Raw genomic sequence first — 71472 nt, forward strand, 5'->3', positions numbered from 1 at the left:
TGCAATAAAAACCAACCCATGAACTCAACAACAAACAGCAGAAAGACTAGCAGTACTGGACAAAACATCCACGTTTTACCTACATTAGCTCCATATGTAATCTCACTAGCCGAAGGATTTTAAACCTTGCTGTATTCAAGAGTACAGGATACTAGAATCCTGGAATCTCAAAAGTTATGTCTTAATGAATCTGTAAATATAAAGCAGACATGTAACAGAACTAACCAGAGAAAGGTATTAAAAATATTCCAAATTAAAAGCAAAAGACACACAGATACATGAACCCCATTATTATATGGAACTTGAACCTTCAACATAAAGCACTTGCTAAAGTGTTTTCTTTTTCCACTCATTTGTGTTTCCTTTGTTTTCTACTTCAGTGGTTAGATTAAGGGAAGAAAAGGGAGAAGAGAAATAAGAGTAACAATACTATTTTAATAGTTAAGTACATAACTTACTCTTGGAGGTCCAATAATCATTCCTGTCCATCTTGTAAGTGTCATGTCTTCGTCATCTTCAAGGCCCCAGCTAACTGTTCCATCACCTACTCCTTTCTGACCTTCTTCAAGTTCTTCCAACAGACGAAAATTACGAGGAACTTTTACACCTGAAAAACATCAGAAAAATATTTTGAATTGAGAAATCCAGCAAAGAAATGAACCCAAAGTAATTGCACTGATGCTTTTGGTCATTCTACAGCAAACATTTTGGGTAAATCCATAAAAATAGCACCTGTTTTTCAATGACAACATTTCAACACTATGAAAAGGACAGCCTCATACTTAGCTTGGCTTTTATAAGCAAAATAAGGTATTCACAATTAAACACACTAGAAGGATGACAGGCCAGGTATTGGGGCAGGCAGTGAAATGACAGGAAACGTCTATCCATTCAGAAATACACACAGTATCACAGAGCTCTAACTAGCACTTGTCTGTATGATTTATAGTACAAAAACTTAGGAGATTCTGAAAAATCAGAGGCTTGACAGCACCCAACTTACTCAGAAGTCTTAAAATACCATTCAAGGCAAATAAAATTCCGAACAGTAGTTAATGTGAAGTTAATTTAAGTGGGCTTCATCAGCAGCAATAGCATTCTTTGTACTCATGACCTCCACCACTAAGGAACTTCTGCACTTCTTAGATGTTGGCACATTTATCCTCAAAACACACAGCAGAACAGGAAATGTTCTTATTCCTACCACATTAATGGAAAACAATGGCATAGAGAGCTTATGTGACATATCCAAGCTCACACACTAAGTCTGCAGCAAGAAAGGATCTTGAACCCAGGCCAGAGGGGACTTAATTACTCATTCTTCTTCAAGGTATCTGTAAGCTCAGTCATCACAAAATATGAATGCAGCCTAGGCCACCACTTCTCCTTTGTCTTGGGTTTGTGTGGCAAGGTTTTGGTAGCAGGGGGGGCTACAGGGGTTGCTTCTGTGAGAAGAAAGCTACCTCTGTGCCCAAGAGAAGCCGCCCCTGTGTCTGACAGAGCCAATGCCAGCCGCTTCCAAGACAGACCTGCTGCTGGCTAATGCTGAGCCCATCAGCAATGGTGATAGCACCTCTGGCATAGTTAAGAAGCGATAAAAAAACCCCAACTGTGTAACACCAGCAGCAGAGAGGAGTGAGAGTTATGTGCGAGAAACAAGCCTGCAGACTCCAAGGTCAGTGAAGGAGGGAGGACATGTTCCAGGTGCCAGAGCAGATTCCCCTGCAGCCTGTGGTGCAGGGCACGGTGAATGCTGCTGCAGCCCACGGAGGTCCGTGGTGGAGCAGATCTCCACCTACAGCACGGGAGCAGAGGGATGCCCGAAGAGGCTGTGACCTCATGGGAAGCCCATGCTGGAGCAGGCTCCTGGCAGCAGCTGTGGCCCTGTGGGGAGAGGAACCCAAACTGGATCAGGTTTGCTGCAGGACTGGTGACCCCACTGGGGATCCATGCTGGAGCAGTCTGTTCCTGAATGACTGCACCCAACGGAAGTTGGCCATTTTGATACACAAATCTCACATAACATGTTCAAGAATATCCTGAGGAAGTGTGATTCAGTAACACAGCTGTATGAAGAGAAACCTGGAGTCCAAATAGTGGCATCAGAAGAGAGCAGACCTGCACTGGCTATACCAAACCACATGTGTGGGGGCTGCAGAGCACGACTCAAACACAACTCCATGCCAAATTTGCATCCTCAATCCCCAGAGAGACCACACTGTTACCATGGCCGCTGAGTAATACCAATCTTTGGCTGCAGGACGAAATGAGTCAGTTGGGGCTGGTGAAGCCATCCCCATAAGATTAACCAAGCCCCAAACCATCAGTGGTAAGACAACCTCTTGGGAATCACTGTTGCTTCCCCTGCTTAAAAAGCTCCAGCATCTCCCCTCTCAGCAAGTCTTAAAAGTATGCAGTATGTACTTTGTACCTGAATCATGATTAGCCACCCCAGTTTTAAGTACACTCCCAAAACTCTCCATGCTGTAGCTAGAGGAAACAGAGAAGAGAGCAGTCTACCTCCAACAGAGGAGACAACAGAAACAGCTGGAGTATGAGTTGAAGGACAAAGTTTCACCTTTACTTACACACACAACCTATTTCACTACCGCAGCAGTGGATGCATGGGAGCGCTGGTGGTGGGGAATGACTCACTACTGTGATGCCTGGAGCTGTCTGGGTTTCAGCCCTGCCTGCTGGTGCCCAGGGAAAGAAACAGCCAGTGAAGGAAGACAACGAAGAAACAAAAGGTCCTTTTGGAGGGTGAACTCCACCCTTGGGTCTGACACAGAGCTCTTCAACAATTCAGGTGATGCCACAAAGGAAACCGTCATGGTTATTATTAGAAACCCAACCTGAGCCTCTCCCCACTCACAGACGCAATAAGCTGAAGCCAGCAAAAGACCTGCCTTGAATGTGCCATGTTGCCAAAAAATGCTCTCTGTGGACCACAATATCGTGATGCTTAACAAACATCCTCTCAGTCTCTGTGCTTCAGCACTTGATAATACCACTCCATATTTACCAGTGATTCAAAGATAATTTACTGATATTTACTTAGACCAAAGCAAATAACCCAGGAGGAATCAGCTTTATGGTAAGCACACACAGGTCACACATTAAAGGAGGCAAAAAACCACCGCCTGTCCACCCTCCCTCTGAGCATCACGCACCCTGCTCAGAGTGAGGCAGGAATCCCATGTGAAGAAAATTAAGTGATCATGTAATTACAAATGACATCATCACATATATATTTGAGAAGGCCACAAGCAGGGCTGAAAAGCAGCTTTAATTGTGACATTTGCTAACCAGAGCTCAGCTTGGCTTTACAACCTTACAGGAAGAGAAGGCCACTTTATTTCTGAGCCCTCCCCAGATCCAGCTGCTCTGATTCAGCATGAATCAGAGCCACAAGAGTCAAACAGGATGGTAGAGTTCTGACAAGTCTGAGGTCTACAGAGAGCTAGCCAGTCATATCGTGCACTGGCTCCTATCACACGGAAAAAGTTAACATAAATTACTCCTGCTTTTACAGTAACTGCTCACTTGTGAGCACTACAGGAGCATGAGTGGCAAAAGGAGGCGCCAAAAGAGAAGTATATAATATTAAAGATATTATGCACTTCACAGGAAATAAAATTATCATGAGAGATGACTGGTCACTTTACAACAAACCACCCTGTCCAACAGCATCACTGCCTTCTAAAACGTTTTATCCCTAAGCTAAAGCTCAGAGGTGCAACAGAAAAGAAGCACCTCAGCCGCTACAGAAGGCAAGTTCAGAGTCAAATCAATGATAGTAATTCAGCTCCTCTCTGACACTTTCTCAGGAGATTCAAGAGGAATAAAAACAAATCTACATGTAAAAGACTATGGCCATACAATCACAAATGCTATTATTTTCAAATAACCTGCCCTTAAGGAAGGCAGAGTAAAAGACCAGATTCACCCTTCTGTCAGCCTGGAAAGATGCATGAAGCCATTAAGCCAACCTCATCTCCTCTTCACCTGCAATGGCCTGCAGCACTTATGGTCAGCTACCACATCCCACTGGGACCCCAACCCCAGAAACCACACCAGCTTTATCACTTGTGGTTGCATGCAAATGTATCATCATTGATGTTCACTCTCCACCAAGATTCCTAGAAAGTGACCTGTTCTAGGCATGCACATTATTTGGCAAATGCTTTCCATGGCTAAACCATGGCAGATTCAGAGTTGGGAGATGTCCCGCACCAGCTGACACAACCGTGAGTCAACTACGTGTCATCTTCCCACCCTCCAGTAAATACCTTGCATAATCTTTTCAGCATAGCAATGGAGACTTTCAAGGCAGTAACCAACCCAACCTGTTTTTCTAAGAGTCCTTCATTTAACACAAGAAAACCTAAATAAGGTAAAAGGCAATTAAAAAGTAATCAGTTTGTTGAAAGTACATCGTTATGCATTTTAATTTAGCCTTTGCTATGGCTCAAGAAGACTCTCAAATAGCAGTTTCCTTTGAAACAAAAATACAGTAATATCTAGGAAATTGTTTCACTTGCAGCTTGCCTGCCCACAAAGAAACACTCCCAGAAATGGAACTGAAAACGCATTTCCAAGCAAAAGGAGGTATTTACTATTAATTGCAACAGCAAACCTATGAAAGTTAAATGATAACTGTACTGACAAGGTAAGATCTCCAGCAACACAGGTTTGTGCAGTCTTTCTGAAAGCTCACCTTTTAGTAGAGCTGCACTTGTGAAGCCTCAACCCTGCACACTAGTTCACCAGCTACAAAAAGTTCATTAACTGTTTCTATGGAAAACCAGAGAACAAAACTAAACCGCACACTGGGTTTCCCAGAAAGTGAGGACGTGTACTTTACAGAGTTCAAAGTTGCACTTAAGAAGCTGTTAGGTTTTGTACGACATCCTCTTCAGCTTTCAAACAGAATCAGGACCTTCTGTTTTCACCTCATACCAGTGCTGCCAGGCAAGACCAGTAATGATGAGCCTTTGCTACCACAACTCCTCACAACTCAGTTGCTTACTAAGCAGTGAGCTGCAAGACTGAGACAGCAAGCTGAAATGAGGACACGAGGAATTTGACTGTGTCCGGTCAATCTCAGAAAGGAAAGTTCTGCACTTGGAAAGAACAGAATTATTCCTGGAAGACAGTTAAATGCCAGCTTGGATTCTTAAAGTCCTTAAAGCACACTCAGATTTACTTTACACCACAGCACTACTAAAGATAAACAACTGAATGTGTCTTGTGATAGTTTACCAGCCTGAGGTTTTTCTCATCTTGAATCTACATCCATGTGAAGTATATAATTTGGTTTTAACAAGTTACAATCAACACTCTGTGACAGACTATACTTTTTAATCTTCCATTTTCCCCAGTTATATAGCGAAACAAATTCCATATTCACAGAAACCTTAACAAGCTGAACACAACACAGTGAAGAAAGGTGGACAATGTGCCTCTGAGTGTAGATCCTCTACTTGAAACATTTTCATCAATGTCTGTAGCACAAAAAATTACACCTCAAACACTTCAGGAATACATTTCTCTTTCCTTTCTAAAGTGAAATCAAGTTATAAGCATTTCTCTTCAGGATTAAAGGACAAATACAAGGCCCAGCAAAGCACACAGAAAGTGCACTTCACTCACTAGGAGCTCTAAGGAAGGTAACCCTCATTTTGCTGAAGATTTCTTGACATCTTCACTGGTAACAGGCAACTTATCAAAATGCCCTTTCAGGCCAATTTTAGCTGCTTTTGTACTAGCTCCCAAGTTGCAGTAACTCAAGTGAGCTGAAATCCAACAGCTTTTAACACCTCTGTTGCTTAATACATTAAAGCCCCTTCCATTGCTTGTTTTTTGTGTATCTGATACTAAGCCTTAATTACATCTTTTCCAATATATTTCTCATCTTTTTGCAGAGACTGCAACCACTGAAATTTTGACAGCTTACCCTTGCAGCACTGCCACTGTAAAGAAATAAGAATATCATTCCTCATCCAGTGGTATAGAAAGTTTCTGAACTGACAGAATATTTAAACCTGAATAAAAGGCTTTTAGCAACTGGGACAAAAACTTTCAGCAGACAAGAACTTCAGATTTCTTGCATCATCTTTATAGTCATGATTTCCACTCTGATAACACAGACAGGTACTGAGTTATTGTGCAGATCCAAAATAGCTTCCTGAGCACTTGAAACAAACTGAAGTGTTTTCTGTTGTGTAAGCTAGAGAACTGGTTCTGTCTTTCAACACTTTAAGCACTTTACTTGGAAAGAGATCATGTTAAAACATTTGTCTGAGGCAGACTGGCAGCATCACTGAGGTCTGGAGCCAAGTACATCCTGTCAGATGCAGAAGAGTTAAAATCAGATGCATTCTGTGGCTTATATCACAGGCGAAAAGCAAAACATTACCAGCTCAGCTAGAAGCTACTCCAGAAAATAAGTCACCTTGAACTAACATCCTGGACAAAATCTTTACACAAAATCTCAAGAGGGAAAACCCCACCATCTCCTCTTGGCTTTGTGAAAAGAAAAGGATGTCACTGACTGAGAGCCCAGCACTCTCCTCCAGCTGCCTCTTCTATCACAAAGTACTGCTAAGTTTTCTTACACTCACACCACCCACCAAGAGGCGAGTGCATGAGCAGGCTCACTGATTCAGAGATAGGCTTTGAAGAGCAAGATGCCACACTGGCAGACTAAGGCAGTGTTACCGGCTCAGTACAGTTTTAACAGCGGAGCTAATCACAGGCAGGCAGAGGCAGGATGCACACTGCTGGGCTTTGCTTCTGGGCCAGGCCCAGGACAGACCTGGGAGGAAAGCACACAAACTCATCAGTAAGTGCAGACAGAGTAATTCCAGCTTGACTTGCAATAGCTGAAAAACATCCTCACAACCTGACAGACAATCCCAACCTTCACACACCTTATCTGCCTGTATCATATCTTCTATGATTCTTAGCTACTTACATATTTAATACAATAATGAATCATTCTAAATTCTCAGCCAGAATGGTGTTTTTCAAATATGTTATGTAACTGGTATCATTATATATTAAAAGATTCAACTGAGTATCTTCTTGTAAATCTTAAACTATTTACCTTTTTATTTAATCTGCTGTAACCTTCCATTACAATACTCAAAGAAGCTCTTCATCTTTAGCACCTGCTATTTCCTGTGCTCTTACAGTCCATCTCATCTAAGAAGGCATAATTTATCTTCCCATTTTCTCTTCAATTACTTTTTCCCTACCCTTGAGTATTTTACTTATAGACTTAGAAAGTACTCAGTGGCTGGCAATATTTATTTTGAGATAACAGTGACTGTTGTGTGCAGTGCCCTCCAAAGGAGACATCACGGTCCATTTGCAGAGGCAGGTACACCTTCCATACCCTTCAATAGGCAGTTTCTTCCTTACTGTAATGTTGCATTTGCTTTTGCAAGCATAGATTTGAGTTCACAGTAATGTTATGGGTCCCTCAACAACTATAAATGGATACTTTTTAATACACTGTACTAAAACTGAGCTGTGCTCTTCTCTCCGTTAGGAGTATTAAGATACATGTATTAGCACTATCGTGACTGTACACCTAATGAATCACCCTTCTGTTGTTCTTCACATTCCTCTGACTTTGCCTAACTTATATCTGGGGATATCTTTTACTGCTCAGTGCATCCAGCCTGTTGGTAAGCACAGTATCTACCACAGCACTGCAAGAGACCCCTTAAACAGACCTGTGAGAGAAAAGTGGGTTGAAAGAAATCATTAAACTTTTTCCAGATGAAAGTTAAGAGAAACAGCACTTCACAGGCCAGCATGGTCAGGATTTGACCCACCATAGTATCAGAGTATGTGGGACAGCAATGTGGAGCAAGCTCCTGTAGTCTAACTGCAACACAGACTCCACACAGCTCAACTTCCCTGCAGGGCCACGGGGTGCATGAGCCTCTGAGGAGCCCTGGATCTCTCAGGTAGATCACCTCTGGTACCCGAGCCAGCTGAGTGCTTCTGCGTGACACTTCAGTCTGAAGGACAGACAGACATAAACTTACAGTTTGAGTGTTCATAGACTCCCAAGAAGGGCCTTATTAGAATGATTAAAGTCAACCCTTTCTTTTTAGCAATATATTAATTTTATGTGCAGAAATCACACATCATCAGCAATGCAGAATTCTCTGTATAAGTTTTTGTCTTGATAGTTAATCTTCTTCCTAGTAGCTGTGCTGTGTTTTGGTTTGGTTACAGTCTGAGAATAATGCTGATAACACACTGATGTTTTAGTTCTTGCTAAATAGCACTTACCCTGATCAAGGACTTTTCAGCCTCATGCTCTGCCAGTGAGGACGGGCACAAGATGGAGGGAGCAAAGTCAGGACCTGAACTAGCCAAAGGGGTATTCCATACCATAGAACATCATGCTCAGTATATAAACTGGGGGGAGTTAGCCAGGAGGGCTGATCACTGCTCAGGGACAGGTTGGGCATCAGTCAGCAGGTGTGAGGAACTGTACTGTGCTTTGCTGTTGTTAGTTAGTTGGCTGGGTTTTTTGTTTCTCTCTTGTTATTTCCCTTTTCATTATTATTATCGTGGTTAGTAGTAGTATATTATAATTATTAAACTGTTCTTATATCAAACCATGGGTTTCACCTTCTTCCTGATTCCGCTCCCCATCCCACTCCTAGGGGGCAACCGATACTGCTGGACCCTGCATCATAACATTTATTCCAGGTGAGGGTTGGTTTTTCTCCTGTTAATTATGTCTACCTGTTTATTAGATACAAATATCTGGCTTTTTCGTCTGATTCCCAGCACCAGCTCTATGACTTCCTTAAGTTACATAGACATTTGCTACCATTTCTTCCGCTGGGTCAGTAGCTGCTTTTAAACACAGACTCATTTTCCATCCTCCACCTCTGTTTAAGCTCCTTTGCAGAACTCATGGTATTAAACATATTCAAGTGGTTATTATCAGCAACTATGAATAAATTAAGGTTCCACGAAACGAGTATTAGCAAAATCTATTTTACATCTGAGTAAACACACTACTAAGCTACTTGCCCACAGTAAAGTGCACAGTGGTGGAGAACAAGGTGGTGTTATTTGTATGTGGTGGCTCTATTTGTATGTGCTGGGCAATGCATTCAGTGCAGTGTCAAGAGGGAACAGTACAAACTGCATTGCAGTGCCACCACCACCACCAGTAACTGGACACTATGTTGTTCTCTTTATCAGGAGAATCTCCATCACTTACTAATAAAAGAAGAAAACCCAGACCACTGTTGGTAAGACAGCCCGTGATTTACAGCCAGACAAGGCTCTAAGGCTCAGTGTAAGATGCTGGTCTGTACCTGAAGGTTCTCCCAGACTGAACTGGGGGTTTACTGCAAAAGTTCAGTTACTGCAACATGTTTGCAAGTCACAACTGATTTATTCTCCACCCCAATCTCCTCAGCAGCAGTTAAACACTCAGGATCTCACGAGTAGCTGAACCGTGGCACTTGTCAAATGCCCACACCACAGACACAAGACACCAATGCCCCTACCCACATCTACCTGGCTGTGTACTGCTTCACACTTCCAGCACTGAAGAGACAGCTTTCAGAAATCCCTGCAGTAGTAGGAAGCAATCCAAAAGACACCATGTGGCTAGCAGATGATGGTTAACGGCAGCTTATCACAAAGACCACTGGCTGCAAAAGAAAAGCTGTGCACAGGACTAGCTTTGAGCTTCACCACCGCAGTCCAAGCCCCCTTCCACACATACCCCTCCATGACCACTCAGACAACTAATTCACAAAGCTGCACTGGCTTAAAAAATAGAACACTTGCCTTGTTCCTCCAGCCAAACACAAACTGAAAAGTCAGCAGTTTGAGAGGATTATTGGGAAAGCATGGCAGCCAGAACAATGTGACACAGGAGGGGGAAGAAGGCTCTGCTGCATTTGTTGTGTATTTTAATCAAGTGTTCCAACACCTCACCATCAGGTTACGCTCAAACACAGATCTGTAAAGCACAGCTCTCAGCACAGCATCCACTGCATTTTGCAGCCTGTATTCACAATCTTGATTACTACAAGTTATCCACATTGCAATAGTTATTCTTAAAAGTTGAAGCTTGTCATCAATAGAGACCTATCTATTAAAAAAGAACTGCAAGATATTTTTGTTATATCTTCAAGAGAAATCTTCCGGTGATTCCAAACTTGAGAGGAAGCAATTTTAACACAAGTATTACAGTGACACATTGAAAACCCCATATGGGCCTTATGAAAACAGGAAAATGAAACAGGCTAAACAGAAGTGAAACTAATTTATTTGATCCAAGTTCATTAAATGATGTCACCAAAGAACCCCCACTCAAGATCTAGTAGCAGTATTTCTGTTTAACGTGAGATGCTAAGCACAAAGACAGGATCTGTGTAACTATTCAAAGCGGGCGAGAAGCAATTTTAAAGGCAAAAAGATATATATTGACTTGTGGAAACACACACATCCTGACAAGAAAGTTCCATCCCTCTGATGTAACAGGAAGATGTTATTAGTGAACAAGGCTGATTTCACGCACGTAACTGAAGCACCAGCTCAGCGATCACGGCGAACAGGGAACCGGGGGCCAGCTCCGAGCACACGGAGCTCACCCGCAGAAAAGGAGCCAGCCCGGCGGCCCTGCGGTGCCGAGCCCAGGCTCAAGCCGCCGCGCAGGGCTCGCTCTGCGGCTCACAGCGCCCAGGCCCGAACCGCAGGGCCGGGCCGAGGGCTGCGGGCCCGGGGCGGGGGGGGGGGGGGGGGGGGGGGGTCCCGGCCCGGCCGCAGGGCCCTGCGCGCCGCCCCAGCGCCACTTCCCGGAGCCGGCACACAGAGCGCCGGGGCACGCTGGCCGCCGGGCCGGCCCCACAGGCCCCTCCCGGCCCCGGGCCGGACTCGCCCCATCGGGGCCGCTCCCACCGCGAGGCCTCGGCAGCCCCCGGGGAGGCGCCGGCCGGGCCCGCCCGAGCGCCGCGGGTTCGGAGCGGGGAGCGGGCCCACCGCCGCGGCCAGGCACCAACCCCTGCGGGCCGCGCCCCTCGGGCCGGCCCCTCCGCCACCGCCCCTTCCCCGCGGCCGCCGCCGCCCTCGCCCCTTCCCCGGGCGCCTCCCGGCCTAGCGGCCGCCGCCGCCCCTGCGGCCCCGACACGCCCAGCCGGGCCGCCCGCAGCCTGCCGCCCGCCGCCCGCCGGCCCGGGGCTGCCCCGCAGCGAGGAGCGGCCCCGGCCGCTCCCCCCAGCCCGCGGCCCCGCGGCCCCGCCGCCCGCTCACCCGCACCCGTGGTGGCCGCCATCTTGCGCCGCTGCCGCCGGAGCCCCGCCCCCCGCCACACGTCAACGCAACGCGGGAAGTGCGGCTCCGAGGGCGCGGCGCGGGCGGGCGCGCTAAGAGGAGGCTGCGGCGGGCGGGGCTAGAGGGCTGCGCGGAGAGCTCTGTGGTACCGGCAGGGAGCCTGCAGCGCTCTGCCGCGCGGGCGGGTGTGCTCCCCGGGGGCCGGCGGGGGTGCCTCTGCCCGCTCCAGGGGAAACCTTGGCGGAAGGACCCCCAGCGAGCCCCCCTGGAGCTCTGAAACACCAGAGCACTCAAGCATTGAACAGCCCATAAAACTCAGTGCAATTAATATGAGTAATTGGCAAGCTATGCTCATTACAGCCAGAGCTCAGCAACATTAGCTCTCCTACTGCTTTCAAATATTCATAGGCGCTTTGTAATGCTCTGATGCTGCTCATGCGTTTGCATCAGAACCTCGTCCTGTGATGCTCAGCGAAGGGAGGCCGCAGGACACGGCCCAGCACTTTGAACCTGGAGCAAGGCAGTTCAATTTGCTGCCCTCCAACGCTGACAGACGAGCACCAGCGTCCGGTGCAGCTGCCCCAGCTCAGCCCTAGGGTGCGGGGTCAGGGCTCCTGCACGGGGGGCACGTCCAGGGCACAGCACAGCAGCGCAGGCACGCAGGGGCCCAGAGAGCCTCCCTGTGCAATGGGAGACACGGACACAACCACACACACTGCCTCCTTGTGTCTCATACACAGCTATGAAAAACACCTTTTGGCATAAAATAGACAGTATGAATCCAGAAGAGACATCAGGAACATCAGGAAGAGGTACAGCGCTGTGTTTTAACCAGCAGCACATGTTCCACTTTCTCCAGTTAAAACAGTAGTAAGGGGGGGGGGGGGAATGGAAAAAAGAAAAGAGGAGGAAAATGAATTCTGCTTTGTCTTGCAGCACCTGATCCGAAAACTGTGCCCCAAGACACCATAGCAATTACAAAGCAAAATGTTTTGCAGACCCCTTACGTTTGAAGTCATTTGCTCATTTAAGCCAGCTTTAGCACACGCAGCTGTCAGCAGCAATCAGAGGCAAGGTACTGCCTGTATCAGGTATGCTTTGAAGCTACTTCCATCCAGCCAGGCTTCCGCTGCCGGCCGGGTTTCACCTCCTTCGGCTCTGGGACGGGGCTGAGCGCGGCAGCGGAAGGCACGCACAGAGCCGCTAGGTGGCACCCGAGCTCGGCAAACCTGGCCAGGCGGTGGGCAGCGGCCCCAGCAGAGGCGATGGAGGTGCTCTCCATAGCGATGGAGATGCTCGGTATCAAGCAGATGGAGACCTTCTTGCTCCAAACGGGTATCAGTAGCTTTAGGGGGCAAGGTGAGTGACTGGTTTAACCCCCTACCGACCACAGCTCCCCTTTCACTTACGCTTGCTGCTAGTCCAGTTCCAGGAGAACATCAGATGGACAGACATTCACCTGAGCCAAACATCTTGGCCCTATCTTATGTAGGCAAGTCTGATGCCTGTTTGGTGCATGGCTGTTCACGCAGGACAAGTCCTTGACCTTGTTTTTAACCCCTTTTTTAAATGGGACAAACCCACGCCAGGCACACGTCTATCCCCACCATGGTCCTCAGGCTGGCTCAATGCCCCCTTTCCTCACGTGGTGGCTGCCTCACCTTTGTTCAGCAAATGCTGTCTCCGAGCAGGGCTTCTTGTTGGTCCCCAGTACTGCACGGAGGCAGCAGACAGAGGTAAGGCTACAGACAAGGAGAGAGAACACTGATAACTCACTCCAGCAGCAAATTGAAACAACATTTGGAAGCCAAGAGGCACCCGGAAGCTGAGCAGTTTGAACTGTGACCATGGGGACTTCCAAGCAAACAGCAAACCCAAACCCACCAGGCTGCCCTGAACACTGCTTTAAGAAAAGGCTGAGCAGGATTTTAAGGACTTTGCAGTGATTTGTCCACAGCGTGCAATGCTTCCCCAGGCAGGTGAGTCCCCAGCCAGCTCTGCAGTTCCACAGGTACACATAGAGAAATACACCTACTCCTGCACGGCCACACACAGCCAGCTCCTTGGAGGGCAACTACAGACTTGGGAGAAGCTGAAGGCCTGGAAGGACTTCTCCTGCGAGCAGGAGCCTGACCACATCCTTCTGCAGAGGTGAGAGACTGACTTAAAACCACTTTCGAAAGCATTTACACTGTAATGCAGGCCATGTCTGTGGAGTTTAAAGGGAGTCTCTTATTCTACTTTAGCTCTAATCCGTTCCTAATTAACTTAGGGCAAATTTATCTTTAGCCAGATTTACATATGTTAAGAGGGATCCATGTGGCCTTTTACTCCACAATTGCCACACTGATTTTGTGGAAGCATCGACTACTTTAAAGGGGTGGAACCCCTTCCAGAAGCCAGCTTGAAGACCAAGGTATTCATTCATACCTTGGTTTGTTCTTTCATCCTCCAAGGGGCAGGGAAGCTTTGTGATACACCTTGACTCACAGCAGGGAGGGAAAGATCAAGGATTACAAAACCAGAACTTAGGGCCATGCCCCAGGCCGCTGCCTTATGAACAGTGATGTGAAGACTGGACCCTGGGAGGGTCCAGCCACGTCGGTCACCTTGGGTCACTCTGAGCAAGAGCTGCCTCAGGAATGGAGCACGGTGCCAGTGTGGAAAACAGCATCCAGAGATTAACGGCTGCCCCAGTTTCTCATAATTAAGATTAACAGCTTGATGGTCCCAGCCACCACCAGTATTAGCAGCTCAGATCTGTTTCCAGCAAGACCACAGATCAAATGGCTGAGAGAGGTTTGGGCAACAGCAATTGCCTTTAACACTGCTGAAGTGAAATTCTAATTGTTGAAAATCTAATAATTCATGTGCTTCAGATGCATTGGTTACTGCAGCACTGCTGTTCACTTGGCGTTTCGGTTTGCAGCCAGATGCGCTCTCAACCAACCTAGAGCTTCAGGCTGTTTTACACAGGAGCCCTGAGCATCCACCCAGCTCTGTACTGGCCTTTGACACTGGTTTACCTACCTCAGACTGGGGCTGAGGGTGAGGAAAAGGTGAGGAAAGGGATGAGGGCAGGAGGGACAGACAACTGATGACTACAAATCTGTTAGAATACGGATTACGGGAGTCTCAAAATGGACACACTGGTGAATCTAACTGCTGTTGAGATAGCAGAAATAACCATTGCGGTTCTTTGCACTCACAGCAATAGACATTGCTCCCTAAGCACTCCTACACATCTAAACTGCAGGACACCCACACTGGAAGGGGAGGAGAGGAAGGAGAAGCATTCTTTGCTCTGGACACATTGTAGTTTGCATTCTCACACCAAAGGATTTTAAAGTAAGCTACAGCCACAAACAGCAAGTATTAACGATCTAACTGCACTGATTCATAGCAATGACTGCCATACTAACTTCCACAGTACTGAAAGTTACCTTTCTTCTCACCCAAATTTATATCCATATCAATTCTTTAATGTAACACTAAACTCCCAGTGCCTGGAAATTAAAACAAGTAGAGATCAAACTACTAGGAACAACTGTGCCTGCTGGTTTGGCACAGAACCATCCCTCCTCAATGCCCAGATCCGGAAGCAGCAGGCAATAATTAACGGTATTGAGGGAGTATTTCTCCCTCTTCCTCCACTTTCAACTTAATTCATTTTGAGACTCCTATAAACACTTCTGGTGGAAGTGCTCTTCACTGTCAAAGCTACACAGAGATGTGATGTCAACTGGGACAACTGAAATAGACAAGTTTCCTGTAATGGTCTGAAGTTCTCCAAGGGGTTTGGAACTTGATGATCTTCAAGGTCCCTTCCAATGTAAACCACTCTAAGGGCCTGAATCATTTAAGCACATTAAATGTTTTGCAACCAAGGTACAACTCTGATTTTGGTCTGCAGAACCCAGCTCAGACACAACCGCACCCAGCAGTTTCCACTGGAGGAGAGCTGCCAAGTTCCAACACTTTCAGAAGCCGTGGTCCATCAGGATCAAGACTAACCTAAACCTATGACTCCAAACCACCTTACCGTGCTCTTCAGGAACATTTTGTATTCAACACAATTTACAACTAGGGAAGGCAAAGCAGTCTTAGATTTGACCATCTGTAAGTTTTCATTTAGGATAGAATTCAACAAGACCCAAATCACATTAACACAATAAAGTACCTGTTGGATGTTCTATGTGGAACTTTGCCCATCCCAATCCAGCAGTTACTCCTTAGCATCCAAAGCAGAATTAATTGCACTTCTTGAAAGGTGTTGAGGTCTGGCCTAATATGGTGTCAAGCTCTTAGAGAGTTGACTAGCAATTGATCACTTCAACCTAAAGAGGATGTAACAGGCTGCGAAGTGTTTTAGGTGGTTTGAACAGCATGAAGCATTTTGCAACCAGTGATCAAGTCCTTGGATTAAGCACTGACAATGCATGAATGAAGAACAGCAGCAAGACTTAACAAACATGATTAGTATTATCCAACTGCTTTGTTATAAATATATTATATACATTCAAACATCACATTAAAATATTATTCCATTACACCAGAAGAGATTAAGGCTTTATATTATTTACAGAAACAAGCAAGCACCTTAAAAAAAACCAAGAACAAAACACCAGTCATTGACAATTTCCCTTCTAACATTACAGTTTGATACCTTGAGCTCTTGAATACAGCTATTTGCAATGTGCCCAATACTAGAACTATTTTAAACATTTATTGTCAGGGTAGGGAACACTTAACAGAAGACTCATCAGCGAGCACTCCGCATGAACAAACGCGAGCATGTGTCGTACTGGGTACCCTCCCTCTTCTCAGAGGCTTCGTAAGTTGAAGGCTTACGCAGAAACAGCTCAGTTCCACGTACAGAGTAGAACAACTTTATTTTAAGGGAAACTGAAGACACTTGAGGATTCGTGGCCCACTGGTGGAGCAAGATTCCCAAAGTCTGTCCCACATTAGATCAATTCAATTCAACATAATAGAGCTGTAGGTTTATCGATCACTAAGTGCATTGAACAGCAATTATTTTATAGGCTTCCATTATTCTGACACACTGTTTTCATGCAGTGTGCTTGGACTCAAACACAGTGACACACTGCTGTCACCATTCTCCCTATAGGTCTTAGGCAACAAGCTATTTTTGAAGTGTTAAATAATGTTGATACAACACATGTTTACTACGCCACCATGTACCAATGGAGTGACTGTCCTGCCTTCTGGCTTGCCCGATAGCCTTTTGAGACAGTGATGAAGTACTTCCTAAGATGTAAGCAGACATGGCCAAACAGAAAGGTGCTCAGTAAGAGTAATCATCTCCATTTCAAGTATTGTTTTAAGAATTAGTTCATTTCGTTGCAGTCTGTTAGCACTTTTTAGTTTGTGCTTTAGAGTCTGTTATTCCTTTGCAGGTCTTGAATTTGGCTGATGGCTTTGTATTTAAAAAAACCAACATTGGCAACAAGTTAAGGATTGCAGAAGGCTGGCAAAAGTTACTTAATTTTCTGAGCCCATTTCATGTCATCGGCTCTTGGCTTCTCCCCGGTAACTGCTTGGATAATGTTCTCCAAACACCTCCAGAATCTTATCTTCTCTAATGGATAGTTCAGCCAACCTAAGTGATTGCAAAGGAAAAAGAGCGTTAGTTTTCCATAGCATCCAAAGTTCAATGTCTTGCAATGCCTGTTTAATAGCATTCTTTAAATTAAACAAGGTAAATGAGAGGGCAGTGGACTAATCTATGGCCATTGCAAACCTATCAGAAAAGAACCATCAAGTTGAATGAAGCAAGAGATTTTCCTACAACCAGGAAGAGATGGATGTATACAGGGTTATATTAGTTATCCCACACTTACAGAACTGTTCTGTAAGCGTATGTTATACTTTACTCCATGTACATTTCTCTTACCACAATGGAAACAGTGAGCTAGAAGCTCATGTTAGAGGGAAGAGCTGAAATGCAGGATAGCACAAGCAGGACAGGAACCCAGGAAAGCTGCTGCAGCCAGCTCTGTCAGCAGCAGGAAAGGAACTGTTCTTCCTGGTGATGTCTGAGACTGTGTATAGCTATTATGGGATGGAAATACTAATGGCAAAATATTCAGGATATTCACTGCTGAAAATGTGTTTCTAGAGAGCTAGATCATTCCTAACCAGAGGCAGCTACAGCTTTAACAATCTACCAAAACAGGAACTATTTTCAGCCACCTTCTGTGGTTGAAGATGTCCTTTCCCACCTCACCTGTGATCCTGCAGCTCCACTAACTCACTGTATACTGATGCCCCTTAGGAAGTCAGCCCATGCAATTCTCATTAAACCCAGCCAGTAACCCTCAAGGAATGGATGACTCCTTCCTGGTGTCTAAAAATGGTAGTCAGCCTGAAAGCTTTAACACTGGGAATGCTAGAAAGCTCTGTTATCTGACCCCATCCCTAGCAATGATACAGTGGCAGACCTTTATGTACACAGGTCAGCCGTGAAACCAAGTATACTCTTGGGACTTGGCTATCTACTCAAGCCAAGTCACTAACAAGTGCCTTACAGTAACTAGTCATATTTCATTCAGTAAAGGACCCTTTTAAATAGTGCATTGATTGCTTATTTCTGTCATCCTCCTCATTTCTATCCTAGAAGAAAGAGAATTGGGGCTGCAGAAACACTTTGCTCCACTGGAAAATTGAAGCATACAATCTGCATGCTGTGCTATGGCAGACTGCTACGGTATGAACACTTACAGAAAGCACAGAGTGAACAGGAGCACATGCTTTTTGGTTTATAAATGAGAAATGAAAGCAACTAGCCTAAGACTGCTGATAATGGCCAGGCTTAAACATTCTGAAATGGACTGAAAAAAGCTCTTAAGGTGGCAAGGTTTTTGCCATCTGTCAAGTCATGCTTAACTGTACCATGTTTTTACGTGACATTCTGGTCATGAGAATTAGATTTGTTTCCTAGCAGAGATTTCAAACCCATCAGAAACTGTGTGTTAAAGCCAATGACAGAATGAAGAACGCAAGTGGTTCATTTCCAACTCCCCAGTTAACTTGATTCAGGACAGTGCAACACTGGTAACTGAGTATACCCGCCCATACAATGGGCATAAAACCGAATACAGATATAAGAGGAACATAAAGGCAGGTTTTTCCAAGCTCTCACACTCCTCTGCCCCAAATCAGAATGAATGAAGACTGAAAATCCTGAAGCCTTGCTTTAGAAATGAGCATTCAAGGTAAGCTGCACTTGCAGATGATGAGCAATTTTGAGGGAACAACAGCTTTAAGAGTTTAATGAACGAAATCCATTACTAGCATGAGATTACCAAGGTACCATGCAATTGGATCTCAGTACCACTAACTACCCTGTCAGGCTGAAAGTTACCTTTTAGTCAATCACAAACCTTCCCCCCCACATTTTTATGCAACAGAAAACACAGTTTTGCTAAGAGCACAATTAACTTCACCGTGTCATTTTGTAGGTATTTAATAGGCTGTCACTAAATTACATATTGCTACGTAAGTTGCACTAGCATACTAAAGAGAGGGTGCAGTATGAACCAGGTGGCAGTACCAGTTGTAATGCAGAAATACGTCTCGTGTGGAGATACGTGATGGATCCTGTGATGCTTCCGTGGCAGGATAATGTGCCAGTCCTGTAGGAATATGACCCAGCGTGGAAGACCAAAGTACGTGTGAGACCACTTATGAATCTGGTTCGTCATGGTTATGAAGATGATGAGCGCAAAGACATAACACTCCCAAGGACATGTTTCATATAATGCCTCTGCAAAACAAAGATGCATATCTTTACCATTTATGAAAAGGTAAATTTCTACTAGGAAGATGCTGTCTTGCCCAGAGAGAGATGCCTGGTGCTGCAGGGACTAACAAAGGCTCCAACAAAGCTGCTTTGGCAGAAGTATCATGAGAGCCAGTAAGCCATAAGCAATTCCAGAATGTCACAAGACAGGCTGGTAAGCACCAGTCTCTGACAATGAGCCATAAACAAGAAGTTAAACTCTGAGTTTACCATCTATAAAATTTCATTAATTCTTTAATTCTCCCACTTCCAGTTTGCAAGTGTTTCTATAAAGAGGAAGCATTTTTACACACTTCAGAACAAGGAGTTCCTCCATACACACAGTCTGATCCCTCTTATAAAAATAATATTTACTATAACTTCTAATGCTTCCTTGTAAGACTTCAGCCACAGACTGTCTGTTGAGCCAGAGAATCTGCCTGCCCCACCTTCTGGTTGCTCCACCATCAAGGAGAAAGAAGGTTTCCCTCTCTCCTCCCAGAAGCATCCTGCTTCCAAGAGCTATTACTTGTCCTCTTGCATTCATTGATTTCTCCTAGCTTCACACAGAGAAATGTTCATTTAAATACCAACACAAATGCTAAATGCACACAAGTAAGAGCTTACCTGGGGAAAAAGAAAGAAATTTGTATGCCATGTTTGCCAACGGGACCAGTGTCATAAAGCAGTTGTCTCCATTGGTCTCTATAAAATCGTGTCTGGTAATTGCTGTGGGGTCAATGTGATGTTCTCTAAAGGGTCTGATGAAAGCCTGAAAAAACAAATTGACAAATATGAAACCATGGCTCAATAATGATCTTAGAAAGAAAACTATTGAAACCTCCCCGACCTCACATACATTCGGATCTATGACAGTTTGAGTTCCCAGTACAGAGCACGTAAGCAGAATTCAAACTCGTGTGATGAGAACACTTCAGATAATTTGTTTTGCAAAGAAATTCAGTGCCCAGACCCAAATCCAGTTTTTCTTTGCTATTCAGTTTTATTCTTCTTAGTTTTCACTTAAGACCTTCAGTCTGTACATCTCAAACCCAAAGCATTAACATCTTAATTTCATATAAGCCTGTGACATTCACAAATATAAGTCACTTGCTGAGCAGCATAAACGAATAGATCACTAAAGAAAGTAAATTCAGCCTCATAATTTGTGTGGGCTAAAAGGACAGCATTAAAGGCAAGTCAAATGACCAGACAAACCAACAGAAGTCAAACAGTCAAATATAAAACTCTCCCCTAGGAGCAGAAATTGCATCTGAATACAGTCCCAGAGAAGACAGAGCAAATGCGATCAGCAGGACTGGGACAGGAAGACAAGGGCAATACTTATTTGCCTGTAACACACACATCATGTACAGCCTATGCAAAGGTGAACTCCTGTTTATGGAGTGCAGTCTCCTGCAGTCTTTGCCTCTGAACTATGGTCCAGAGATACAGGGACTCAAGGACTACCAAGTCTAGTAAAGGTAAACAAGAACAAGCCTAAAACCAACAGTCTTAATTCCGCTGTTCTAGTTCATGTATTTCTTGATAATTACAGGGAATATCCCATGTACTTTCATACTAATATTGCACTGTGAGGAGTAATTAATGGTAGCTATAAAGAAGTTTACCTTTAAGAAAGATTATTGCTTATTACAGAAGTCAGTGCACCTTCCACTAAGCAGCTGGCATTTGTAGCTGCAGGGGTATAAATACATCTCAAATCTAAAACCTCAGTCATCACCATTGTAATGCTATTACCTTTACAACAGGGGCGAGTAGCACAGAAACTGGAAAGGTTTCTTACTGGAGTGTCTTACTGTTTTACAAAGCAGCTTTTAGAGGGTTTAGCTCCAGGAATAACCCTCATTTCTCTGTGTTTATCAGCCTTTTGGAAGATCAACACTAGTCTGGCCAGGTTTCCACACTCATTGTGGCACAGGCCATTCCCACAGTGCTTTGGGAAGGTCTGGGAACACTGGGATTGCAAAACTCTGCGCAAACCTTCAACAACGTGATAAAATGGGGCAGTGTCACCTTGCGCATGTCACTGAGGCCAAGCGTAAACATGGCACTTCACCAGCAATATACCATGCCTTTCAGTGGAGGAGGGCTCTGGGGGGGGCGAGCTGGTTACATTGGCAAGACTGCAAGAAAGATACAGCTTACACACACAGTCCAACGCAGCTGGGAACACTGGAAGTGTTTCAGAAAAGCATTTCATAACGTTTCCAAGCATAAGGATAAGAATCTCAAACCTTTCCAACTATGGGTAGCTCCACGGATCCCCACGTATCCGCTCCCCAGTGAAACAGTCCTGATAGAAAGTCAGCCGTAATAACTCCTGCAACTTGAACAGGGAGAGGGACAGTTAGATGTACACAGCAGTTTTACTGACATATTTAATGTTTGGTTTATAAATTCACTTATTTAACTCTAACTTAGATATTTACAGCCGCAGGAGATCTACTCAATCTGACTAAACATAAGGTCAGACCAACTAGGAAAAAAGAAGGTCAACAAGACACCATTTGGATGGCTACTGTGTTCATTAAATAGCAAGATTTTGTGTTTGGCCCATCTTCTACAGAAGAGCTTGACAAATGCTTACAATTGCCGGTATGGAGAACACCAGTTTTCCATCACTTATATCTGAATCACACCTGCCCACCCTCCCTCTTCAATAGCGTTTAACAGATTACCAGGCTGTTAAAGCCATCCCAGCAGATAACGCTACCTGCAGACCCATCCTTTCCAACCTTGGTCCCTTATGTCTGTAGATAAGCAGCACTGCGCACTGATGGGTACAGATAAGCACTAAGGAAGAAGCCATTCCTGGGTACCGTGATACTGTTTACAAAACAAGACTGGAACACGGAACAGCTTCAAAACTGTGGCACCTGCAATGCTGTAGGCAAGGCCCCAGAAACCAGCTACCGAGTCTCTGTAAGGGACAGAGTGCACTTGTGGTATTTGCGTACCCAGTCAGACACATCACTAAACAGAGCTTGTTGCAACAAGATTTTTCTAGCTGCCATCTGCAATAACTTTAAACCCATGGTCAAGTAAGGGTGACTTTTAGTTCATGCACGTAAAGCCCTACTTTTGCCTTCATGTTCTGGATAATCTACCTACCCGAGTTTCCGGCTAATCCTGACATTAAAAGTAAGGACACAAGAGATGGCATTTGATCAGAACAGCTGTATATTTCCCAGTTAGGCATAGATGGTGTTTAACAGACACCTATCACTCTTCATCTGCAGAAGTCATCTGACTCCCAGGTTCCCAATCCCTTTAGCAATGAAGTCTCCAGCACAGTCCAAGTTATCCCCCTGCACAAGCTCTGCTGCCAGGCTGTGCTTCGGAGGAAGAAAATTCAGAGAGGAAGAAGCTGAAAAAGCTCCTTTGTTTTTAGCTGAGAAGCTGGAGGAATGTGGCTGGCAGCACAGCGATATGGCTATAGCAACACAGCAACGAGTGAGATACTGCCTCAGGACCTCTGCTTCAGGGATTTCAGGCTGCCAGACCCTGCCCTTTACAGAACAGTGACAACAAGAGGTAGCAGTTCTAGCATCGTGCTCTGAGCAGGTCTCATGTTAGATTAGCCAGGTCTGGATGGAGTCCAGATTTGCTGAAGGATAAAGCACACTAAGCCTCAGGATCATTTCTATCCCCAGGGCCATCCCCTCAAGTGCTAAAAACATCAGAAAGATCTTCCTGTTCGTTTATTCTGAGATAGCCCCCCCAGTGAACACGCACCCAGCCATACCTGGTGATCCTCTGTGGAGCCAGCGCTCAGGCTCTGACAGGGAAGGCAGCAAACACGTTACCTGCAGGTCTGGTTAAAGGAATTCAGCAGAAACACGACCTAGATTTCGTAGCAGCTGCTGTGGCCTGTGCAAATCCACCTGGGAACCGAGTGTCTGATCCCAATGAAAATCCCTCAAAATCACCCAAAGCTCACGCCAACTAAAGCACTCTGCACTGATCTTGCAGTCCACTGGTAAACGGGTCACAACAACAGAAATACAAAGACTGTGTCCTCAAAACATGGTTTCAAAGCAGCCCAATCAGCAATTCGCTACTTTCATTTGGTGCTCAGGGCAGAAGGCACAGTCACTATTGGCACTGGCAGTCCTCAGATGAGCCTGTGGGTCCATGAAAAGCAGAGGAGTAGTCACAGGGCCAGGTCAGAGTGGCTGAAACCCAGCTCTTTTTCCTCTGGTATTTAGAATCACAGAACAGTTAGGGTTGGAAAGGACCTCAAAGATCATCCAGTTCCAAGCCCCCTGCCATGGGCAGGGACATCTCACACTAAACCCTGGTACCCAAGGCTTCGTCCAAAATGGCCTTGAGCACTGCCAGGGATGGAGCACTCACAACCTCCCTGGGCAACCCATTCCAGTGCCTCACCACCCTAGCAGGAAAGAATTTCCTCCTTATATCCAATCTAAACTTCCCCTGTTTAAGTTTTAACCCGTTACCCCTTGTCCTGTCACTACAGTCCCTGATGAAGGGTCCCTCCCCAGCATCCCTATAGGCCCCCTTCAGGTACTGGAAGGCTTCTATTAGGTCCCCACGCTCTTCTCCAGGCTGAACAGCCCCAACTTCCTCAGCCTGTCTTCATACGGGAGGTGCTCCAGTCCCCTGATCATCCTCGTGGCCCTCGTCTGGACTTGTTCCAGCAGTTCCATGTCCTTTTTATGTTGAGGACACCAGAACTGCACACAATGCTCCAGGTGAGGTCTCACAAGAGCAGAGCAGAGGGGCAGGATCACCTCCTTCGACCTGCTGGTCACGCTCCTTCTGATGCAGCCCAGGATACAGTTGGACCTAATTTACCAAATTTGGTCTGTTTGCTCCCAAAACAGCAGGAGCTGCAAAACCAGAGGTGATGCAGGACATTTATTTTTTGCTCTGCTAATTCTTCTGCATTAACTCTTCCTCAGATGTCCATTAAGCTAGGAGGATTCCTGGCTTTCTCTTCCACTAGCCAGCATGTCTCCTCTATGTGTCTGAAGACTTTGTTCAGGCACTGCTTCTCATTTATAGCATTGAGGCTTTGTGATGGGCAGGGACCCCTTTTCCTATTATGATGTTAGGCAAGACAATTCCAACTCACTTGTAAACCAGCCCAAAACATAAAGTTGCTGTGTATTGGTTCATCTTGGCTTTGATGTCAAGGCACCTTGCTACTCCTCCCTCCCTCACAGAAACTTAAAAGCAGTCTGAGATATGGCAGAAAACAACAACAAACATGCATCTTTCCCCACACATCACACAACTTTTATTTACCCTGGTCAGGATCCAGACTGTGCCTGGCTTTCCTACTCCAGGAAGCTCAGGGCAACGGCCTTGAGAGTCCAGCTTAATGAAGTTCTTGTGACATTGGCAGGATTGCTAAAGAGCAGGTAATTTTCAAACCATTATAAGAGGATGAGGTTGTTCTGTTACTATCAATCAAGTGTTCTTCATCTTCAGCGCACAACCGTTACCCACAGTGCACGCAGCACAGCACACTTCAGATGTAGCCCTCTTTGTGGTTACCTTTTCCTTAGCTGATGCCTCACCTCTGCAGGCCTTCCCCTCACCTTTCATTTGCAAAAAGGGAGAAGAAATAGATTAGGATTAGTGGGGCATCTGCTACCCCAAAAGGTTTTCTTTTCAAATTACAAATCAATCCCCACTGCTGAATCCATTATCTAGTTGGCCCAAACTCTTACATACAGGCAGAGATACCCCATCCTTTATGTATCACTTCATTGTACTGAACATAACTCCTTTTTAAGCAGTAAATTCTATAGACTTTTTTGTTTCAGGGCACACACTTAAGCTAGTGAGTTAGGGTGGCACACAATAGCTTTTAGATCTGCACGTAGCAGCTGAAAGAGCAAACTGCCTTGATTCAGGGGGAAGATATCCAAACAACACTCCACTTTGCAACAACTAAAATACCATTCTTGCTGAGGTAATCACCCTATTAACCCGCATCCCCTCCAGCACACTGCATTATCAGAGCTTGAAATAACAGCAGGAAGATCAACAGAAAGAGAGGCAAAATACTGACAGCTCCATAGATATTTCGTGTGTTACTCCAATGCCAGCTGATAGAAAGCTAAGAAGAAAGAATGAAGGGTGCCTGAAGCAGTGCATTATACTAAAGCAGCATAGAAAAAACCTAACTACCAGAAACCTTTGTATTCAGCTGGACTGCAAGAAGGGCTTGCTCACTCTGCAGCAGTTGTGTATGACACGTTGCAATAAAAGAGACAGAAATGAACCAAAGGTTATATATAGAGACATGACTAACATCATAGCACTTTATTTGCATCCTGTCTCTGGACTCTGAAAGTACAGACAGCAATGTATTGAACTCAATATTCTCATATACCTAGCACTGTCTTTAGGTAAAATGGGAAAATCAAGGCAGAGGTGTCCAGCTACTTCTCTATGGTGGTATAAGAGGGAGGGTGACACCCTTGGGGGAGTGACAGAATTCATGTTCAAGGCTGTCAGTCTTAAGAGTTTATTATAAAGTCAGAAAAAGCAGGATATTCACAGTCTGGATATCTATGAACTGCAAACCATGGATTCACACACTCATGGGAAGCAAGACCAGTAAAGCATTAGAGAAACACAGCTCTGTGCACATTAGTTTTACCCCAGCCTGCTGAGCAGTGGGATGGAGGATCAGCCCACCCATGGCTTATAGCTGAAGAGGAGGTGAGCACTCAGAAGCCACAGAAGGGGAAGAAGGCATCGTGGTTAAGAAATGAGCTGCAGAACTTGCTCAAAACATCAGGATTTGTTTTGGATTTTAGGCTTCTGAATGAGGAGAGAAGAAAAAGGCCTCGCAGACAGGGAGACCACAGGCGTGTGAATGAACCTCAACCAGCAGCAGATGTTTTAAAGGAAGTGAACACATGACTGATGCACACATTTGTCAGAATGGCCGTTCTCTTCCAGCCACTTGTGATCCTTTGCACGGGTGAGCCTGCAGGCACAGCAGCACCCTTGGGACACCACAGAGGGAGTGGGTGCCTCTGCTCTGAGTCAGGGGACGTGCCAGAGCATGACTGTGGCACTCAGACACCCAAGTCACCTGCCAGGCCACGCTCAAAGGTCTCTAAGAGACACTGCCCACACATGCAGTCAACAAAGATGCCTTTGCTCCTGCTTGTGTTCTCTTCAGAAACAGGTAAAACATAGGGGCTTGTGTCACAGAGAAGCCCCCACTCCTCCTCTTCCTTGCTCAGGTACCAAACTGAGGATTACAACCTGCAGCCTCAGTAGAGAGCCTCTCTCACGAACCAGTCGCACACCGCTTCCTGCAACCCGGCTGCTCCCAGCGCAAGCAAAGGAAGCCACATGAAATGGGACATTCGAACACCTCATGCCTCCAGAGACAGAACTATTTTGCATGTTCTGCAACAGCAAGTTGTAACTTCACCAAAACGGTACAGAGCCAAGTGTAAGCCTGGCTTTGCACAGATAGAATTCTCACGTTGTAGCCCAGAAGCCTTGCAATAGAGTATATAAAGTTTCATATTCACTGTAAGGACTCGGTTAAGAGTCTCTGGAGAGAGGAAAAAAACCCAGCATAAGATGTTATTAAATAACTTGATGCTATTGTGCAACATCATTGAGAGGTGCAGTCATTTGTAATCAGTGACTGTACAAACCAGTTGAATGTTACAGCACTAAAGAGCCCAAGGAGTGGCCAAGTCCACAACGGAAAGATTGCTTTTCTAAATAATCAATATGCTAAAGCAACACTGCTTTGCTACTTCTATGCTTATAAAAATAAAATGCCTTCATCATCTGCATTCCATATTTAGTGGCTTTCAGTACAGAAAAGGCAGGGCTTGATACTATGGCAAGTTATGAGGCAAAGAAAATCCCATTTCAAGAAGTATAAAGCATAGCAGCTTAAAAGCAAAAGAGAAGAGTTAATTGCTTTGACTATTTAAAGCTGAGAAACATTCAGTCAAAACTGGACCTAACAGTGCAAGGAAGCAGAGAACACAGCTGAGCTATGAAATAAAAGGGCCCGGATATATTATTATATGTATTAGAGTACAATTGGGTTTTCAAATAAGACATGCCTATAGTACATACGCTCCAGAGATGGGAAAGGTCTATCCTGAGTTGCACGTGCGTAGTTTGCAAGATTGGCACGCTACTGATACAGCAGACATTCCTTCTCCTTGCACTGTATGCTCCAGTTACTCCCTGCTATGGGAAAGCCATACAGTCCACTTTCTCCCAGCAACACCTCCCAAGAACCAGGCACACCTCTCAAGGCTCTTGCCTCACCTCTAACTGCAACAGACCCGAACACCAGCCTCAGGGCAGAAACCACACAGCTTCCAATACTGCCAGAAGTTCCCAGGAAAAGCACATCCCCAGGGAATCAGTACCAGCTCCCCTGGAGGCAAACACCAGCAGATCCTAAGGCATAAGTTGGCTAAGATTCACTACCTGATAAACTTAATGATAGGAACCACATTTTATGTTCATGTCCTTAGTCATAGCCTGTTAACCCAAAGCAAGCCCAAAACAGCTACTTCTCCAGCTGACGGAGTGCTGGGCAAGCACCCATCATATTTAAATGACCAAATCTTGACAGCTTTACCTAGGCCTCAGGTTCTTGCACAAAAAGTACCATTGTCTGTAATCCTTTTCCCTGAAAATACATTACTAGAAAAAGCAATCAATCACTTTCTTCTGGGTGGCTTAAGAGAACAGAGAGCAATGGTCACTGAATGAAATCCCGGAGCATGTTTTCCCTCACTGAAAGCCACCATACTTTCGTTAGTACAACCGATCAAACTGACCCTCTGGTTTCACCCATTGCAAACACCCCTAGGAACCCCGCAGGGTGAGCTCAGCTCTCGGCAGCACCAGGAGCTCTGTACGGGCAGGTCAGCACCCACAGACCTGAACATTCGCCTGGCGCGGGACATGAGCATCCATAATCTCTCACCAAAGCGGATCATTCTGTCACCACTCACTCTAACCCACTCCATCAGGGCAACACTCCAACACGGGTTCATGTTCTGAAGTGCATGAGGCACTATTCCAAGTAAACCAGGGCCACTGGGACCTATATTAAACCGAAGTCCCCTGCAACTTTAAGAGAGCCCCAGAAAGCTCAGCAAGCACACAGAGCTGTCTTTGTCCCAGTCCTGCTGCTGACATAAGGAGCAAAAGCACATCCACTGTGCACACAAGGGGGAAAGCACAGATGGAGCCATGTCACCAGCTTCCCTTTGCTCCCAGGGTAAACCCTCTGTGGCAGGGAGAAGGGCTCATCTCTCCCCATCAAGGTACGGCCTCCATCCACCCCACCCCAGAACTCTGCTGGCACAATGGAGAAGTTCATCCCCTCATCTGGGTTACACAAAGAATAGGTAACTGGTGTCAACATCACCCAGCAGGGTGCAAACCATGTACTCCATAATTCCACCGTCAAGACCAAGAGCCTCCAGCATCTATTGGTGCCAGAAAGGCTATAGCCCAAGTTAACACACACAGCACTACAGAATCTGCCAGTAGATGATGACGGTTGGATGGGGCTTTGAGCAACCTGCTCTAGTGGAAGGTGTCCCTGCCAGCGGCAGATTGGAACTGGATGAGCTTTAAGGTGCTTTCCAACCCAAACCATTCTGTGACTCTGTGACATTACACAAATTGTGTCAGGACAGCGCAATTGTTATTTGTGCAATGCAACACTGACTCAAAGTATCCACCTTTAAGAGATAACACAGTTTAGGATGGAAACCACAAAGTTACCAACAGATAAGAAGTAACTGACAATTGCTTCAGGGAGGGGGTGAGACAGCGGCTGACAAAGATTTGTCTTACTTGCACCGATGCTGAGTTCAAAGATGATTTTCCTTTGCTAACTGAGGGTTTCCCTGGTGTCATTTCAAGGACCTTTTAAATCATGATTTCAAGTGGAAACTCATTTTAATGCACAAATCCAAAGCAAAGTGACATCGCCACAGTTGTGTCTCTCGCTGCAAGGCAGCAGGATGTTGATGCAGGGGCATACCAGTGTTTCATAAAGCATTGATGGTCTCTAGAGCACGTTTACTCCAATGTGTGCCAGAGCTCACACACACTCATCACTTGGCTCTGCAATGCAGGTAACCAAGTGCAGCTCTGCAGAGCTGCTCAGGCTTGAAACAAAAAGGTTCTGGGCCTTGACCAGAACAAGTTTCTATTTTAAAAGTGAACCAAGTGATTTCTTTCTGCTCTGGCCAAGCCACAGCATCTGCTATACTGAAACGTGTGCCTCTAATGGGCTTAGGAAAAATCAGTTCCCCGCCTCTCAAGTGATCATTAATTGTATCTTGTGCCACAAGATGTTTCTAAAGAGATCTGCCCTACTTGGGGCAGTTGTCAGGAATATAAACAGATTACAACACAAACTTAATGAATTGGTAAGACTGCAATAAACAGGATCTGTTAAGAACAAACATGGCTGCAGATAAAAGTCAGATGCCAGAAACAAGTCACCCAACCTAGAAAAAGGGCTTTAAAACCCTGTAAGAAGACATGAGGAGGGAGGGGAAAATGAAAACCAGAATCCATGGTGAGACCTGCCAAGCTTTTTATTGAGATGCTATTAATACATCACACACACACACATATATACACATATACACATGTTCACACACAGCTCATGTATGTTGAAAAATGTTGGACAACACAAAGTTACCTGAGGGTGTAGGGGATTTCAAACCTAGTCTTAAACATTCTGACAAGGCTTTTCTGCTTATCACTAAGTGACACCTAGGCCAGCCTTGTCCCCAGCACTACCGAGCTGCTCTTCCAGGGGCAGGAGCTGCTCTGGGTCTGCAGCGCTGCCAGGATGCTGTCCTGCTGCAGTGGGACTGTTCGGGTATTAACCCTCCATCACATCAGCTTTCCGACCCGAGGCTGCCCTGGGGTTCACTGTGTGTGTGTGTGTGTGAAAATAAGGTGCCACATTCAAATCTACACCGTTATCAGCTTGCACGAACAGGAGATCTTTCATAGCTTCTGAGCAGCAGAAGATATTCAGAATAGGGCACAACCGGAGTTAACACAAACAAAATAAATCCACCCTCTGCCCACTTTTTCTCTTTCTCTTTTCTTTTTGACAGCGGGCAGGGGAAGGGAATTATCTTCCAGAGATAAGAGGCTCACGTGCCTCTTCCTTTCCAGCAAGATCAACTTTAGTCAGCACAAAACAACCGAGATCAAAAGCTATTCTAAACCAACGCCATAAAGTTCCCTCCTCGCAGCCCCAGTGCCCGTAGGTGATTCAGCACAGCAAATGACAGCACGCCACGTTGAGTTCATTTCTCAGCAGCCTGCTCACATCACACAAGGAAGTAAGTGTTTTCAGACTGCCAGTAAGAGAAAGATCAGATCTTTCTGTCCTAGGAGTTTATAGATACTTACAACATTACCTATGTCACAGCTACGCCTTTAAAGGCATGAAAAAAAGAAGCTATAACACAGCCTTTAACCATAGATACAGGGTTTACATAAGGTGAAGTGACGCAGAAGGTTCAAGCTACTCGCTATTTCTTAAAACAAAGGACATATTTACAGAAGAGTACACAGAGTCCCAGCAACACATCCCAAGGAACAGGTCTGTGCAGATCAGACCCAGCCCACTGCATCACCAATCGCTTTCGGATTCCAACACACGATCTAGAGCCATGTCTTTATTAGCAGAATGCTCAATTCGCCGCCTCAACTCAAAGGTCAACATTCCAGTCTAAGCTTCATGAAAACTCTCAATGGGAAAACATCTGACCACGTCTGTAACTCAGTGCTCCTTATCCCACCCACTGCACTGCAGTACATGGGAATCGGGGCATTTATGGAGATGAGTTTCACAAAACTCAATCCAGAGGGATAATTAGGCTGTATTACAGACATCATTCACACCTGACCTGGAAAAATGATGGATTGAAGACAGGAAAACAAGATAGCATGGAGCACTTATTATTTTACTGAACTCATTTTTGTACATGCTATCAGTTATTTCCACACTATTTACACAGAATCCAGATTCTGCTGTTTTAATCATTCACTGCTACTTAAATAATATTATCAGTGAATTGGCCGCTTTATCAGTTAAACCGGTAACCAGGATATCAGAGAACTCAAGCTTTTATCAATATTAACATTGAGATGAAAGCCAGTTGCAAACAGATTGCACTACAGGTGAAGCATCATTACTGCTTCTCTTGTCTACACCTCACATCATTACAGAGCAGTTCTCATGCCATGCTCTTCTCCATTCCTCCCAACACCTCCACCTCATCAGCTGAGAGCGGGCAAGATGCAATTAGGCCAAGCGAGCTGGTGTGATTTGTAGTGGAAGTCTCTGCTCCCCCTCAGCCCCAACAGAAAGCAAATAATCTTTAAAGAGGCATCAGGAATTACCTCTTCCCAGCTTTGGCAAAAATTCACAGCATCTATCATGTATCACTCTTCGAACCTGCTGCTACGTTTTGTTGGTGCTTGGTTGGGGCTTTTTAATACATACACTTGTCAACAAGTACCATTCTCTTCTAAAACACACAGCAATTCGCACGGTTTACAGACAAGTTACTTTTATTACGAAGTGTGGAAGCTGAACACCCGTAGCTAGCTTACATGGTGTCCTGATGAATGACACGATTTGGTCTCCTTTCAGCTAACTGCGAAATCATATTAAAATATGTAAACCTTTATACACACCCAACAGAAGCTGCTAACGCTGCTTTTAATATTCATCCCAAGTACAGCAGAAGACCGCTGAAATGCTCAGTTACTATTGTCTTCCCTCCCTCATCCCATATTAGACTGTAACCAGAAAGTTATGAGAGGTATGCACAGCAGAGATGGCTCTCCCAGTTCCTAAATTTAATCCCCTTTCCTTTTCCCACATCACCTCCCATACACACAGAACCACGAGGAACATTTGCTGCCCAGAAAATGCCAACAGGCTGAGCAAGCCAAGCTGCCCACCTGCTGCAGCTCAGCCTGCTCCACTGCCCTCTCTTCTGCCTGCTCCCAAGAAAGCTTCTGTGCCACGGCATTTCAACACCATCCCAGTAACACAGGGCTCATGTAAACACTGACACTTTACGCTCCAAGTGTTAAGCAACATTCAGGTTGTATGTAGGTTTAGGCTTTGAATGATGTAATGAATGTTGTGGAGTCCCTTTTCATACCCAAGTTATTCCCAGATAAGGTTTTCCTTCAGCTAATTCCATGCAATTCCTCATTCTATCAGTAAAGGTGTACAGCATCATACTAGAATTCTTTACTAGTTCTTCCTCTCCATCTTTTCAGACGAAATCACCAATTCACACTGCACCTACACCAGCTACCTCTGTACTGACAACTCAAATACTTCTACAGTCTAAGGCAGAGATACAATACTGCACTTGCTTGCCTACGCTCCCAAACAAATGGAGTAGTAAGAGACCAACAGTCCCATTTACTGCCCCAAAAAAGCTGCATTCAGGACAAAGGCCAAACTTCATGTTTCAGTGTGAGATCACAACACTCCCAAACACCAAGTTTTAGTTCTCGGCCTCCAGAAACAATTGGGCTTTTGCTCTCTGGGAAGTTCTTGTGAGTATTTTTGACAATCAATGTATTTTGTTGCCAGCTGTGACAGTCATGAAGGCTTTTCCCCTCTTATAGTCCTCACACTTGCAGTGACTACGTAAGAACACAGCACTGCAGTAGCTACACTAAAAACTTCACCTTTGCAATATAAAAAGCCACTGAAAAAGAGAAAGCACTAGAAACTTTTGCAGATGGCCTCCGTTTCAGAGGCAGTGCAACTGCACACACAGGAATGACCCTGTCCCTTTCAACAGCAAGTCAAGCCTGAAAGATCACACACTTGTTTCCAGCATTACAACAGTCTTGTTCATGGCAGTGAACGGCTCCTACTTACAGATCCCAACAATCACTGAGGGCATGTGTTCCAGGCGCAAGTAGAAGAGAAGATTGTAAGAATTGAAGCAGATGAGAGAGAAGCACAGGATGACCGAGATCCACTCCTGCAGCCTCTTTCCTGTTGGGGACAAAAGGGAAAAAGGCTTGTTTTACTTTATCTGAGAGGACATTTTGACATCTGCAATAATACGGACATTCCACTGCCTGGATGACTGACTCCATTTGTCTGACAGGGAACCGAAACAGAAACTTACTTATCCACAGGAGGTGTGCATATTTTGGTGTGATAGTCTTCTTCCTCCAGCCACTACTAACCCCTTCCCTGTGCCCTTGCCCAAATAACAGGGACAAATCAGACATCATCTGACATTGGCCTAGTTTCCTTCCCCCTGCGGTTGCTGGCATTATGCTCCTCTGCATCACATCCTTTTTCAAATCTCCATTTCATTCAATATTCAGTGTTGCTGGGATGGCTGAATATGGGAACAAATTCCTGGCTTCAGATGCCCTGTAGTTAAGTCACCTCATGATCTGCAGTATTTAGAATCTCAGCACTTGTAAATAAAGCTGTGGTGCTTGCAGGAAAAAGCATCATCCTGTATTCTGCTGACCCTAGCACTGCTTTCCTGACATTCGAGCTATACTTCTGAAGCTTGCTTAACTCCTGCAGCCTTGTCTTTGCCTTCCTGCTCCCAGGCAGAAGCCTACAACCTCTCAACCCTTGCAAGATGAGAGGAGACAGAAAAAGCAAAGAGAAAGATCTGGCAAAAATTCTCTCTTGAACCTTGCTGATACCTACCGTATCTGAACAACCCCCTCATTTATTGCCTATAAAAAGAGACATATCAGAGTATGGTAACACTTTGAACATTCAGATTAGCAGCAGAAAGCTTCTGCCTGTCAATCACTCCTAGAGCCTCAGAAGGCACTGATGCCGAGAGCAAGAGAACACTCAGTACGAGACCCATGTGGATTAAGTCATCAGAAACAGACCTTTAATGCCTAAATCCAAGATGATCTGAGCCACCATCTTGGCCCAGCAGGACCCTGGCTATAGTTAACTCGACATGCTCAGGAACAGAGCATTCATTCTTCACCGATTTCAGGGGCCAGACAGAACAACTGCCCTTGCCCAGGGCCTTCTAGAGCAGTTTAACCCCGCTGACCATTCCCACTCTCTCCTGCAGCCTTATACACTTTGTACCACTCCAGTCTGAGGCACAGTAACATGCAGAGGAGCAGTCAGTAAGGACTATGTGCAAGGTGCACATCCTCTCACAGGAGCAGAGGCACACTCACATGTCTGGCACGCGTTCAGGACAGGAGCTTCTTTCCTGCTACTCCACTACACTGACCTACTGCCTGATCAAATTTCTCCTCCTAAATGCTAAATCAAGTCCCTCTTCTCAACTATCCCGTGCAGTGGAAAGGAAGCTAGGAACACTGATCAGTGTTCTCTTCAATGTGCCTACAGACCAACATTTTAAAGCACTGTGAACAAAGACTTTTAGAGGCTGTAAGTGTACAAACCAACATCCTCTGCAGTAGCAGAGGATCCTAAAATTAAATTAAGACACAAGAATAAGCGTATTTCCAGGCAGCATCAGGTGACAATGTGGGAAACTATAAAGAGATCCCTGGAGTAATGAAAGTAAGAGTTAATTAATGCTCCTTGCATAAGGAAACCACACTCTGATTAGGGGAGCTAAGTGGGTAGATCCTCATGGAACAATTAGCTGACTGTGGGGAAACACTCGCTCCTTACCAGTGGGTCCCAGGAGTTCAGTCTATGTAAACAGCTCTGTCCTCCGAACATGGGATCCCAAGGTGATTGTCTGGAGATACCCAAGTCCAGAAACGCAGGCCAGGTCTGGACAGACTGGGAAGGTGAATCAGCCAAAGGAGTAGAGTCAGCACCAACAGCCTGTGCTTGGATCATGGGTAATGGTTTGTGTTGGAAAGGACCTTAAAGCGCATCCAGTTCCAACCCCCTGCATGGGCAGGGACACCTTCCACTGGAGCAGGTTGCTCCAAGCCCCATCCAACCTTGCCTTGAACACTGCCAGGGATGCTCTCAAGTTTAAAAGTACACCCCACCTGAAGGAATAAGGTGCCAAAGCCACTAAGTACGTGCTTAAAGAAATAGTTGAAATACTGCAGAGTCATATTCACTCCACACAATTATATGCAATCCCTGCTCTTAAGACTTCCTGCTCAGTAGTTCAACATCATGTGCTTCCACCGTAACACATATTCTGACATCATTTATGTAAGTTATTTATGTAATATCAGAAAGAAATGCACATCTAATCTACCAGCACAGCTCACTGCTGATGGGTATCACTATACACATGCTGCTCCACAGACTTCCCAGGAACTTATGTCCACAGCTGAAGATAAGAGCAGCAAGTCGTTTAGGGAGGAAAATCTTTTCCTTATGAGCAAGAGCACAGTGCACTTGTAAAGCTGGTGTTTGCTTGTGTGTAAAGCACCGGGACTGGTCACCGCCTGGGTCAGAGCTGCGCCTCTAGACCAGCTGAAGGACACCACACACCACCTTCTCTCAGGGCAAGGAAGAGGTGACCAATGCAAGCTGAAATGGGCACACTCACCCTGAACAGTCTGGGAAACTGTGAAACTAATGGATGCCTTTGTTTCTTTACTGTGACTTGGCTCTGTGCAAGTAAGAACTCCTGCTTTTCCAGTAATGGCCTTGAACACGCAAGCTAAGGTGTTCAGCTGATCTGCTGGAAACCACAAGATGGAGAAAACTTATCTTCCCTTTCCCAGTCCTTCACCAGGGAACGAAGGACAGGAATGGCAGGAACACATAGCGAGCTAGAGACAACGACATAGACACTATAAGGAGCTGGCCGTTATTTCCAAGGCATAACCACAGAGCTGCTGCAGCCGACAAACAGCAAGCCTCAGGAGGACAAGGCCAAAGCACAGCCTCGAACATCGCCCACCCAGTTCCGCGGTGCCAGGAGTGAGTACCGCAAGCGGCCACCAAGTACCCTGAGACAGCTCCTGCCGTTACTGGGTGTAGCACCCGAGATCAGATAAAGGGCGAGGGCTGTGCGCGCACCCGGTGCGGAGCACTCACTGCGAGCGGGCTCTCGTTGGAGACCCCCACCGCGGCAGCGCGGCCCCTCCCCAGCCCTGCCTGAGCCAGCCGCGCTCGCCCGCCCTGCGCACGCCACCGGCGGGCGGCATCGCCAACGCGGGGCTCCCGGCAGCCGCGCCGGGGTGGGCCGGGGGGAGCCGGGCCCGAGGGGCGTCCCCCGGAGCCCCTTCCCCCGGCCCCCCCCGGCTCCTCCTCCCGCCGCCCTCACCTGGGGAGTAGAGCTCGGCCAGCTCGCGGGCCCCGGCGTGCTGCGCGCCCCAGCGCCGGCTGCCGCCCTCGGGCTCTTCCGCGGCCTCCGCCTGCGGCCCCACCGCCTCCGCGCGGACGCTGTCGGCGGCGCCGGCGCTCGCCATGGCCCGGCCCCGCGGCGGCTGCGGCTCCCGGAGGCCAGCGGGCGGCAGCGGGCGGCGCCCAGGGCCCGGGGAGGCGCCCGGCGGCAGCGCTGCGGCCCGCGGCAGCACCGGGAAATGGGGCCGCGCCGCGCCGCTGCGGGAGGGAGGGAGGGGGCGGGCGGGCGCGGCTAGCCACGCCCCGGCACCGCCTCCCGCCTATCGCCGGCGCCACCGCCCTGCGGCCGGGCCAATGGGCGGCGCCGCCCGGCGCGGAGGAGCCAATAGCGTGGCGGCAGGCTTCGGCGGCGCATCTGGAGGCGCCCCGCCCCGCCCCGCGGGCCGCAGCTGGCTGTGGCCGGCGCGGTCCCGGCAGCGCCCTCCCGCGCTGCGCCCTCTGCCCGCGCCTTGCGCGCCCCCTGGCGGCGCGGCTGCCCCGGGGCTGCGCGGAGCCCCGGCGGTCACGCCCACCGGTAACGTGCCGGCGCCGCGCAGCCTTCGCCGGGATCCGGCGGTCATCGCCCGCCGGCGGCCCCAAAGAAACACAGCCCAGGGTGGGAGAGAAAGCCCCACACGGCGTCTCAGTACCAGAGTGCGTCTACGACCATGATTTCTGCAACACGCTTACCTGGGTACCGGATAAAATGGCACTAAAATAACAAGTGTTTCAAATAACTGAACAGATTTCACTTAGACATTTAAAATGGATCCATTCGCAGCGGGTGAAATACTAAACCAGGCGTCTGGTTGATCACAGAATCATAGAACCATGGAATGGTTGGGTTGGAAGGGTCCTTAAAGTTCATCCAGTTCCAAGCCTCTGTCACGGGCAGGGACACCTTCCACTAGAGCAGGTTGCTCCAAGCCCCCGTGTCCAACCTGGCGCTGAACACTGCCAGGGATGGGGCAGCCACAGCTTCCTTGGGCACCCTGTGCCAGCGCCTCAGCACCCTCACAGGTAATACTCGTGCCAGGTCACTGGTAGGTTTCCCGACACATTGCTTCACTTTCGGGGTGCTATTTCCACCAAGCACTATGCCCATGCGGTGCCAGACCCCTGTGGTTCACCCTTTCTCAGTGTGAGGTGGCACGACGGCTGTGGCAGCTATGAGTCGGTGTCCCAGCCCATGTCAGGAAACTGGATGATCTTTAAAGTCCTTCCCAACCCAAACCCAAACCATTCCATGGTTCCATGGTCCCACATCTAGAACAAGGCTCCTGAGCCTCTGAATGGAACTCTGCACTGAGAGCGCTTCCGCAGGAAAACCTGTGCGCTCTCTGGGGTGACAAGGGCTATATGGGGATACGACAGACCGCGCTGCTGTACAGACCTCCGGAGGAGCTGCCTCCCCGCCGGGTTTGCTCAGGGGCAGCAGCCAGCCAGGCCCTGCCGTGCTGCGCTCATCCCGCTCGCTGCTCCCGGGGAGCAGACCGGGGGCTGTGCGGGCAGCACAGCGGCGTGCGGGCTGCAGGGGCCTCGGGGCGAGCGGCGTTCAAACGCGCGCCCGCGCGGGCTGCCGGTTACCGCCAACTGCCCCGCCCCGGCCCCGCCCCTGGCCCCGCCCCGGCCCCACCCCTGGCCCCGCCCCGGCCCCTCCGCGCGCCGCTAGGTGGCGCCCCAAGCCCGGTGACGGGCCCGGCCGAGAGGGCGGCGCGGGCCGGGTGCGAAGCCCGGTGCCCGCCCGGCGCTGCCGTGACCCCCGTTGAGCCGCAGCCACCCCCGGACGGGGACACGGGGCCCCCGGCTCCCGCTGGCACAGCCCTGGGCACCGCTTCACGCTGTGACTGACACCTGCCAGGGCACCTGGAGCTCCTGCAGACCCGACTGCTGCCCACCCCCAGCACGGGCCCGCACGCTCCGGGCTCACCGCTCTCCCCTGCACTTACGCAATTCCAGTCTCTTCCCGAGCCACAAGGCACAAAGGGAGCAGAAACTGGCTGCAGCTCCCTTGCTGGGCTCTGGCATGGGAAAGTGTCAGTGGGTGGGAGAGCCGGAATGGCCACTCCTACGGCTCCCGTCTGAGGATGAAAATGCAAAGACACGGAGACGAAAGGGACCAAAAGGCGAGGTGTGTGGAGGATGGTACCCCATGGCTATCACTGCCTGGTACCCAGTCCACCAAGGCCAGCTGCCAGATGACACAGACCAGCCCAGGGGCTGCTTTTAAGTGCCAGTACTCACACCGACAAGTCCTAACTGATGCCTGGCAGCCCCACTTTCTCCATGATGCTTGACACAGGATGGGAGCAGAGGGAAAAGAAAGTATTTGTGCAGTCAAGGGCATGGACCTTAATGCTTTTAATGAAGAAAAATCTTGTTTCTTAAGCCCACTCTCTCATCACTCTTAAGTCCTCCCTTGGTTTATGTCACCCCAGCAGCTTGGGGCACATGGAGTGCCAGCTACCCAGTTTGCAGCCTCAGCACCTCTGAACAGCTCTCCTCTTTTAGAAACTTCCCAAGTTCTGTACTAGGAAATTCTGACACTTGGCAGGGTCTCCTGGAGGGACAGAATTCCTGTTCCCTTGATGGATCTTTCAAAAGCTTGCATATGTTAGAAAAAAAGCATTAATACATGATCTTAATAAATCCATCAAAGAAAGAGGCCACAATTACCTAGGAAATGTCAGACAACTGCGGAAAAGTTCTGGAAAGCTGGTGGACAGCAGCTTCTTTGCCAGTTTTTTTTTTTTTGGAATACAAGAGAACAGGCTACTCATAAACCACAAAGTCACCTCTTACAGTCCCTGCTTGGAAAGACAGCCCATGTCTTGCCAGCCAAACGGCTTCAGCGCGACTGTGCAACACAGGGCTGGAGACTCTAGCTTCTGCTTTGTCACTGTCCCGTTCCGGGGGCGTTGGTGTGCACTCTGGCTCTCCCTCCACCTCTGTCTCTTGCAGAGTCACAGAGTGGGCGCCCTGACCTCCAATTTGCTCTGGAAAATTTTCCGTCGGGCTGGGGAAGGTATGTTGCTCATGTTGTCTGCAGGCAGCGGTGCCAATCTCCAGGTGTCGTCTCTGCAGCACTGTAGGGCAAAGAGCAACGTGTAGATAAAGTGGGATTGAGCAATGCAGCACTGCAAATGCTAGGTCAGAGGTGAGCAGAAAATCAGCAGAAGACCAACAAATACCCGAGCATCACCAAGTCACATGGAAACAAGGGGCGAGGGAGCACTTAGGGAGGGGGAGGACTCTGGTCTCTAACAAAAGAAGTGAAGGAGGCCAGGAGACAGGGCCTGCAAGCGCCTGGGGAGCTCCCTGCCACTGGAGACTGCAAGGCAGGGTATCGCTGCTGCGGTTTCAGAAGAGAGGAAAGCATGTGGCAATCAGTTTTTATGTTAAAATGAGGCAAAGTCTTGAGGCTGGTCTCAGGGCTGGGGGAGACGGAAGGAGAGCCAACCTCTCTCCGAGTTGAGACATTGCCCCTGCCTGACATTTCATAAGGGCTGCTTTTTTACACCAGAGAACAGCAAGTGGAAAGCAAGAGACTGAAATCTGGCCTCTGCCAGGTACAACTTAAGAGTTGTCGTTGGCATAAGGTGTGCGGCTGTATAAAGAAGTACCTGGGGGTAGGAAGAGGAGCAAACACAGCTCACAACATGCTCAGAAATACATTTCAATTTTACTTCTCTGTTTTGCAGCCCTTACTTATTGCAACATCACTCCACTTAAGCCAGTCTTTCAGGCAAGGTCCCCTCCTACCCCCCCGAGACCTTCCCACACCACCTCTGTGCTCTCTCCCAGCCTGCTTGTTTGCATGGATACCACTTTGCTCTGGAACCCCTCACATTCTCCTCTTCAGCCCATTTCCAACACACTACCTACAGCACCTTGTTCATCGATGCAACTCCCAACTTCTGGCACAAGCCTCTTTCCTCTTTGTCCCTCTTTTACCCATCCTTGTTTTGCTCTGCAGGGCAGGGTGAGAGGCTGTGCTCACACACAGTTTAGCATGATACAGCTCTGATCTTCCTGACCTGTTAGGAGCTACTGCAAGGGAAATAATACTTGAGACAGATCTGCAGCAAGAAACATCAGAAATCACAGACATCCCAGAGTATGGTCCTCAGACCACAGACCTTATAAACACTTCAGCGTTTGAGCCATCACCATCAAACTAACAGCGTCTCCCCAAAGCTGGTGTCCTTCCAGGGACAGCTGCTGCAGACCTGGAGCGCATGAACTGGAAAGCTTGCAAAAAATCCTGGAAAAGAAGACCATTTCCAGGAAGAAAATGCCTTTGCAATGCTTTATCGTAGGTCTGAGCCTGGAGCTGGAAAGTTGTGGCTTTTACAGGACTAAAGAGAAACTGAAGAGCAGAATTTAATTCATTACAGAAATGAGCACTGAGATTCTCCCCTCCACCTTTTCTAGTATCTTTCTGTTACCCTCCCAGTGCCTACCTTGTTTCACACATGAATGTAGGGGGATCTGGATTCTATTGCATCAGATTTCTTTCTGCTCAAAGATGCTTTACGTTCTTAGTAAGCGATTTGTGAGTTATGCTGTCTCCTTCCTCAGCTGACTAGTTCTGAAGAAAAGAAAGCATGGAATCACTAGGAAGAAGGTGCTTTCACGGAAGTGCTGCCTTCATGTTCAAAATTACTCTGTTGGGAGACAGAGCAAACCTGCTGCCCTTGGGTTTTTCACAGCAGTGCCTGGATCCCTTCGCCAGGAATCTCTGCATCTATTCTCATATCTAAAGCATCTCTCTGAAGAGTTTTCCAGGACGATTACTAGCAGCTTCTGCACATGTGGCCAGGCCAAGGGACAGAGCTCAGGGTGCCCAGGCCTCCCCTCAACCCTCACGGTGCGAGCCTCTCTCTGCACCTGTTCCCATTCCAAAAACCCCATTTCTGGCCATGCATTTGTTATGACAAGTGCAGAAACAATTTACGAGAGACCAGAGTTAGCTCAGAACCTGCTTGTCGAATGCCAGGGTTTTGGATACGTGGTTAGAGCCGCCGACAAGGTTCCCATGAGAAGCTGAGAACGGACGTTGGCTCCATGAGAGTGGATGCTGGGGTTTGAGGTGAGCTGGAGGAAGTTTAAAGAGATCCAGGTACATCAGGGAGGTGAGGGGGGAGAAGGCAAGGAGGGGACAAGCTGGGCATCCAACCTCAATTACCACCCTGGCTGACGTGTGATCTCGGTGACTACAGGATTACTCAGCACTGGCCTGGAAGCGAGGTGTGGGCCACCCCATCCCTGATACAATCTGTTTCACATGACAGTTGCACAGACAGTGTATTTTGTTAGGGAAGATCAGCCCCGGCAGGAGTACAAGTGCTGCGGAGCAGGGGAGGATAGGGCAGAAACTTGAAAAGGGCGAACTGAGATCTCCAAAAATGCCTTGAAAACTGCCCAGGAAAGTTACCAACCACTCTGAGCGCTCGACTTTACCCAGCAGCGGTGGTGAGCTGGAGACCTGTCAGGGTAATGCCGAGAAACGCATCACTACAGCAGGAGACCTCCTGCTCTGGGTCCCTGGGACGCCTGGGAGGTAGGAAGCACATGAGGCCGACTTTCAAGAGCTCGGTTACAAGGGCCAGTTGGGGCAGCGGCTGGAGGTAACTGCCAGATCAGAATGCAGGATAAAGGCGCAGAACGAGGGAGTAAACAGCCAGAAGAACAAGCCCTGGCTCACTGCGACTTGCCAGTATTTGCACCCAATACAGATGTTTGTATTTATGAAGGTATGGGCTCCAACCCCAACCTCCAGACCCAGCGCTCTGGCCAGACCCAGCTCCAATTTAATCTCTGGTGCATTCACCAAAGATTAACTTGGTAGATAAAGATGGAACTAGAACTATTTGAAGCCTGAAAACCTGTTAGGGTACTTCTGCTATGGAAAGAAAAGAAATCCTTTTAAAACTTGGAAAGAAAAAGCAAATTAAAAACTAAAGTGAGAAAAAGTCCGATGATCACTGCCTGATTCTTGAATCCTTCCTCTTTTCAAAGTTCTGAGGTTTGGACATTATGAACAGTTGACTGTTTGAATCGTATAATGCAATACCTGTTCCTCTGGCTTAACGTTACAATATTTCCCACACCGCAGGATTGCTTCACATTATTCTAAGAGGCAATGTCATTTTCCCTGCAGTGCTGGGTCTTCTTTACTGAGGCGAAGGACACTCCTACTTCCTTTAATTATATGTTTTGTTTTAAATTAATGTCCTTTATTCTGGGGATGAATCACCAGCTTGTAGACAGGTAAATGTGGGAGTAAGAGAGTGAAAATATAAGTTTGATTCCCAAGGTGGGTGTCTTTAATTAAAACGGACATCAAGATTCAGTCTTCCTTCCCAAACTTAACCCGCGATTCTAAAAACATTTGGATTCCATGTTTCTATGCACGTATTTCACTTCCCTTCTGAACCGTGTGGGATACAGTCAGTCCCCTTTGATTCCCTGTCGCCCGTGTACCCTGACAGTTGCACCATACCATGCAAAGCAAATATGCCAAGGCAAACTGTAAGGCCACCATCCCTGCACAAAGAGATGGCAAGGGGAGCTCTGCACTGGCTCGACTCTTTTGCCGCTGGCATGCAGGGGGCCTGCAGCAGCCCCCTGCCCTGCTCCGACCCCTCTTTGCTCCTCTCAGTGCCCATTCAGATGGATGGTGCTCACTGCCCCTGGGACTGACTCAAGCAAGCACGGGACGGAGAATAACGGGATCTGTCTGTTTGCAGCCTTTCCCCTGCCTCGCCTAAGGGGCTGCAGAAAACCCCTCTTCCCTCTGTTTCCCAAGGGAACAGGGGCGCAGCCGGGACCTGCACCCACCACCTCGGCAGCGCAGCCAGCCCCCAGCCCGCGCCCGGGCGCAAAGGACGGAGCCCCCGCGGGCACGGAGCCGGCGGCACCGTCCCGACACACGCGTGTGTGCGTGTCCCCCGGCCCCCAGCTCCTGCCGCCCCGGCGGGGCCCGGGCCCCGCTCCCCCGCTCCCCAGCGAAGCCCCGGGCGCAGCGCGGCCGCTCGGCGGGCACCGCGCTGGAAACACCCGCCCCGGGAGCCTCCTCCGGGGCCGCGGCCGGGGCCGGGGCCGGCAGTTACCGAGCGTGCAGCGTGGCAGGCGGCCAGGCGGTGACGCGCCTGTTGCTATGGGATCCACCGCCCCTATAAATAACCGGGGAAAGGAACTTTCCTAAGTCAGAGACTTTAGGACACGGGACCCAGAACCAGATGGTCCGGACGAGACGCGCCAGCTCCCGCCGCAGCTCCCGGAGCGGTGAAGCCCCGCCGCGCCGAAGGACCTGACCCAGCCCCGGTGGGCAGCGCAGCCGGGGGCCGTGCCCAGCACCGGAGGCTGAGGCCGGGTCCGGAGCCCCCCCATACAGCCCCAGCCCCGACGGCGGCAGCCTGACCCTCTGCCGGGGGGGCCCCCCGCGTCCTGTCCTCCTCCCCGCATCCCCCTTTGCTTTCATGCAACGCCTGGTGGCCTGGGACGCAGCATGCCTCCCCATCCAGCCTCCCGCCTTTAAATCCATGGAAGTGGCTAATTTCTATTACGAGGCGGACTGTCTGGCTGCGCTCAACAAGCTGCACCCGCGGGCGGCCGGGGGCCGCTCCATGACCGAGCTCACCGTAGGGGACCACGAGAGAGCCATCGACTTCAGCCCCTACCTGGACCCCCTGGCATCGCAGCCGCCGGCGCAGCCGCCTCCCGCCGCCGCAGCAGCAGCAGCAGCAGGGGGCAACTTTGAGCCTCCCTGCAGCAGCGGCGCCGGCCAAGATTTCCTTTCCGATCTCTTCGCCGAGGACTATAAAGGCAGCGGCGGGAGCAAGAAGCCCGACTACACCTACATCAGCCTCGCCCGGCACAGCCACCCCTGCGCCAGCCAGAGCCACAAACCGGGGGGCCTGCCGGGCTGCTTCCCGCCCCAGATCGTGGAGACCAAGGTGGAGCCGGTCTTCGAGACCCTGGACTCTTGCAAAGGGCCCCGTAAGGAAGAAGGGGGAGCCGGGCCGGGACCGGGGGGCATGTCCTCACCCTACGGCAGCACCGTGCGCTCCTACCTGGGTTACCAGTCGGTGCCGAGCGGCAGCAGCGGGAACCTGTCCACCTCGTCCTCCTCCAGCCCCCCCGGCACCCCAAATCCCTCCGAGTCCTCCAAGTCCGCCGCCGCCGCCGCCGGGGGCTACTCCGGCCCCGCGGCGGGCAAGAACAAGCCCAAGAAGTGCGTGGACAAGCACAGCGACGAGTACAAGCTCCGCCGGGAGAGGAACAACATCGCGGTGCGCAAGAGCCGCGACAAAGCGAAAATGCGCAACCTGGAGACGCAGCACAAAGTCTTGGAACTGACGGCCGAGAACGAGCGGCTGCAGAAGAAGGTGGAGCAGCTCTCCCGGGAGCTCAGCACCCTCAGGAACTTGTTCAAACAGCTGCCCGAGCCCCTGCTCGCCTCCTCGCCTCGCTGCTGACCCCCGGCCGGGCCGCGGGGCTAGCGGAGCCGCCGGCTCCTCGCCCCGCTCCGCTCCGCTCCGCCGGGCTGGGGGCGAGCCCGGGGGCCGGGGGGCTGGCTTTTAATGGTTTTTATGTTGGTTTGTTCTTGTGTTTTTTCGGTCTTTATTTACATGTGGGCGGAAGGCTCCGCCGCCGCGCGGGGATCTCCCGGGGGCTGTCAGCGGGGCGGCGCGGAGCGGAGGGGCCCCGGTCCCAGGGTCCCGGTGCCCCGGTCCAGGACGGGCTCTGCAGGCTGCTGGGCGCTGGGGTTATTTAAAAGAGCGAGAGGAGAGCAAGGGCAAAGTGATGCAATCCTTTAAGCATGGCTGGGAATGCTGTGTACATGATGCAATCTCGTGTAACTGTCAGTCATGAATTGAGTAATCTGTTAAAGATGTTCCTACAGTTTTTTTTTTTTATTATAAAGAATAATCTATTTCTATAAGAAAATACATATGTATATTTTGGGATCTATGCATTCTTGCTACATTTGAAGCATTAATGAACAATTTTAATAAACTTTATGACTAGGTTAAAGGAAGTAGCTTGTTTTATTTTGAAGGCACGTTTAAAGAGAGATTAAGCGCAGGGTTGAAATTCTAGCTGAATCTGGCTCAACGCTGGGATCTGGGATCAGGATTTTTGTTGCTCTTTTGGCTTTCTCTGTGACTCAGAGAAAGAAAAAAAAACCCAACCAAAACCAAAAAGCAAAACGCCCAAGAGAATCCCGGCAAAGAGCAGAGCTGAAGCTTTAGCCAGTTCTTGTTGCCTCATTTTATGTCCTCTAATCACTTGCTTTAGCTGCCGCTTGGGTGTTGTTTGGGGAGGAGGTGTTTGTGTTGAGTTTTTTGCACTTCTTGCTGTTCTGAACGTGTAGAGCAAGATGTGCTATCCAAACCATGACCAATCTTTGGCAAAGTAACACCAAGCCTGAAGTGGGAGGGAGGAAGAAAAAGTCAGGGAGGAAGCTTGAAATGAGGGTTTGTTCATGTTGTGTGTGTTTTTTCTTTACCAAGTTTCTATTCTCTATGATTCAGCTTTTCTTATGTTTGTAGTTTACAGGAATAAACATGAGAAAGTAGCATTTCTGTTGGATGTCGGTAATTTCGGGCATTGCTCAGGAAGCTCTCATGAAACCCGGCCAGGTGAGAGGCTTATGAACAACTCCCTCATCTTTCCTCTTGAGATGTCTTTCTAAACCCTGTAGAGAGAGCTTCTCTGACGAGAGCTGTTTGTTTCTGTGTGCATGTGTGTTTGCTGGGGGTAGGTGACAGATAAGGGTGGGGTGGCAGAGAAGGAGGTTTGTCGGAGGCCATCACTTTGGTTTAGGGAGAACTAAGGAACATGCCAGACTTGCCAGGGCTCCCAGGCTGTGTTATTTCCCCTGTAAGAAGTTAACAGTCTCCAGCTGGTTACATGGAGGGAGCTGAGCAAATGATCGGGTCTTACTCAGCATTTTCCATTTTCCTGTTAGGCCAAATTTAAGCATTAAGTTTTTAGATCCAGATTCCCTGTGCCCCAGAAAAGAAACTGCTTCGTGGCCTGTGCCCTGTTTGACAGCTGAACACAGAAGGATTTTTTAGTATAAAGGCTGTGGACTTGAATTCGCCCCTATGCATTCCAATCCAAACAGCAGTGGTTTGCAGAGGAACAAATCATCAACTTGTTGCTTATTTTTAGTGTTTCTTTAAGCAGAGAAGGTTTTCTGCTGAAAAAAAACGTTCTGCTTTTTTTGACACTTAAGATCCTGGCTTCCTGCGGGGAAATCTGCTTGAGAGAGCTCTCGCTGAAATTTGTTACGCATTCCCTGCCTCCCCCAGTGCCTCTGCAGCTCCTGAAAGGAGCCGTGCAGCAGTGAGCACTAATAGCCGTGCAGTAGTGAGCGCTAGGAGCCATGCAGTGGTGAGCACTAGGAGCCGTGCAGTACTGAGCAGCGAGCGTTACTCCTCATGCAGATTTCCTCTGTTTGCTTTTTAACTTGAACAGCACAGTTCAGTTGTTTTTATGAGACCCTAAGAATAGATTTTCTTGGGTGAGCTAGCTCCTGCACCAGCATGACTCAAGTTCTTGCAGGCAAGATAGACGTTAGATCTTGTCTTGACTGTCCCTCGTGACGATGATTACTCCAGCCTCCTGTGGCTGTTTATTCTACTATTCTTCTAGTTACGAAACTTATCCACATCGTTAGATTCTATTTTCTTGTTGTGCTGTAGGCCATGTAATGTTACCCAAACTTACAAGCAGCGCTCCCAGTCAGAGCCGAATGCTGCTGAGGGTGGAATTGCAGGACTGAAGCTGTCCTCGGGCATATTTCTTTCTTTCTTTCTTTCTGTCTAAATGACAAAGTTTCCAACAAAAGTTCAGTTCATGGGGGCTGGAAGGCAGGGGAGATGGAGAGATAAGATGTACTGAAGGTATTTATATTTGTTTAAATAATACTCCAGTTTTGGAGATAGAGCTCTACCAGGCATGAATGAGCTAATCCTCATCCTTAAACTTTGCCTGCCACAGTGCAGGGGAGCCAGGGTGGTGTTGCTGCAATGTAAAGAATGATGTTTGAATTTCTGTGTATTCCAGTGTATCTTTTAAGTAGAATTATAGATTCCTCGTTCAGGAGAAACTTGTGCAGCAGTGAGCTTTTGTCCAAAAGATGCCGTTGCAGGCAGGAAAGTTAAGGACAGAAATGCACCAATTTTACACTGGTCTCAGAAGGAATCTGTGAAAGTCAGGAAGAAAGTTCCCAAATCCTTCATTCTTAGTCTTGTACTACTCACATCACTTATATTTTAGGAGCTGTGTAGCACTATTAAATGCATGGAGGTCATGAAATACCCTGCTTTATAAGCAAGCATATGGAAAAGCCCCTGTAATTAAAACGTTTCCTATACAAGAAACAGTCTGGAAAAAAGCAGTTTGGAAATGAATCTGAGAAAAGTACAAGCACTAAAGCAGACACAAGATTCCAAATACCTTTTCTAATCACAGCAGGGGAATTGGAAAATCCCTGTCCAAGCAGTGGCTCAGCTCCAAATATTGATATAATTTCCCATTACGAATAAGATTCTGTTGACTGAAAGCAGTACTTGGTATGTCTTGGTTGTCTTCTAACAGGGTCTCTTGAGCTTCTTTTCCTAAAGCAACTCCATACAGCTTGTGGTAGGACTCTGCAGTCTGGAATTTTATGGAACTTTATAAACAGCATTTTGTTTGGGCTTTTATTTTTTAACCTTCAAATTATTTATTACATTGACTGATTCATATAGGGCTTTCTACTTACTTCTAAAATAATAGTGTGTCTTCCTATGTAGAAAGGAGTCTGTAAGATCAAATCCCTGGCATGGACGCCCCTTTTTCAAAGCACCTAGCTCTGTTCTGCTAGGTGTTTGAATTCAGTTGTGCTTAGTTCTGCAAAAGGAATCATATGTATAATTTTAAAGCAAACTATTTAAAAACACAATTATAATTTAGTTGCAGTTCTTCTATCTATGAATACAACTTATTCCTCTCTATTTATCTGTCCAAAGCATGTATAACCCTGTGCAGCTCTGACGCTGTGCGGTTCCTTTCACACTTTTCCCACTGCCTTCCATCGGGGACTCTTGGAAGATGCAGGGATATTCGCACTTCTTGCTATACGAATCCTTTCTCCTCTGTCACATAAAATCACTCAAATTCCACACATGCCCCAAAGGGTTACTGGGAGGGAGGCTTGATCACATTTGGTAACAGTATGGGTTTATTCTGCAATAGCCTTCAGATACTGAAATTACAGCCTGAAAAAAGCTTTGTGCACAATGTTTACCATTTCCTTGCTAGAACAATTGTCATTGATGTGGATGTGTATAAAAATATGAAATTACTCTCATACTAGCTAGTTTTCCAGCAATATTTCATTAGCTGTGACCGGAATAAAAGTCAATGCAAGTCAATATCTGCTTTAATAAAGAGAAAAAACATGTATATGAGGCCAAATTACACATCTGCTTTTGTTATTTATAGTGATACCACTTAAGATGCAATTAAGCATTGTCTTGTATTTTCCTGTCATTCATACCGACACAAAGTGAGTCTAAAGCAGCACCAAACTGGAATGCCAGGGCTCTGCGTTCAGTTTGTACTGGACAAAGATGACTTTATGGTGGATGGGGGGTAATAACAAATGTGGTTGTAACTTTATGCTACTGATTGCTAATTCCAAAAAAAGCCTTTATTACTCTCCTGAGTGTTAGCCTCTTTTATGTTTAAGTCTGCACAAATGTTTAACAGTCAGAATTTTAGGGCAAACCTCATATACAATTGTGAAGTGTGAAGAAAAATTTTAACCTACACATATACGTTGAAAGGTTCCTACGACATTAATCAGGAAATCCAAGCAAAACTAGGAATATCGTGAACTTCTCCCGCAGAAACAATTCTGTTCACATTCTGAACACATTTTTTAATCAATCAATAAAGTAAAACTAAATCTGTGTGGCCTAAAACTGTACATGGAATATGTGAAGGAATTGGTTCTCCTTTGAGAGATACTCACTGAACAGAGAACTGAAATCATTAAGCGAATGAAGTTCTATTCAACTCTTTGCTGGGACCCAAACACCAAAACATGGTCTGAGAGTTTGATCTTGGCAACACTAAGCTAAACTTCGGTAGAAACTCTATACTTGGATAATGACCTGAGGTTTTCCGAGGTTCCCGATCCTTTCATGTGTACTGAGGCTGTTTTGCCCCACTCTGGGCAGATGAGCAGCACAATCTATGGTGAGTATGTAAACACCTCAAAAGATTAGATATGGCCTCGGACTAACATCAGGATCATGTGAAATTTATGGTGCGGTGTTAGCCTGATGCAAAACTACCTGAAACTCCCAGAGCTTCTCCTTGAAATAATCCTGAGAACAGCCACATGGTGCCTGGATCATCACCCCCGGGGCTGGAGTCCTCAGGAGTTCCTAACTTCGGGACAGCTGTAATTCTCGTATGTTCAGTTTGATCTATTGGAAACTCAATTGGAAAAGAAAATGCTGAATTGTTCAAATGCTTTAAATTAGGGACTGTAGTGACAGGACAAGGGGTAACGGGTTCAAACTTAAACCGGGGAAGTTTAGATTGGATATAAGGAGGAAATTCTTTCCTGTTAGGGTGGTGAGGCACTGGAATGGGTTGCCCAGGGAAGCTGTGAATGCTCCACCCCTGGTGGTGTTCAAGGCCAGGCTGGACAAAGCCTTGGGTGAGATGGTTTAGTGTGAGGTGTCCCTGCCCATGGCAGGGGGTTGGAACTGGATGATCTTAAGGTCCTTTCCAACACTAACTATTCTATGATTCTATGATTCTAAATAAAAGGCTTTCTTCCCCTCCTGGAAATGGTGGTGGTTTGATCTGCCTGGATGTGAAAAACAGTAGGTTTGGGATTCAAAATGAGGATAAAAGGGTTAATAGTTGCTGAAGTGAACTGGTTTGCATTTATAATAGGGACACATTTAGTTCCAAACCTTCCGATTGGACTGGTTGCCACAATTTCACAGAGCAGTGCCAAATTTAACCCTCATTTGTTTTATACTTTTCACAAATTTATATATTTACTATTAAAGCTATTCATATACTAAATAATAATAAATTCCAAATAATATTTGCTAGTTAATTAAAAGCTAAGGAAGACTTTGATCTCCATCCAGTTTTCACCTTGCCCCATCCTATTTGCTCTTGCCTCTGGGATTCCCATATCACACATTATATGGCTATCAAAGCACTCTCAGAGTTCAGGCTATTTAAATCAGAGGGTTAAGTTAGGTCTCATAATTTCATACTATTTGCAGAATAAATCCTCTAAGAAGTGCTGGCTCGCTCAGCAGACCTGGTTGGATGCAGACACCTCTGTATTCACGGCAGTCAAAGAACTGTGTTTTTTGATAGAGGCGATGGGATGCTGTGCTCCCTATCCCCACACGAACAAACGCAACAGCTTGTTTTCTATAAATACCTCGGGTTTGCTAGTATATTGCAACAGCAGCTCATTAAGCCTGTGGTAAGTAGCTCATTGATGTTGTCTAGAAATTACAGGAATAGGAATCGCAGTCTCCGTCAAACAATGGAAAAATGCCTCTAACGCTTCTTCTGGGGCATTCCCCTCCTCCCTCAGCTCACCTGGGAGCCGCATCCACACAAGTTTCGCCTATATATTTTCTCCAAGCGAGCGGAGGAGCTTTGGGTTTAGAAATGAATGTCATGGTGACACGATGGGAAAATATTTCTGTGCAACATGATGAAACAATTACTTGGCTGAAGTAATTCAGGAAGGGAATCACAAGAACAAGAGAAAGTGCCTGGAGCCGGTTTGAGAAGCAGAAGGAGAGCGGTGGTGGCTCCCTAGCAGACACATTGTTTTGCTGATTTCCCCAGCCTTTGCCATCGAGACAATAACTCGGGGGTGGATGCCTCTGACAGTGATTTGCCGCACTTCTCCGAGCCCAGGTGTCTTACTTGAAACAGTAAGCCACGGGTTCTATCATTTTCTGAAACACAAAAGGCCAGAAAACGAACCTGGAATTGTAATTTATTAAGATACATAAGCATGTGCAACATGGAAATGTACAAGGCGCGGAGTAAAATCCGTGGGATAAACTTGGCACAACGAGATAAGCAGAATTACAGAAAAAGGAGTTATTATCAAGGAGTTGGGTTGCTTGAAGGAATGCAAGCTGGACCATAGCCACTTACTTACGCCTAACCTCAGCACACAGAGCTTTCGTGCCAGCTCTGTGAAGACAGACAACTTCCGAGCAGGGCTGCTTTCTTGCTGTTGAGTTATTGATGGCCACTCACGGTGGCAGAAAACATTTTTGTGCTTAAAATTAAGAACAGTGGGCTGAGGCCCTAAATCTGAAGGAGAAGAAGAGAATGCAAAAGTCCTTTATGTGTGACTTGAGCTACTGCATGCACACGGTGGGTCCTTAACCATTTTCAAGGCAAATTACACAGCTGAAGAGTCAATGAGTGCTGAACACCGACGGAAATTAAGGTGCAAAGAATAAATATGGAGCTCTGAAACAAAAGATACAGTTTCTGGTCCTGACTTTTTCACCAGTTTATCATGTTAGATTATCAGTTAGCCCCTAAATGTTATAGAGGCTGCATGCACACATGCACATCTCTAGTTGTAAGTGCAGTTACCATAGCTGCAGGTATATTTGCCTGTTATATATTTAGATCCTGATCTTACATATGTGCTTCACTTTATACACACAGCTGTAGTGATTTCAGTGGAACTATTATTACTTGCATGAGTAATGCTAAATGCATAGATCTGTATTTACATGGATGTATTTACATGGATCTGTATATACATGGATCTGAGATCACATTGTCTCTGGGAAAATTTTTCCTACTCAGTTAAAGAGCACATGCCCCAGCAAATTCTGAGCACTAACATTCTATGGGCTTTCAAACTCAAGAGAGCCACCCATGCACAGGGCATGATTTGTCTGTCTCTAATGTACAAGAGGAGATGACAGTGGCTTCAGCATTTTTGTACTTCCCAGAAGAAAAACCGACCCCAACAATCAAACATCTGACAAGAGGGGTGCAGACTGTGTTCTAACAGCTATCGCTGGATTCCAGTTCAATGAAGTACTTGAGTGCATCGCGGAGTCATAGATTGGTTTGGATTGGAAGGGACTCTAAAGCTCATCCAGATCCAACCCCTGCCGTGGGCAGAGACACCTTCCACTAGAGCAGGTTGCTCCAAGCCCCGTCCAACCTAGCCTTGAGCATTGCCAGGGATGGGGCAGCCACAGCTTCTCTGGGCACCCTGTGCCAGCGCCTCAGCACCCTCACAGGGAAGAGCTTCTGCCTAAGAGCTAATCTAAATCTCCCCTCTTTCAGTATGTTTCATATACCCTCTTTCAGTGTATGTTCTACCAGAGCAGAAGCAAAACAATGCTCAATACAAGCTGTAAGGTTTTGGATGTACCAAATGCTCTCCTGAAGCACATCCTTCTAGAGCCTCAGCTGTAGCTGATTAGCCTCTGGATTATACTGCTGTGATACAGCTGTAGCATGGGCAGAAGTCCTGGGAAGGAAACCATGATAGAAAAGCTGGATGTCCAGAAAGATGGTGAATGAGATGGACTCAACCAGGCCCAAAGGAATCCTGATTTCTTCCTACTGTGCTGAAGGATCCCATCCAGTTTGCATGCTGGCCAGGTCTGGCAAGCCACCATTTCAGAGCATGGTGTTAGTACCTGGCTACTGATCAAAGGATTCTTAAGCAATAACCCACTCCACATCAGCAAGAGCTGCTGCCAAGAACCATGGACTTCTATGGGCTGAAAGACAACTGATAAAGCAGGTGCTGAGAAAAGCAATGATGCCTGCATTGGGCAATCTAAGAGCTACTAATGGCTACTGGAAAATGTTATTTTTACTTTAGTTCTGCAATTGGCTTCAGCCTGGCTCGCTGGAGGCTCACACAGTGTTTGCACGGGGCTTGCCTTTCTTCTTTCTGCACAGCATTTTGTTTAGATGTCAGGGGAAAACCATGACTCCTTGGTAGTTCTTCCTCTGCCAATAACAAATATGGGTCAACTGCACCTTTCTCCAGAATTATCTCCTGTGGATTTTGGCTTGTGAGGGATGGGACACTCAGAATAGGTGCGAATGATGCAACTGAACCTCTTGTGATACAGTCCCATGCGTGGTAGTATGGGATCCAGTTCTTGAGCGGGGCTGACAGATTGGAAAGGGATTTGCATAAAGGACAAGAAGGCTGATCTCCATGTGCTGAAGAGGCCTGAAAAGAAGGAAGTGATACCAAACAGCACACAATTCTGGGAAGGCTCTTGCAGGCTGTGGCAGTGATGGGAACCGTTTCCAACAGACAGACGATGAACTATTTTCCCACTGATTTCATGGTAACATGAAGTGAAAATTCCACTCTTGTGCTTTTCTGCCAAGTCCTTAAAGGCAAACCTTTAGCAAATGGCTCCTGCTTTTGCATTGATTCACTAGCAGGTGCTCTTCTGCACGAGTCCTGCAAGAGCTTTATTACCAGAGGTACACTGACTATTAAGCAGCCATAAGCTTAACCTGGTATTTACTGTAGGACTGTGCCTTTTTATTGCGCAGAGGGAGGGAACTCCCTTCTCAGCCCTCCAGGTGGTCCCTTCAGGGCAGGGTTGAGGCACATTGGCGAGAAGGGGTGGGGTTGGGTGGGAGAGGCTTTCATTGCTGCCCTACCTGTTCTGGGCATAAATTGAAATGATCAGTCTTTAAACCCTGCCAATTAGGCATGCTTTACTGGCATTAGAGTCAGTTTACTATGATCGGTAAAACTAAAATGTTCCTTCTAAAGCAAAAGAGAGGCAAAATCCTGCTGTAACACAAGTACCTCCTGGAACAGGGGTATCAGGGTGCAGCAGTGCACTCTGTGGGGTACCTGCCCTAGCCCAGGCAGGCAGGAGCAGGGCAGCATTCTGCAGTACAGAACAGCTCAGGGACAATCTCCTCCTAACACGTTTGCATATCCCCTTCCAGCAGTGACTATCTATGAGCAGGGCAGCAGGATGCAGGCTGCAGCCCCCCACAGCATCCTCTCCTCTCCTATTCCACTTCAAGGTAGCATTAGATATGGGAAAAATAAAAGGAAATCAAAATAGTGATAACCCTTTCCTGGGTTCCACCTGCCAACAAAGCTCCACCTACTTGGGAGAGCAAAATGAGATGCTTTTACAAGACTATGAAACTGCTAATCAAGGTAGTGCATGTGCTCTCAAGTTAGCACCTTCCTAATCTCCTGATCAACAGATCCCTGTAGTGAAGAGGCACTACGGACCTTTTGGTCTAACACTTCTTGGTTTCTGCAGGCTGAGGCAGATGCCGTTCTAGTTTTCGCACACTGAGGGTTATCCTGATTACTATAAAGGCCAGAAATGATGGGGTTGGTTTTCTTCCTCAAACAACAGTTACCTTTGCAGCACGTGTTTCTGCCTCTGAAAATAGGGGTATGCTGTGCTGCCATGAAAACCACAAGCTGGCTTCATCCTCATCTGTATCCACAGAAGGAGAAGGCGAGGACCGTCTCCCAGCAGCCCTGTATTGCTTTCCTATGAACCACTTTGTCTCTGCTGGTCAAAAATAAGCATTTCTGATATCAGCATTTCAGGCTTTTGTGACCCTCACTGGCTTCAAAACAGGCTTTGTTCTGAGAAGGGCTTGTCACTGGCACTTTGCTATGCAGGAGGGTTTTTTAGGAAATGAAGAGGACAAATGGGAAAATTATTTATCCATGTAAAACTCATTTCACACTGCATAAAGCCCCACTGTGAGGTGTGCTGCCTTTCACTTGCCTTTCACTCACCTCCTGCACCCACAGCTTGTCGAGATCCATGCGAGTTTATCATCGAATCGCTCTTGTGTACAAATCCAGGGCAGAAAAGCCCACTTGTTATAAGCTTCTTCATAAATGCACTCCTAGGTTCTTCCCTCCTCTACCTACCACCATGTCTTGAGGAGCAGGGAGGTGAATGTGACCTCCAAACAAACACCTCTCTAAGCTAATTCGTGCTCTTCTCCAGCCTCTAAGATTAAACATTAGCTAGAGATGTCAGGAGGGCTTTGGCCACACTACACAGGTGAGTAAACTGGTGGGACCTGGTATGTGCAGGAGGGTGCTGCACTGGCTGTGTACTAAGTATTAAGCCCAGACGGTCGCTTTTCAGCCTCTGCTGCAGACTGTCCCACATTAATTAGGTAGAAGGGATGACCTAGTGATTCTGGAGAAAGGAAAGCAAGGTCCTCTATTTACCATTGCTGCAGACTTCTTGCAGGATCTCGGGCAAGTTACCTCACCTTTCTTTGCTTCAGTTCTTTATCTGCCAATAGATACTTCTGGATGTGTCTCAGGGACTATTTGTTTAAAGAGGTGTGAAATATGGGCTATAAGGCCTTAACAATACCACCTATTAATTATTTACAGTTTATACTAAAAGCTGAAAATAGAAATGAATTCAGCAGAGAAAGTCTTCTGGCAAAAATGACTGGAAGCACAACTGTCCCTCACCCCAAATGCTTCCCAGACAGTAATATGACCACATGGAGTTTGGCTCATTATGTATGTAAAACAGGCAGATGCTATTAGAAAGTAATTCTTTTTCACCCAGTGACTACAGAAGCCTGTCCATCATGACGAAATCCTCTGCAGGGGCCATATTTTTACCATGCCTCATACTTCTCAAGGTATTTGAAATCACGCTCAAGGCTGGATACTGTCTTCCCTTTTCTCTCCTTGGATGAGCTCTGCTTTCACAGAACTGCACTGAGGCCTCAGCATTTCCCCTTTTGAATACGCTTCCTTTTTACAGTATATAATTCCTGATGCTGGGGGGCATCATCACAATTTTAAGTATGTAGTAACGCACTGCTCAGAAACAACAGATCATGGTAATAAACCATTGACATTACCAGGAGACTTGTCAAACAACATGGAAAACAACTGAATGGAGTTCATAAAAGCATTTTTAAGAGGCTGGTGGAAGTGTTTTAAGAAAAAAGAAATTAGCAGTGTTTTGTATTATTAAGTGTTTTGCATAGCAGAACATTAATTAGCACTGGAGAGAACACGCTCTTCTGGAATGCCCATGTGTGGCCCATTATATCCCATTTTTCCCTCTGAGTCATCTCTCCACAGCCACTGATTCCGTGCAACCAGAAGCAGTCACAGTGGGATCAAGTTGAGTGACTTACCTGTGTGAGTAAGCAGCCATAGAGGGAAATTTCCCCTTGAGCAGCGGCCATGGTACCACTAGCAAAACCTGGAGAAATAACTTTTCTGGGCAAAACATAATCCCGTTTTTGGATATTGTTATTTTTACTTTTCTGCTTTTCACTTTGGGAATTCTATCATGCTAAAAACGTGTCTCCATTCAGCTATACACATCAGAAGTCTGTATGTACTCCAGAGTGATGACCTGAGACATCTGGCACTTACACTTGGGGCCTTCCTGCATGGGACAAATTGCCCCTATGAAGAGAATGCACATTTCCAACATCTAAGTGAAACAAATAACAAAATAGCCCCTGGTGTGCTTAAGCCCTAAAACTGCACAAGCAAGTTAGCAAGGCCAAATCCAGCTCTCCTCAAGTCTAGGTGAAAGGTCATCCATGAATCAGGAAGCAAATCATTGAGTTACCAGAATTGCAGCAACAGAATAAACTCTCACCAGCTGCTTGACTGACAGTGGGATATCACCCCCGGCTACTGGCAACTGTCCTTTCATCATTAACCTTCATTAAGGTGGCCATCTCCAAACCAAACAAATGCACAGTTCAGTTGCTAATATAAAAGACATCAATTAGATTTATATAAGAGTATTGCAAAATATTAAATAATAAAGGTTGCTACCAAACAACAGCAGAGGATTCATTGCCCTACAACACTTGCTCCTCAAACAGGCAAAGCCTTGGTATTCTGGGGAAATTGCACCTCGACTACTGGTAATGCTCTGTGCATCTGATGTGTGGGAGAAGGGGTACCGCTGGCATCCTTGGTCTGTCTAAATCTGACAGCAAGGCTAAGGTTGGCACTTAACTGCATGAATCACCAACTACTGAAATTTAAAAGCTTGCATATGCAAATCACTAATTAAAGATATTAGCATAGTCAGTTACTCAAACTGTAATCTTAATCGTATCTCCAAGTGAGGCACGCAATCACACACCCATTTTGCAGATTTGCATTTGTGAGCTTGGTTTCCCGAGAGCTAGGGCCAGAAACTAGTCTAATAACCAATTTTAGCTCATGTGGTTCCAGGAAGGAAAAAGAAGAGTGAAAGTACGGAGTGGCTTCCTCCCTGAAAAGTAATGGGGAATTGTACAAAATCAGGAACTGATATGGACAGCAAATGATAACTGAGAGGGCTTGATGGTGAGTTATGCATCCTGTCCTTTAATCTAATGCCCATCTTGGTGACTCTTGACACAAACAACGTGGATTTCCCTCTATTAGCAAATATTCAGACACAGGAAAAGACTATGTGCCAGATTTTGACTTTATTTACATTGAATTACATGAGATTAGAATCTGAAACTAGAAACTTTCTTTATACAGTTACAAATAGCTATATTATGCAGTTTTAAGGGGTTAAGAAAAGGAGGAAATCATAACCACAGAAGTCGTAAAGGCAACTTATCCCAAGCCAAATAGTTTTGTTTCTAATGCAGGGCTTTAATTATAACATGTCATATAATGATGACATAGTGCTATAATAGGCAAATATAATGCATTAATCTGATATTATACTCTGGCTTTAACAATAGGTGCAGCGAACCAGCCTTAGTGGATAACTCATTCAGAACCTATCTGCACACTCCACCTAGATACTTATCTGCCTCTTTAATTAAGTGGAGGGAAACTTCTTGAGGCCATACCCATAAAGCCAGTCTCTGATGATAGCAGAGTTACTGGAAGCCTTTGGTAATCGTTTACACCCACGTATTGTGGTTAGCTTCCAACTTTGGCTCTTTCCTTCTCGCTTTGGAACCACCTATTTATCCCCTAATGTAAATCCCCTAGTGTTTTTGTACCAAAAGGGGTACAAAAAACCTCCGGGGGTTGGTTTGAGCAACACGCCAGATTACTGTCATTGGCCTCCTCAGGATGGAACCAGGCTTCTTAATTGCAGTGGTGAAAAAAAGAGTTTGGCAAATTTTTCACTTACCATATACTTCTTGAAACAGTAGCAACAGACTGCATCAGTGAACGCAGGATGGCCAGTGACACCTTTCACCATGCACATTCCCAAGGTTGTCCTCAGTGTGTGCTCATGGCAATCAGAGACACTACAGCAACCGGCTTCAGAAGAAGCAGGACTGGGCCTGTGGGATAAAATCACCGTTCCTGATTCCATGGGTCCTGTCTAACTTTGTGTACATTGAAAAACACCCATTTTGGCGTCTTCAAACACAGTTTGTAGGATTTGCACACTAAGCTAAAAACAAGAGCTTAACTGATATATTAGTTTGGAGAAGGTGGTTCCCTGAGTCGCAGTGCTTGCTCTCTACTAGAATTTTTTGAGACAAATATCCTGCTCTGAAGCAGTCATATACAGAAGTCATAAAGAACAAGCATATAACCAGCATCTGAAGAAAGCACAGGGACAGCAATCTTGAGGCCATGTGAGATAACTTTCTCAGGTGACAGTAGTGTACAACAAGTAGTATAGTCCCTGTAGCAGAATAAAGGCAGGCTACATGGGGTTCCTATCCTTCAGTACTAGCTAAGCAAGCCACACAGGATGAGCACAACCAAAATGGCTCTGACAGCTTACCGCCTCCTTTGCCTTTTTGTCTCCTTCTGTGGCTCACTTCCGTACTCTCCTCCGATCTTTTCCAGTATGAAAGGCTCTGCTAACGACCTTTGAACAGATCATGTTGAGAATGTCACTGCAGACCTTCTTAATCTTATGGTGGCGCCTAGATAATATGGTGATGGGTACTGAAATGCTGAAAAACAGACAGATAGCTAGATAAGATTAGATATATAAGCAATTTAGTCATCATACAGAGCAGCTGACATAAGTTCATTTGTAAAGCCAACTGCTAAAATTGCTTTAGAAGTCCTTACATTTTAATTCTGTTGAAAGACAGACCTTTGATCTGAATTGTTTTGGTAGCATGTGCATTATTTGAATGGAACCTCACCTGACCAGGTAATACCAGACCGGTCATTCCTGGCATACTATTGTCATAGGAGAACAGTGTACATGCAAATCCATACCTACTGATAGCTCAAGGGCAGACAGATAGCTGAGCATCATGGAACAGATACAGACTGAAAGACGAGCATCACTTTATTCTGATATGCAGAATGAATCACAGCTAATAAAAAGCTCAAACAATCATATATATAACTAAAAGTAACCCCAAAACACTTTTAAGTTAAGCATGATCATAAAAGGAGAAAAAATTACAGATAAGTGTTATTGCTTCTCTTTTTCATTAATATTTATTAATTTACACTGAGGGATGTGGAGGAGGAAGAGAAATAAAACAGACCTGTCAGATTTACCATAGCTTATAAACAGTTTCATATTCCAGGTATTAGCAAAACACTGGGATGTTTGTTCTGCATTCACTGCAGGGAAAATGATTTACATTCGCATGTGATGTTCTTTTAATTTGGCATTAAAAACAATAAATTCAAAGGCACTTCCTAGGGCAGTTTATTTTTGAAGTGGGTTGTTTGTTTTCACTCTAAATCTGAGGCCACGGTAATATTCCCAACTATGGAAGGGGGAACAGAGTTAATATGAAAGTGGAGCGTTAGTGCTTGGTTTTATCTGAGTGGCATTCACCCCAGCACAGGCACTTTGCACCACTAAAGCAAAACCTGTGCATCAGTGCACGGCTGAACCACAGATAAATGGTTGCATGTCTTAATGAGTGATGGCTGACACTCTCAGAAGATTCTGTGGTTGAATTAGAATAAGCATTCAAAAAGTTCAAATGTTAATCTAAGCCTCTTTGGTTTATAATGATGGAAGTCTGTCTCTAGAGCTGGCTTACTCACTCTGTTTTTAATGTAAGCTGACTGAAGCTGGGCTTGAACCGCTGCACAAACAGCCGCTGTCATGAAAAGCAGTTCCCTCCTTCATACCCACTCAAAATCAGTAATTGCAGGTGTGCAGAGGGATCAACTGATTGAACAGCAGTCTCCAGACAGTGCCTGCCACAGTCTTGTGTCCTGTGATACTTTACCTTTGCTTGTACTCAGCTCTAAGACTTGAAGTCTAGATTAATCTTACTGTACTGTTAGAATCCCTGTTTCCTTGACGTTTGGGAAGCTTAACCTCTTTTTGAAGGTACCTGCATCTCACCAGTGACTACAGTGAAGGAGTCCTAATCTGAGCATCTCATTTATTTGCCTGTACTTTGGAAGGATCAGGGTCCAGCTGTCTTGTGAAATGCCCAATGTTATGGTACCTCCCTGAGCGGCAACCTGTCCCCCACAGCAGTATGTTATGGGCTCCTTCCAGTCAGTTTTCCTGCATGTTGGTGTGCATCCTGGTTTTGCTTGGGACAGAGTTAATTTTCTTGCTAGAAATTATTAGAATGGATGGTAAGACAGGAAACTTGATTCTCCAGATCATATACAATATACCTAAAGCCTGATTCCCCACTGTCTTAAGAGTGTGCAATTAAACCCATGGACTCACAGCAAGTCCACAGGGTGTGTAAGATGCTGTCTAGCACATCTGGAAGTGCCAGGCTCTCCAAAAAGCAATGGAGGATGAGAACAGTAGTTACAACAATCGTCCTTTGATGCCTAATGTCTGCATGAGAGAATATTGGGCCTGTTATGCATGAATTCAACATCTGCAGAGCTGTCTGTCTTGGGCATAAATGGAATAAGTGTGTATTTCCTTTGCACCCCTCATGCCAAATATGTGCAAATCAAGCACAGAAGTATGTCATCAGCTGAGACAACCATTTAAAATGGGTATTGAAATGTATTATGCAGCAAAGTGCTAAAGAACATAGTTTTAATGCCTAGAAAACAAAACTGGGCAGAAACTTGTTTAGTGGTAGTAGCTATATTGGAAGCAGTAAAAAGGATTAAAACCATTAGTTCCATAAAACAGCCCAGTTCAGGCAAAGGGATGGAAATGTACTTCTGTGAACCTGTTTGCAGTGATAACAGTAGTTCTTCCTATGGCATCGTGCGCTCCCAAAGCTTTGAATGAGTAACTGTAGCTAATGCATAATAGCACTTTTAAATAAAATCTTAATTGCCAAACAAAAGAACAATAAAGAAAGTCAATACTTTTTTAAAATTTATTTTAGTTGAAGCTTAGAAAAGTTTAGGTTGGAGTTTTGGTTGAAGGTTTGGTTGCTGCCTTTTCCCCTTTTATCTGAACCAGCTCACTCAGATCTAATCTTCATCATCTAAACCACATGATTAACACACAAAATAACTTTGGAGCAAGCCAGGTCCAAGCAGGAAGCTGCAAGTACTATCATGTTTTCATGATATTAGCCAGCAAAATAACTGTGGTTTCTTCAGGGTTTTTTTGGGATTTTTGCTTCTTTTTTAATTCTCCACATTTATGTTTTCCTTGAAAGGGGCTTGTGGTTTTGTTTCTTCTTTGTGTTGGAAACTTTCAGATTTACAATCTCATTCCCAGAGGGAATGCTTATTCTCCTAGACAATCCCCACAAGACTGGGGCAGGCCTGGACCCTTATGCAAAATGGCAAAGGATGACTCCTGCTCTGCTCAGGTTTGTCAGTCAAACCAAACCATCCAGCCAGAGAGCACCTCTCCCACCTGGTCCAGTTTAAAAGCAAGCAGCTATGACTGTATCATGTGAGGGGACTGGTCCTGCTGGTGTGTATTAGGCTTGTTCAAAGTATACCACCTGAATTGGCTGTCCTGAGAAAAGAGATGCTCCTTTACTTCTTCTGGGATCTCAGTGGGTTTTAGGTGGGAACTCTGCACTAAGCTGCTCAGGTCACAGCAGTTCTGGGCATGTCTAGACATAAAGTTGCTGGTAGTGGAAGAAATGTTATCCTGAGCAGGGAGGAACCTACTGCGTTGTAGGTGCTTAAGTCCTCTTTTGCATCTGGCCCTAACTTGCAAGAGGGGAAGAGCCAAGTGCTCAAAGGCAGCTTGCATTTTATGGCTATAAATCATGCAAACAAAAATATGGACTCAATAATTTTGTACCTGCATTTGTATTGGAGGAGAGGGGGAGCCTTGACCAGGCAGGGAGAGACTCTGATTCTCTGCCTTTTCTCTGCTCTGTGGATTCAGAAAGGAAGCGAGGTGTCATGCCAGCAGAAATTATAGCTCCCATGTGTGTCATGCACTCCGATGCAAAGCTCCGTGGTTGGTATACTGGGTGCTTGTTGGGCAATGGCATGGAGAAGGCTGGTTTCCTTGGAACATTTTCTGTTCATTGTACTGTTTCTTCCCAGCATTTCACAAGCCACCACAAAGAAGACGACAAAAAGGGGGGAAAAAACCTTCTTAAAATGAATTATGTGTGTCTTCCGTCGCTGCCCCAACAACCTTGGCAAGCTCAATGGAGCTACACAGAACTGGTCTTTGCTGGATATTACTCTTTGCACAATTTTATGGTAATTATGGGGAGTCCACATGATGGAATGGTGAAAGCACAAGGAGGGAACTCAGGACTCTTCGCCTTCATTCCTGGTTCTGCCACCAAGATGCTCTGTGCATTGGCACTGCATATATAAACTCTTCTGGTTGTCCCATTGGCATGAACTTCGTTTTACGTATTTGCTGCTTCTGTCATTTCTAGGGCTATCTGAGCTCCAATCAAAACAGCAGCAAAATGTCCCAACTGATCTGTAAATCAAACTATAAACCTAAGAACTATAACCTCTCTGCTCTGATTCAAAGCCTATTAAAAGACAATGCAAAGACATCTGTTTGCTCCAGTGTACTTTAGATTACAATGCAGGTTCTTGATCAGGTGGAAAAGAGAAGGAAAGCCACTAGAACTCAAGGAAGCAGTGGGAGAACTACAATATATATATTAGTAGGAAGTAAAAACACCCTAAAGGGATGCTGAAAGCAAGACTTCTGCCAAGGCTTGGCTAGAATACACAAGTTTAGGGACCCAGCTTTCACAGCTTCTTGGCTCAACCTAGGAAGAAAACAGCTTCCCGTCTTAACTTCTTAATGTGAGTTCTGTATTTGTAATTTGCAGTACTTTTCATACCTGAGAGAACAACTCAGTTCTGCTTTCATGGCAAAATTCCCAATGATTTCATTGTGAGCACAGCACAGCTCACATCCTCTTATTCTCTGCTGTTGGGTCTTTTTCACATGCTTCCACGCTGTGAGGCTTCACTGGTCTTCTCCGACTCATGCTCATTCTTGGTCTCTTTCTTTGACACAGGTAACAGTTGCTAACTCCATCTAAAGACTGTATTTGTCTCTGTAGCAACCAAAATGTAAAAAGAAGGAATTGATTCAAACACTGTCTTCTGATTCCATTCAAGACATCTCCTTCTTATAGTGACAATGTGTTTTCTTCTTGCTTGTCAGCGTAAGCCTCACAGTTAAGTTCAGCTGCTCTCAGATGGGGCTTATGGAGGAGAACAGGCATCTGGACAGTCCTCATTGCCACACTTGCAGAAGTAGTCTGAAAATGTAGCATGTGATCATCCCAAAGCACAAACACAAAAAAAGGAAGAAAAGAGTGAACCAAAATCCTATTAGTGTTCTTGAAAATAAAATCTCATGATTTCACTATTTAGCACTGCTATTTGAGTACTGTGGATTTCAAAACAGTACTAAATCTGTGGTCCTTCTTTAAGTATCTACTTCCCTGGGGTTGGTACCTACAACTGCCCTCTTTGCCTTTCAAAATCCTCTTTTAAATTAACAGAGTGGTTTCAAACAAGTGGCGGGCTATATATAGACCCTGGGAAGTTTATCCAAGATTTTCCTGAAGTTATTTTAAAGTCTTTATCAAAATAAAAACTGCAAAGATGCATAACCAGGATCCACTTATAACCATGTCATCTCTAACCCATCTGCTGTCATGGCACAAAATGAAGAAGTTTGAGGAATATGGACATGGATTATATAAGGAGATGCTTTCGGTTGTGATCAGAGATGGCTTTTCCTTCTAAAAATACACTAAATTTGATTCACTAGCAGCAGTGACAAAAAAAGATGTTTTGCTTCATAAGGAAACACTTTGATTCAAATATTTAATTTTGCTTTAAGGGTTTCTAAAAATATAATAAAGTGCTAAACTAAAATGGAAACTCTGAATCCCAAAGCTAAAACATTTCACTTAGAAAATGCTAAACTTGTATAATTTGATCCGTTTGGCATTTCAGGGTGATATAACTGAAACAGTCAGTTGCAACTGGTTCAGTTCACAAAGCATCTTCCTAGATTTGAACATTTTGGTTAAGATTATCTGATAATAAATATGGGGAGGATGTTACAGTGAAGAAATACTGTACTGTCAGAATCCGGATTTCAGTATTGCCAGATACAGGCCGGTAATGGCATTTTACTGCATTACTTTATCAATGATATTTACAGAACTCTCAGCTAAGGCGGAGTGGGTACAGTAAGGAGTAAGTCATGGCTCACTTGAAGTATATTATTAGCTATGGCCAAGCTGAACAAATCCGTAAACTCCACTTGAAGGGAAAATACCAGGCACATTTGTGATGCCATAGAAATAAAGTATCATAATTAAACCCTTCTCCCTTGAGATTTTCTTCAGGCCTGTCCTCAAAATGAATCCTAGGCAGGTAATTTCTTGTTTATCCACATGACATTTAAGCAGCATATTTAACACAGTTGCAGTTCATACTTTAAATTCAAACATAACATCAATCCAACAATTCTTGGCAAATAACAGGCAGCAATGGAGTGTCAAGAATTCAAGGAAACTCCGATCTAATTTAAATGGTGTTGCTCTCAAAAGCTGGCAGCAAGGAGTGCATCTTCTTAAAATGTTTCTATTAGAAGCTGATGTTTATGATCACTCTCAGCTTGGCAAGAAAAACAGTCTTCTAAACATTTACATTTCACATTCTTTAGGACAGTTGAAAAATGTTGGCTTGCTGTTCCCCACACTGCAGAGAGGTTGTGAGGAATGTTACAGTAGAATGTTAATAGCCATGTACTTTTCTTGTCCTTTGATTTACTGTGTGGCAGTTTTTATACCAGTTGTGTTCCTAATGTTGTCTGTCCTGATTCGAGTATCACTCAAACAACATGGGCCTGAGTTTATTTTTCTAGCTAATAAAACCAAAGTCAATTCATTTATTAATAATACTTTGTAATAATGCTACAGTCACTATTTGGAGACTTTCCCATTTGAATATACTCACTATGATCTGTTGCAAAACTCCCCAGCCAAGTCAGAAAATGAGCATTTTTAAGAGAAGCAGCCTGTGAAGAGGGGCTGTTACTGTTCTGTTTGTCCAAACAGTGTGGCCACGTTCTGGTTGCCTACGACTCTGATCACAATGCACAGACATCAGCACAAAAATGATAATATAATGTAGAATCCAGTCAGTCCTTCTGGCTCCATATAACTACTGTCATGAGTAACTGCCACGCTTGAGTAAGACTTGTGTGTTCTGGCTGCTGTGTCCCACACACTGCGGCCTCAGTGCACAGTTCTGGTGAGCTCTCACACACGGCACCACTAACGCTAGCTGGACTGGCTGCTTGTACTTGCCTACTTGCCCCCTTGCACATGGATTTCCCAATCTGACCCGACCTAACAGCATTAGAAATAAAACACACAATATAGCATTGGCTTATTCTTCACCAACAGCACTGTTTTCAAAGCACAATTAGATTGTAGATTAGAGGTGCATAAATGTATTCAGTGTGTTCCCCACTCCACAAATCACTGGAGGATATGTATGAATCTGACTGACACAGTTAAATGAATTGCTGAATTAGGACTGATATATGGGATATGATGAAGTCCTAAACACTGCCAACTCCCAGGAAGGTCACTGAGAGTTGATGGTACCTAGGGACTGCAGGATTGAATAAATACAAGAACATGAATAATCTTCTGTATGCAAATCAACCCACTGCAGTGTTGCAATCAGTAGGAGTCCCCAGACTGGACTGCCTGTGTGGGTAAGCTCACTCATGGTCTGAGGATCTGCAGAATCAGGCTTGGTGGTATGTGCTGGATGCCTGTGCGCTATCATTTTAATTCAGCTTGCTAAGGTGTGTGTTAAGGGACACGTAAGCCACAAGCACAGTAGCATCGAGTCAGCTGCTTCAGGTCTGGGCCATTTTGCTGTCAGTTGAAGATGTGAGGCTGATGGAAGTGGCTTGTTCTAAGGACTGAAATTTGCTGTATGCCTTGCTGGTAGCAGTAGTAGCGCAGAACTCGAAGCAAGGGAATTTTACAAACTGTGACTACAAATTGTAGGTGTGAAGTTTTAATTGGGCATAATTAGGCAACGATATAAACAAACTGTACACACGTAATGACCTCCACCAGAGGTGCTCAGATAACTTAGAAAGGGTATTAAAGTCTCATCCAAACACGATGCTGTGACAGTGTTACAGAGACCCCCTGAAGCAGCTGTAAACTACCTTGTCTGGGCCATGGCAAAAAGCCTGGGCCTTACGGCTGCTGGCATGGTAAGATCAGGAGTGCATTCCCTTTTGGCAGCTCCCAGTTAGCCGCAGGATCGTGTTGTTCAGGGAGGTGCTTTTATTCGGTAGGATAAAAGCTGGGTCTTGCTGGCTTACATCAAACTTGTTTGGGAATATTTGCAAACTCATGAAACAAAAGACAATGCCTCTTGACACAACTTTTTTAGTGTAATTCTGTGCAAGAACTCTCTAATTCCAGAATAAAAATGACCACACAAAGAGTGACTCAAAACTAACTCCCTGCCAGCCTTTAGAAACTGAAAGTCCTATTTTAAAGTGGAAGGCACTTACAAAAGCCCCATGTTTTTATTTAGCTTGTTATTTCCAGTGTGTACATCCCCTAGAGCAAGCACCCAAAATCCAAATACAGCCAGGGGAATCTCGAGGTACCCAGTGACAAGATAAGCACCCGAAATCAAATAAGGTCAATTGAACCTCAGGGTGCTCAATGACTCATTCCAAGGCAGACATTAAAACCAAAGTATCTTTGCAGGGTTTTGGAAATCTTAGCCTAAGCGGCTGGGGCAGATGACGAAGCTGAGGAATTCCTGTTCTCATAGATAAGTCTTCTCAGAACAACTTTTTATCAACTAATAATTTATACCATAGAGATTAGCATATAGAGGTCTCTATAGGAAACCGGTAACACATCACAAATAGTAACTTAATAGAACCTGTGTATAACCAGTGTCTTGAATAACACTAATAAACTCTGTAGAAGGAAATGAAGGGAGCAGCTTGGAGTGGGTGGGAAGAAGTAGCCAGCAGGCTAGCTATGAGGAAGGGAGAAATAATAAGGCACCTAGTTCCCAGGAAGGGCCAGCAGGTGTATTTGTAGAGGTCACACACCTTCTGGTCAATTAGGTCTAAACCCAGAGGAACCACTGGTAAAACATCCATGGCTGCTGGCTTTGGCGAAAGCCAATTAGAGAGGCATTTATATTATAAAACCTAATTTCTAGGGAACAAAAGTGTGGAGAACTTCAAAGAGTTGTGCAAAGAAAGATGAAGCATGGTGTATATTCAGGACTGGGACCAATGGAACCCAGCGCCTGAGCATGTGGACATTCTTTGAGATTCCAGAGAGGATGGCCTAAAACACTGGCCTCTGGCTGCAAAATTCAAGGCAGAACTGACTATTTTTTACTTGTTTATTTTACATTTTACTTGTTTACCTCCTCCCAGCCTTGCATCTCAATGTTCAAGTTTAATTGTTCCTAAACAACACTTGTTTTTCTCCACGGCTTGTCTGACACTGGGGTTAAGGTAAATGAAAACAAAGCTATGGTGTTACAATTCCGTGGAGATCATAGACTGAGTCAAAGAAGCACGTGTGGGTAACCTTGAGAACCTGTACCTCAGCACAGCTTCATGACGTTCTTTAAGTGGGAGCTTTTTTGCCAGGTGAAGAACCACGGCAGGAGCTGGGAATGCCAAGGGCCAAGTTTGCCAAGGAGGTCCCTTCATAGGCACAAAGAGACCCCTCTCTGAGGCAGAGACTCCCTATAGCTTCTCCAAGCCACGGTGCTGTACAGTAAATAGACCGAAGTCGTACCACGGGTTAGTGACAAAGCTGAAAAGAATCCAGATTGCCAGCTCCCTGTCCTACATACCAGATGTAGTCCTGCCTTCTCCTCTAGGATAAAAACATCAGGAAAATATTCTAAAAGCTTTCAAGAAGCAGTGTGGATTTTGCTGTTAAAAGGAGGAAACATTATCAAAGGATCAGAAAATTCCACAAAGTAACACAACAGTTGCTATTGCAAAACTCTGGGGGATCTCTTCTGTGGTATAGAGCTATTCAGCAGCTCAGATTCATAGCTGTATTTCTTTGCCCTCCACAGTCATAAATTCTTTTTCCTGTTTTGGCTGAGTTCACTAAGCTCCACTCTTTTGGCTTCGGTGAAAGGCAGACCTTGCCTAAAATGTAGTATTTTTATTGCCCTTTCCATAGAACATTTATGCTGTGTTTATCAGGTTCATTTCTTTTTTCATTGGAAGTTAGTCACACTGCCGTGAGTACTGCTTTAATGTCATGAGAATCACACTCTGTAGGGCGCATCCTATGACTGCCTCGAAAATCTCTCCCTGTGGATAATTTGTCTCTGAAACAGTCTGGTTCCAACTATTCATCTTTGCCAAGAAGAACAATGCTTCCAATTATTCCTACAGTGGAAAATAAATCAGAACTATCATTTGTTTTCTTGCAGTTGGTTGTACATATCCTTCATCAGAAGAAATTTAGCTAAGAATTAGAAAAATTTCCTTTCACCTTCCCAGTCTCTCCAGTTTGTGCAGGATTCATAGTAAGCCTATGCATGAGATGAGTTGTTTTACCTGGGAGGCAGGAATTGTTCCAAGTTCATACCTGCTCAAGATGTAATTCAGTTTTATGAAGGAGACTGGCATAATGCCTATCTACAAAAAATCTCCAGCATCATTACGTAGAGCACAGAAGAGTTAACAGTGACCCAGTAAAAGAAGATGGTTTTGCAGAGAGAAAAGATCTGTCATTAGTGAAAAGAAATGAGGTGAAATTACTGAAAAAGCATTTCTGATCATGCAATCAAGGAAAGATAGAACCAAACTCCAGGGCACAGAGGGAACTGTGAGTACTACCTTGGGGAGAAGGTGCTACAGATACTTCTTCAGATAAGGGAATAGCAAAATTCAGTGCCTGAGCTCAGAAACCCAAACATATTAAGAATACAATCAGTTCACATTCATGTATTGGCACATGAGTAGCTTTAGGACTTGGCTCTCGTATGCTGCTTAAACACTCAATTCATAAGAACAATTCAGAGGTACCATGACTGTAGTGATAGGACAAGGGGCAATTGGTTTGAACTGAAACAGCAGAAATTAGATAGGTTAGATATAAGGAGGAAGTTCTTTACTGTGAGGGTGGTGAGGCACTGGAACTGGTTGCCCAAAGAAGTGGTAAATGCTCCATCCCTGACAGCGTTCAAGGCCAGGCTGGACAGACCATTGGGTGACATGGTCTAGTGTGAGGCATCCCTGCCCATGGCAGGGGGTTGGAACTGGATGCTCTTAAGGTTCTTTCCAACCCAACCCATTCTATGATTCTATGATTCTATGACTGTGACAGTATCAGACATCAGAGCAGATGCACACTCAGGTTACACAAACAGTCCCCTCCTGTGCACACACTTGTGAACATCTGGCCCTGCAGACTTCCTGCCTTAATTTTCACTGTGCCCAGGACTCACTGAGGTGTTGTCCGAGGTGCTGAGTCCTCCTCAGGTCATTGTGAAGCTGAAGGAAGCTGCAGATGCTCCGTGTCACTGAAAATCACATCACGGGCTTAATCATCAACAAAGTCTTATTACCAAGATTTGCAGCTGGTATCCAATGAACTCTGAGATAGCAGCCAGAGTCCCAAGCAACTCGTAATACCAGTTTTTCTAGAAAATTAATAAATGCAAATGTTAACTGTTCTAAATTCATCCAACAAACAAGTCACCTGGAAAGACTTGTGGGTTTCATTAGGCTAGAGATTATAAATAGAAAAGGAAATGGACAGCCTGATAGTTGTCCAATAAACCCCACAAAGAGGCAAAGCTTTTGCAGGGCTCTCTGGGTACGCAAGGAGATAATTAGCAAAATCTCATTATAGTCTTTCAATCACTATAAAATACATTTAAATGCTTTCTAAGTGTGCAGCTCATTAGTGACTAATGAAGCAACTGCAGCTGATAGGCTGGATCCTGCACTAAACAACGCAAAGAAGATAAACAGTGCTGAACTGTGCTGAGAAGCTCCAAGGAAGTGATTCTGTTCTCAGGTAGTGAAAGAGACTGACAAGGGATAAACACTGCCCAGTCCCTCATTAATACAGAGGCAATGAGTCTTGATACATGTCTAGTGTCCATTCACACCAGTGATTCTGAGGGTAAGTGAGCAGAGGAACTTGAGATTCATCCCCATTCAGCGTAAGAAACCGTGTTGCACTGAGTCTTGGCATTGTTTCCGTTCTTGCCTTATCCCCACTACAACAGCTTGCTGTCATGTAACAGGCAGAACAAACCCCAAGCAAAATCTGGTGTGACTGGTCAGCGCTGAAAAACCTATGCTCCTCTTCAAGTCCAGGCTCTAGGAGACAGATGTGGATTCCCCTGGAAATCTGCCCAGCTCTAAATGTGAGCATGGAAATGGGTGTTATTGCTTGCACCCTGGGTTTGTGTTCAAACTCTCCCTTGCCTGCAGTTTCCAGATTTTTCCTATTGAAACGAGGGTGAGATTATAAATTTAAAGGACCTATCAAATAATCATGTATCATC

At 46.0% G+C, this 71472-nt stretch overlaps 3 protein-coding genes and 1 long non-coding RNA gene across 5 annotated transcripts in view; 1 reads left to right on the forward strand and 3 right to left on the reverse strand.

The window, feature by feature from the left end:
- The window catches only part of UBE2V1 (ubiquitin conjugating enzyme E2 V1), a 15537-nt gene extending 4151 nt beyond the window's left edge, over nucleotides 1-11386 (reverse strand). Inside the window, exons 1-2 of one of the 2 annotated variants that reach the window (XM_065691982.1) lie at nucleotides 11308-11386; nucleotides 459-607 (exon numbers count right to left, since the gene is read on the reverse strand). In XM_065691982.1, the coding sequence (XP_065548054.1) occupies nucleotides 459-607; nucleotides 11308-11329 (171 nt within the window). In that variant the 5' untranslated portion in view covers nucleotides 11330-11386. The remainder of the gene's footprint in view (nucleotides 1-458; nucleotides 608-11307) is intronic. The other variant, XM_065691983.1, reaches the window with a different exon arrangement.
- Nucleotides 11387-15791: 4405 nt separating this feature from the next.
- On the reverse strand, nucleotides 15792-36589 carry PEDS1 (plasmanylethanolamine desaturase 1). Its single transcript, XM_065691981.1, has 6 exons — nucleotides 36430-36589; nucleotides 33093-33212; nucleotides 21391-21482; nucleotides 19760-19904; nucleotides 18905-19117; nucleotides 15792-16951 (listed from the first exon to the last, which is right to left on the reverse strand). Exons 1-6 carry the CDS (start codon nucleotides 36572-36574, stop codon nucleotides 16830-16832), a joined length of 837 nt encoding a protein of 278 aa, XP_065548053.1. The 5' UTR covers nucleotides 36575-36589; the 3' UTR covers nucleotides 15792-16829.
- Nucleotides 36590-38832: 2243 nt separating this feature from the next.
- Nucleotides 38833-40945, reverse strand: LOC136020310 (uncharacterized). Its single transcript, XR_010615280.1, has 3 exons — nucleotides 40628-40945; nucleotides 40379-40538; nucleotides 38833-39574 (listed from the first exon to the last, which is right to left on the reverse strand). It is a non-coding gene; the product is annotated as an uncharacterized LOC136020310 (long non-coding RNA).
- Nucleotides 40946-43672: 2727 nt separating this feature from the next.
- CEBPB (CCAAT enhancer binding protein beta) lies at nucleotides 43673-48965 on the forward strand. The gene has a single exon (XM_065691307.1). The coding sequence runs from the start codon at nucleotides 43973-43975 to the stop codon at nucleotides 44969-44971; it is 999 nt and encodes a 332-aa protein (XP_065547379.1). The 5' UTR covers nucleotides 43673-43972; the 3' UTR covers nucleotides 44972-48965.
- The last annotated feature ends 22507 nt before the right edge of the window (nucleotides 48966-71472 follow it).

Source organism: Lathamus discolor, chromosome 11 (assembly GCF_037157495.1).
Source record: "Lathamus discolor isolate bLatDis1 chromosome 11, bLatDis1.hap1, whole genome shotgun sequence".
NCBI classification, from domain to species: Eukaryota; Metazoa; Chordata; class Aves; order Psittaciformes; family Psittacidae; genus Lathamus; species Lathamus discolor.

What these genes read in the sequence shown, in the direction of transcription:
- PEDS1 (XM_065691981.1), bottom strand. Translation starts at nt 36,574, where the DNA reads ATGGCGAGCGCCGGCGCCGCCGACAGCGTCCGCGCGGAGGCGGTGGGG. An exon ending in CTCAGTGATTGTTGGGATCT is followed by an intron (nt 21,483 to 33,092) that starts GTAAGTAGGAGC and finishes TCCCTGTTCAAG; the next exon opens with TTGCAGGAGTTATTACGGCT. An exon ending in GTATTTCTGCATTACAACTG is followed by an intron (nt 16,952 to 18,904) that starts GTACTGCCACCT and finishes GCAATCACTTAG; the next exon opens with GTTGGCTGAACTATCCATTA.
- CEBPB (XM_065691307.1), top strand. Translation starts at nt 43,973, where the DNA reads ATGCAACGCCTGGTGGCCTGGGACGCAGCATGCCTCCCCATCCAGCCT.